The sequence below is a fragment of the Rhinoraja longicauda genome, unplaced genomic scaffold (assembly GCF_053455715.1).
Source record: "Rhinoraja longicauda isolate Sanriku21f unplaced genomic scaffold, sRhiLon1.1 Scf000537, whole genome shotgun sequence".
NCBI lineage: Eukaryota > Metazoa > Chordata > Chondrichthyes > Rajiformes > Arhynchobatidae > Rhinoraja > Rhinoraja longicauda.
The window spans coordinates 310-72,398 of NW_027601754.1; the positions used below are offsets into that span (position 1 = coordinate 310).

Sequence of the window (72,089 nt, forward strand, 5' to 3'; positions counted from 1 at the left end):
CCCCTCTATATTCCATTACTCAAAACACGCATTTTAATTGTAAACTGAAGTACAAAATGATTAAATTCACCAGAAAGAGAGGCTTGTATTATGGATCACCATTGCAAATTTTATTTTACTAAAGGTTGTGAAATGCACTCAAAATTAACATTTACTGATCTTTAGGACTTTCAGCCCAAATAACTAAAATCAAATTATCTCTATGAAACCTGACAGCATTTTGCTTGACAATACATTCAGAGAAAGGAATGCAGAATATTATTCATCTATTTACCTTCTTTCTTTGGCTTCCTGTTCACAGCCATATATTCAGCTTTATGACTGGTCTCGGGTACAAGTGTCTTGTTACCACCTGGAAAATAAATATTTTTCTGATTAAGTATTTTAAAGGGCATTTATTCTAAAAAGGCTTCATCAGCTAATTTTACAAAAAAGTGTCCTTTTCCTACTGAGATCTAAGATAATCAGGAATATCAGGTCATTGTAAGAAAACATTATTGTCTAAATGCAATGCAATTAGTAGATTTAGTTGTGATTACAAGTTGTTATTGGCAAATTTACAATCAATGAATAAGCTATTTGGTTGTAAATCCACCAGTCTGGCACTAGTTGTGATTTTTTAAAGGATATCTGCTGGAGATTCAGTGTTGGGATTACAATACCTAAGATAAACTGTAAGTAGGTAAGTGCAATGGAATACATATGAAGCAATTAGTTACACCATTAATGAAAAACAAAAGTGTGCTATGAACATGTGCAATGCTGTTATTTCTTAACATTTATAGAGGTTGAAGATAAACATTTTGAATTATGTAATTTATATAAAACCTTATAATGGATGCACATAATTTCCTGAGTTTATAATGAATACATCTTTTAAGTTTCTATACAAGTTAATGAATAAACCTCAAGAAGTTTTGCAATGGGTAATTTCGACTTGACTCAACAGTGCAAGGCTTTTTCCTGGCTATAGTTTATTAAGAGCTGCAGTAGAAACTTTATTATCTGACACTTTACCAAATGCCAGGCACCAGTCACTGGAACCTTTGCAGGAATGCCCAGGCTGATGTACGAGCAACATCAAAAGATAATCTGAACCACCTTGTGACAGCAATGAGGAAATGGCTAGCCCAACTCCTGGTTAACTGTATAGGAAGGAACTGCGGATGCTGGTTTACTCCGAAGATAGAAACAAAATGCTGGAGTAATTCAGCGGGACAGGCAACATCTCTGGATAGAAGGAATGGGTGACGTTTTGGGTTGAGACCCTTCTTCAGATCTCGACTTGAAACATTACCCATTCCTTCTATCCAGAGTTGCTCCCTGTCCCGCTGAGTAACCCCAGCATTTTGTGTCTATCCTGGATAACTGGACTGTTTGATTGATTGGCAACTGACAAGTCTGCCACTTTCAAATAACCAAACACTCAAATTAAGGATTGATCCATGTTTACTTATCATGAGCCTTTATGATCAGTGGGCAGTGACATGCAGGAGGGGCCAGTGGGTAGATAATAATAATAATAATAATACATTTTATTTATATAGCGCTTTTCATATACTCAAAGACGCTTTACAGAGATTTTGAGAACATAGGGGAAATGAATAAATAGATAAATAAGTAAATAAATAAATGAACAGAGAAAGGAGACAGAAGGTGAGGTGACCTTCAGTGGTTGAAGGCAGTACTGAACAGGTGAGACTTCAGCGATGTTTTGAATGTGGTGAGTGTGGGGGAGTCTCTAACGGTTTGGGGTAGTGAGTTCCATAGGGTGGGAGCAGCGATGGAGAAAGCCCTGTCCCCCCAGGATCTGAGTTTAGTCCGGATGTGGGGGGATAGGAGATTGGCAGCGGCAGAGCGGAGGGTGCAGGTGGGAGTGTGCCTGTGGAGGAGGTCGGTCAGGTAGGATGGGGCCAGGTTATGGAGGGCTTTGTAGGTTATGAGGAGGATTTTGTACTGGATTCTCTGGGGGATGGGGAGCCAGTGGAGTTTATAAAGGATGGGGGTGATATGGTCACGGATCGAGGTGTGTGTAAGTAGACGGGCAGCGGAGTTTTGAATGTATTGAAGTTTATTGATGATTTTTGAGGGTGCGCCATAGAGGAGACTGTTGCAGTAGTACAGACGGGAGGTGATGAAGGCGTGGATGAGGGTTTCTGTAGCTGTGGAGGAGAGGGATGGACGGAGACGGGCAATGTTTTTGAGGTGGAAGAAGGCTGTCTTTGTGATGTGTTTGATGTGTTTGTCGAAGGAGAGGGTTTGATCAAGGATGATTCCAAGATTCCGGATGTGAGGTGAGGTGGATACTGGGAGACCATCAATGTTGAGGATGAAGTTTTGGGTGGATTTGGTGAGCATTTTTGGACCAATGATGATGATTTCAGATTTGTTGCAATTGAGTTTGAGGAAGTTTGATTGAAGCCAAGATTTTATTTCAGTAATGCAGTTTGTCAGTGTAGAGTGTGTGGTGGAGGAGATTGACGTGGTGGAGATGAGGAGCTGGATATCATCGGCGAAGCAGTGGAAGTTGAGACCATGACGGCGGATTAATTGACCAAGTGGGAACAGGTAGAGGATGAAGAGGAGGGGGCCAAGGACTGAGCCTTGGGGGACACCTTGGGGGAGGGGAGCGGTGGGGGATTTACAGTTGTTAATGGAGATGAACTGGTGTCTGTCAGAGAGGTAAGATTTGAACCAGGATAGGGCTGTGCCAGTGATGTTAAGGGAGGTTTCAAGTCGGGTGAGGAGAATGGAGTGATTTATGGTGTCAAAGGCGGCGCTGAGGTCAAGTAGGATGAGGATGTTGAGGTTGCCAGCGTCGTAGGAGAGGAGAATGTCGTTTGTGATTTTGAGGAGCGCAGTTTCAGTACAGTGGTTTGAGCGGAATCCGGATTATTGGTTATTGGTAGAGAGGTGGTATTTGAGTTGGGAAGCTACAGCACGTTCCAAAACTTTGGACAGAAAGGGTAGGTTGGAGATTGGTCTGAAGTTGTTTGGGGTGTCAGGGTTTTGACCAGGTTTTTTCAGAATGGGGGTGACAGCAGCGATTTTGAGGGATGGCGGGACGATGCCAGTGGACAGGGAGGAGTTTATTGTTGCAATGATAAGTGGAGAGAGAGCAGGAAGGCAGGCCTTGACAAAGCTGGAGGGGATGGGGTCCAGAGAGCAGGTGGCAGTTTTTATTCCTGTGAAGAGGTCAGAGAGGTCGGTGGTGGAGATTGGGGAGAACTGAGGCAGGGGCTGACAGGATAAGGGGGGGCAGGTGGTTTGAGGGGGAGCAGGTGCGTTGGTGGTTAAGGTGCTGTAGATGTTGTCTATTTTGCTTTGGAAGAATGAAAGGAAAGTGGTGCATTTGTCAACTGTGAATGATTGGGAGATGGTGTCCAGGGGGCTGAGGAGTTTGTTTATTGTAGAGAAGAGTGTTTTTGGGTTTCCGGAGCCAGAGTGAATTATTTGAGAGTAGTAGGTGGACTGGGCATGGGAGAGGGCATCTTTATAGTGCTGTATGTGGTCTTTGTAGGCTTGGGAGTGAATTGTGAGACCTGTTTTGTTGCGGAGTCTTTCAAGTTGGCGGGCATGAGTTTTCATCACGCGGAGTTCAGGGGTAAACCAGGGAGCAGAGTGGGTGAAGGAAACTGTTTTGGTTTTTATAGGTGCAAGCTGGTCGAGGCAGGAGGAGAGAGTGCGGTTGTAGTAGTCAGTGAGGTCAGAGGGGCTGTGGAGGTCAACGAAGGGAGAGGCGGACATTATTTCAGAGAGGGAGGATGAGAGCGAGGTAGGTGAAACAGAGTTCAGCTTGCGGAAGTTTATTTTGCGTTTTTGCTTTGGAGCTGGGGTGGGAATGTTGACGGACATGGTGATGGCTAAGTGATCAGAGAGGGTGGGGTCGGAGCCAGAGAGGTGATGTAGATTTAGTCCAGTGGAGCAGACAAGGTCCAGAATGTGCCCACGGTTATGGGTGGGAAAATTTACGTGTTGAGTGAGGTTAAAGCAGTTGAGTATTTCAGTGAAGTCAGCGGTTATTGTGGAGTCAGTGGAGTCCATGTGGATGTTGAAATCACCGAGGAGGAGGATTGAGGGGGAGAGAGAACAGAACTGGGTCAGAAAGTCAGAGAAGTCAGAAAGGAATGATGGGTGTGGTTTGGGAGGGCGGTAGGCAACTGCCATGACTAATTTTGTGTGGCCAGAGAGTTTGAAAGCCAGGTGTTCAAATGACGGAGCAGATGAGATGGAGATGAGGTTGATCTTGAAGTCCTGTCGGTGAATTACGGCAATCCCACCACCTCGGCCTTCCGAGCATGGTTTATTGATGTAGGAGTATCCGTTGGGTGTAGTGAGGTTGAGTGAGAGGTAATCCAGAGGTTGTTGCCAGGTTTCTGTCAGACAGAGGAAGTCCAGTTTATTTTCCAGGATGAAGTCATTCAGAATGAGGCTTTTATTGTTGAGGGACCGGATGTTGAGCAGAGTGAGCTTCATGTTGCTTTGTATGGTGTGGATGGACACGGGTGATTTAGCCAGGGCTTGTAGACAGGGGGCACGCTCGTGTGCGTTGTTGTGATGATGTAATGGACGAGTGGAAGTCCGATCAGCTGACCAGAGTGCAGGGATGGAGTGACCGGTCTGGGAGTAGACAAACTTGTGACCGGAGCCTCTGTGGATGTATTTGGGTCGTCGTAGAAGTCCGTGGTTGATGATGGCAGAGATGCATGTCGGAGTGGAGTGGTTGTTGAGCTGGAGCAGCCTCGCAGCCAAGTACTTCAGTGCCATGCCAGGCAGGAGCGAAGGAGCATAGAGCCCAGAGAGATCAAAAGGTCACAGCAGGCACAACAGGCTGATCCAGAGCAAGGCCTATGAGGATCGAGGAAGCTGAGCAGCCTGAGGGTTAATACTGAGCTGAGGACGTGCAGGCAGAGGAGGTAGCCAGGCAAGCATGACCCTTGGCTTATGATATGGGCGGTACATTCCCTCTTGTTGTTGAATAGGTATCTGAAATTGTGCTTTTTGAATATTGTGTTTTTGGACCATCCTGCATTTTAAACATTGGAAATATTTTCTGACACATGTCTGTGATGAAGAATAATCATTAAAAATGGAAAGTCAGCAGGTCAGGCAGCATCTCAGTGGAGAAGGAATGGGTGACGTTTCGGGTCGAGACCCTTCTTCAGACCCGAAACGTCATCCATTCCTTCTCTCCTGAGATGCTGCCTGACCTGTTGAGTTACTCTAGCATTTCGTGAAATAAATACCTTCGATTTGTACCAGCATCTGCAGTTATTTTCTTACATTAAAAATGGAAAAAGCATTTAAAGATCAACAAGTGCCTTTTGCTGTTTACAGCTGAGTTGTAACAGGATAAATGCACAGCAGTTAATCAAAAGGGGAGATGGAATCGCAAGAGATAATGGAAAACAATGCTTGCAAAATCCATTTAATACTTCTTATTACAATATTACCTCGAGTTTGATGGATTTCAGTGGTATTTGAATAAAGGTGAAATTCATCTTCTGATTGTGGAGGTTTCTATCTTTGATTTCCCAAACCTGCCCAGACAGAATGTTCTTAGCTTTCTTTTTAATATCGTTCATTCAACAACACAAACTCTGATTACCAACTAGCTGAAATCCTTTCCAATATAATAACAATTATAACTATGGACAGTTTAAGGCCCCCCTCGGTCATGGCTGACCATGGGTGATGCATCCTGGTTGTTGGCTGCTTGCTCCAAACCTCGGCTAGAGCAGCGTTGATGTGTGGTCGGATGCAAGCCTGGGCAATGTCATATGAAGGACAGGCTGTTGCCCATGCAGCACGTCCCCCCCCTCCACATCGCTGATTGATCCAAAGAAACAGCAGAGCCGTTATAGTTTGGCACCAGCGCCGTCGCAGGTGCTGCCAGAACGAGTTTGTAGACAACGACGAACTGCCTTAGGGACTCCGTCTCTGGATTTTTCTTGAAGTTTACTACTGGAGCCTTTTCCATGACTGGATATGGCCACAAGGCAGTGGAGGTTGTAGATCAGAGTTTTCCTTGCCAGGCTGACGAGCCTCATCTGCCCAAGATCTGCCTGTGTACACTACTATTCATGTTTTTGCAGTGATAAGATTTTTAAAAATTTGATATGTTTGTCATTCAACTGTCTTCAAGTAAATAATATTTTCTTAAATTCAACCTCACATTATGACTATGAGCAAATAACCTAGTTTGGTTAAGGGATTATGCCATGGTCATGGCTAATTGGACATGAAAAAGATTCTCTGAATCATGGTCTCAGTCCAGAAAGCTCAAATTCCAATCCCACATAGCAAATTTGGGTTTAGCTTTGAAAATATCCAGGCACCCTGCATTTTACGCACGTTTGATTTATGCATTTTTAAATAATGCAGTTGTTTAATAAATACCAACTTAATTTGCATACTGTATTTTTGAAATAGCACACTCAAATTTATGTCTGTTTAAATGTTTGTTTTATGGTTAATTTATGCAATCACCTACACACAAAGCAACATAAGGAAATTTGCAGATGCTACCCTATAGGTTGAAAATATAAGCACGTCATTGAAAATAACACCTCCATTGCCGTGTTGTGAGATTGCTGCAGCATTGGAGGTGTCACCTCATCAGGCATCATCACTGTGATCAGTTGGTGAAGCAACACCCTTCTGCCTCCTGAATTGGTTACAAGAGTTTCTATGGAACCAATTACAGAAGAGCAGTGGAGATACTCCTTGTGCCCTGATAAATATTTATCCCTCAGATCACAAGGGCTAGTTGTGAGCAGATTTGTGACCATAATTCTTGCATCACATCATCAACTGGGTATCAACAAGCACCTCAGGCACATTCAGTTGGTATTTGTTTACTCAACGAGATGGCTGCACAGTTATCCCATGGTCAGACCACAGCAGAAAAGTGGAGATTGATAGGTGCTTGATTAGTTGGGACATCAAAGGTTATGGGAAAAAGGCAGGAGAATGGGGTTGAGAGGGAAAAATAGATCAGCCATGATCGAATGGCAAAGCGGACTCGATGGGCCAAATCGTCTAATTCTGCACTTATGTCTTATGGAAATCTTTCAACAGTTTCCTCATGACAAAAGAAGTAGCCAGTACAATACCCATTGCATGTAACAATGTACTATCTAATCGATGAAAATAAAATTACTATTGTTAGTTTTTCGAATCACATGCTGCGTTAGGTTTCTCTTCAAGTAATTTACCTGTAAGCTTATACTTCCTTAGACACAGCACCACTGCCAGGACAATGATGAGGAAAAGAGCCAGTGTCCCGGTAATTACAACAGGGTAGTGTTTAAAAGTATATTTCTCTGTCAAAACAATAAGCACAGGTTTCTCATTTGTAGGTTAAATTGGCATCATTCAAAAATTCTTCCAATGACTCTCCAACAACACTGACTAGTTTACAATTAATCTGCAGGGACCAGGGGTCCTGGATTTAATCCTTGATCCAGTTTAACAGACCTCACTCTGGAAGATCAGAGAGTCACAACTTCCCTCTGTGCTCATCCATTAGCATCAAGACATAAGTCACACAAAGTTCCAATTCTTCGTGTCATGTAAGTGCTTCTCCTCAGGCAGAAGATGTGTGTGGATGACTGGTTGGTGAAGGGTCCAATTTGGCTGTGATGCTTTCCCACTGGACAATGGGAAAATGCCTGTCATAGTCCGGGTTTACACTGAAATAATGGCTGAATTAGAACCGCTGACAACAGGGTGGCTAATAATAGCCTGGAATTTCAATCCTCTGTAGGCAGGAGCATGATAACTGCAAATGCTGAAAACAGTCATCAGATCAAGCAGCACCCATTGCAAAGAAAAATTGAGTTAAAGTTTCAGATCAAAGAACCTATTAGAAGTTTTAAGGAAGCGTAGGCACAAGCACTTGCAGATGCTGTTTTACAAAAAAGACACAAAGTGCTGAAGTAATTCAATGGGTCAGGCAGCATCTCTGGAGAACATGGAAAGGCAACGTTTTGAGTCAGGACACTTCTAAGGAAATGTCATTGACCTGAAACTTTAACTCTTTTTCCCTTTCCACAGATGCTGCCTGACATGCTATGTGGTTTCACCATCTCCTGCTCTTATTTCAGATTTCTAAAATGTGCGGGTTAGGCAGCATCTCGGGAGAAAAAGGATGGGTGATGTTTTGGGTCAGGACCCTTCTTCAGAAGAAAATCTGAAGAAGTGGGAATGAACGAGAGAACCCAGAGGATACTGTCATGATCACAGGGAGAATGTGCAAATTCCACACAGACAGCATCTGAGGTCAGCATCTAATTCAAGTCTCTGGTGCTGTGAGGTAGCAACTCTACCAGCTGCGCCACTCTGCTGCCCAAATGCAAATGGATAATTAATCATTTTCTTTTGATATTAAAATGGGAAAACATGTGAATTCATGTGCAACATACATCACAACATGCAGTCCAGTATCTAAGCAATGCTGTCATTATTTCATCATTGTCAGAGATGGCATTGATTTACAACAATGACCAAGGCAAGATTTAATGTTTTGACATATTTTTGGTGGCTGTATGGCTGAAATAAAAGAATTGCCGTTGAACATGAAATTATACAGGACATTAGAATTTAAATAATCTGAGGTGGTCACAAAGCTGAGACACTTACTCTTCACCTGCATATGATACGGAATTAAAATCTTGGGTGTATTTTGATGAAACACAACACATTTCCACTTCCTTCTGGCTCCATCGGCTTTTGGAATAATCAACTGTAAAGATTTCCCTTCATGTATTTGTTCCGTATATGTTTCCTCTTCCGCAGTTTTGTCATCATCATTGATCCAAACCAGCGTCATTGATTTGGTGACGTGAGACACAGAGCAGGTCAGGGTAACTGTGTCTCCCTCAGTCACTGCATCAGAAGGTTCAGCTGTGACTGTTGAAGCAAGAAAATAATTGTGATTTTAAACAACGGCCATAGTTTCTAGCCAAGTGTACTGTTACATTTTTCTCAAAATACCTGATGTGCGCATGGCCAAGTCAAAAACACTGCTGACATTATGTAAAATTATGTTGCACAATTGAGTTTGCGCAATCTTTTACATTTTTCAAAAGCATTGCTCAATCAACTGCTGCTGCCCACAACACTCATTGCTCACGGTGCTGGCCACAACACTCTTTCCCCCTCCAGGGCCAAATTAATCTTAACTGGGAAATTCCACTCACTCATGTGTAGCATAATGACATGATATGATTTGCCTGGATAGCACACAAGCAAACGTTTTTCACTGTATCTTGGTACACGTGACAATAATACACCAATATCAATACTGCTCTCAGATGAATGAAGAGTTGGGGAGATACCATGGACATTTCAGTCTCCCACTATAATAACATATAACATATATAACATATAACAACTACAGCATGGAAACAGGCCTGTCCGGCCCTACCAGTCCACGCCGACCATTCTCCCTGACCTAGTCTCATCTACCTGCACTCAGACCATAACCCTCTAATCCCCTCCTATCCATATACCTATCCAATTTACTCTTAAATAATAAAATCGAGCCAGCCTCCACCACTTCCACCGGAAGCCCATTCCATACAGCCACAACCCTCTGAGTAAAGAAGTTCCCCCTCATGTTACCCCTAAACCTTTGTCCCTCAATTCTGATGCTATGTCCCCTTGTTGGAATCTTCCCCACTCTCAAAGGGAAAAGCCTACCCACGTCAACTCTGTCCGTCCCTCTCAAAATTTTAAAAACCTCTATCAAGTCCCCCCTCAACCTTCTACGCTCCAAAGAATAAAGACCCAACCTGTTCAACCTCTCTCTGTAGCCTAAGTGCTGAAACCCAGGCAACATTCTAGTAAATCTCCTCTGTAACCTCTCCATTTTGTCGACATCCTTCCTATAATTTGGCGACCAGAACTGCACACCATACTCCAGACTCGGCCTCACCAATGCCCTGTACAACTTCAACATTACATCCCAACTTCTATACTCGATGCTCTGATTTATAAAGGCAAGCATACCAAACGCCTTCTTCACCACCCTATCCACATGAGATTCCACCTTCAGGGAACAATGCACAGTTATTCCCAGATCCCTCTGTTCCACTGCATTCCTCAATTCCCTACCATTTACCCTGTACGTCCTATTTTGATTTGTCCTACCAAAATGCAGCACCTCACACTTATCAGCATTAAACTCCATCTGCCATCTTTCAGCCCACCCTTCCAAAAGGCCCAAGTCTCTCTGTAGACTTTGAAAATCTACCTCACTATCAACTACTCCACCTATCTTAGTATCATCTGCATATTTACTAATCCAATTTGCCACACCATCATCCAGATCATTAATGTAAATGACAAACAACAGTGGACCCAACACAGATCCTTGGGGCACTCCACTAGACACTGGCCTCCAACCTGACATACAATTGTCAACCGTTACCCTCTGGTATCTCCCATTCAGCCATTGTTGAATCCATCTTGCAACCTCACTATTAATACCCAACGATTTAACCTTCTTAATCAACCTTCCATGTGGAACCTTGTCAAATGCCTTACTGAAGTCCATATAGACAACATCCACAGCCTTGCCCTTATCAATTTCCCTGGTAACCTCTTCAAAAAATTCAAGAAGATTAGTCAAACATGACCTTCCAGGCACAAATCCATGTTGACTGTTTCTAATCAGGCCTTGATTATCCAAATAATTATATATATTGTCCCTAAGTATCTTTTCCATTAATTTTCCCACCACAGACGTCAAACTAATAGGTCTATAATTGCTAGGTTTACTTTTAGAACCTTTTTTAAACAAAGGCACAACATGCGCAATGCGCCAATCTTCCGGCACCATCCCTGTTTCTAATGACGTTTGAAATATTTCCGTCATAGCCCCTGCTATTTCTGCACTAACTTCCCTCAATGTCCTAGGGAATATCCTATCAGGACCTGGAGACTTATCCACTTTTATATTCTTCAAAAGTGTCCGTACCTCCTCTTCTTTAATCCTCCTAATTTCCATCACTACTCTACTTGTTTCGCTTACCTCACATAATTCAATATCCTTCTCCTCGGTAAATACCGAAGAAAAGAAATTGTTTAATATCTCCCCCATTTCTTCCGGCTCAGCACATAGCTGTCCACTCTGACTCTCTAAATCAAACCTTTGATGAGAAAAGTGGAGAGAGGGCTGGCTGGGTGTCCCAACACATGACCTCTGCGTGATGTCACCGAGGACCAGTGAAGATGGGGCAGAGGAGGGGAAGGTTTATTTGCAAACAGCCAACCGCTTTGTCCATCATATACGGTAACAGGAGACAGAAGGTGAAGGTAGAGGATTATTTTGCACCTGGATGCCTGTGACTAATGAGGTCCAACAAGGACTAGTCTTGGGACCTTGCTGTATATAATCTACATGAACAACCTGGAAATAGATATGGGGGGCAAGATCAATAAGTTCAAAAATGAAGCTGGTACTTATGGATTCAATAAAACTTTGGGCGTGTTATAAGAGGATTTGAATGAAATTAATTACCAATGTCACCTCGAAACTAATGCTTAAAGATTGCTTTGGTTAAAGCCATGTTGACATGTGTTAATAAACCAATGTTGGTGAAAATGAAATTGTGAATATAAATCAGGGATTGACAGCATGGATCACGAGCTGCACAATTTGTGTTCCTGGTTCCTCTCGTGAATCAGCACAAGATCTCGGATATGGGTTTCCTTGATTTTCATTGGTGTTGGTGGTTATTGAGGGCACAACTCGGTCCTGCTGGGGCAAGTTTCCAACCTGCCTTTGGCTTAGCGTGTACATCTTGAAGGGATCATGTGCCAGATCCGTGATGGGAACCAGGTGTAGGTGGGTTTCCATTGTTTACTTACTAAGGAAACCCCTTTACAACCCATCACAGGGCTAACCTCCACCCTTGTCCCCACCCCAATCCCTGGTAGCAGACCTGCATCCCCAGAAGACCTCGCATCCGCAGTCCGACCCCCACAATTCGTACCCAGCAGGTCAGGCAGCATCTGAGGAGGGAATGGACAGATGTTGTTCCAGGTGGGAGCCTTTTTCGGACTCCTTGTAATGCCCTCAGTCCATTCCCTCCACAGATGCTGCCTGACCCACTAAGTGCCTCCAGCACTTTATGCTTTGCTCATGATCCCAGCATCTGCAGTTCCTTTTGTCCTCACACTTCGTACTTGTGCTTCAGATTCAGGGCATTAATGGACAATGGAATTTTAAATGTTTACTTTTGTGACAAACACATTACTAACTGTGTGAATCAAATTTCTCCACCTTATTATTAATATTATCATTCAATATGCAGCCATGTTGTAGCATATTGGGGCAAATTTTGTACTCAATTAAATGGGAATGCTTTTGCGTTGATCACCCGTTCATGCGAGTTATCCCATTACACACCAGGGACAATTTACAGAGGCTAATTAACCTACAATCCTGCACGTCTTTGGGATGTGGGACTAAACTGAAACACTGGGAGGAAACCCGCATGGTCACGGGGAGAATGTGTAAACTCCACACAGACAGCACCTGAGCTCAGGATTGAACCCAGGTGTCTCCTTCTGGACTCCAGGTTTCTTTCTTTCTCTCTTTCTTTTTCTTTTTCTTTTTCTTTTTCCTTCTTTTTAACTGGGGTGTGGGGGGGGAAGGGGGGGGTTGTGGGAGGGGAGATAATACAGAACAATACGTGTATAATCGAATTTATAATGTAGTTATTATTGCTTACTATGAAATGTAACATGTATGAGTTCTGTTAAAACTTAAATAAAAAAAATTAAATTAAAAAAAAAAAGGATTGTACCCAGGTTCCCTGAGGCTGCAGCTCTATTGCTGCACCACTGTGCCACCCTAAATAATTTGGGGAAATTTGCACAGAAGTCATATTCTGCATCACAATTACTTTATCATTGAAAGTGGTGGCACCATTCTGTGACCTACCTGTAACTGTGATTAGTTCAATGGTCACATATTCATATGAACTCAAAGAACACGTGTAAACTCCGGCATCTTCAAACCACACGGGGACAATCCTCACACTGAAATTCTTGCTGTTCAAATTTCCCGTTATGATTTCCAGTCGATCCTTAAAGTAGCTCCTCTTGATATGGATCGGCTCAGAACTGCGAGTGGAAGCTATTTCCTTCTCTTGATTCTGGAAATGTTGTGATCTCCAAGTCCATTTGGTTTCACTGAACTTAGCAGAAGCTTCACAAATCAGGTCGAGTTCACTGTGGTCTGTGACTGAACGATAAACTGTGTACGTCTTACCATATAAATCTGCAAGAGAGGGTCAGGGAACAAAGAATTAGATTTCTGCAGATGCTGAGAGACAGATGTTCTGGAACTATTTAATACCTGCTGCAAGGCAGCTCTGGACTCACCCTGATCCACCTCAATATTGGTGTTTGCAGTGAGAACAATGGAGCCATTTTCCTGCACTTCCCATGTGTACAGATTGGGATTTCCTGCTCCAATGTGTTGGACTATCAGATAAACGGTGTTATTCAGACGGATCTGATCAGTGTTGTTCCTCCTGCTCTGCTGAGATGAGCCTCTTGGTTTCCAGTGAAGACTGACGGTATCTGGGAGTCTGGAGAAGGTACAGCTGAGGGTGATGTCACTGCCCATTACTGGCCTCGGTGAGTCTGCCTCAACTGTGGAAACAGACACATGACGTGTGATTCAATTCCCCACCAGCTTTCTGAACTGCTGCGGGCAAAATGACCTCTTTCTTGCAAACAGACATTCAGCCAAATGCTGAGCAGCTGTGCTCAGTGATGGCATCAACACTTCCTGGTAGTGACCACCTGTCCCCCTCGGCTCCCTCATTTCATCTACCTGCTCCTCCATTGAATTGGGTTAACTTTTCCCTGCATTGTCTGTCGGCCAGTCGTGGACCTTCAGAGTTTAGGCTTGTCCCAGTCTGTGGACTCGAGGGCTGGAAACCCCACCTTCTCAAGTTAACCCCCTTCATGTAATCTTATTCACTAGCTCTCCTTCATGCATTCCACCACCACTATCTACCACACCCTCTGGAGTGAGCTCCACCACCGCCCAGTTTATGAGCTTCAGTGTGCAACCAGTGACTCTCATTCCATCCCAACCTGTGCCCCTTGCCCCAACTCCCTGGATGTCAATCTGCCAACCAGGACTCCACTCCACCTGATTACCCACCACTCTCGCCCATCATTCCCTGTGCCAACAAATCCTGGCCCATCAAGTTACAAGGATATTGCAAGGACTTGAGGGCCTGAGTTTTATGCAGAGGTTGGGCATGCTAGGACTTGGAAATCTGGAGGCCGAGAGGTTATCTTATAAAGGTGTATAAAATCACGAGTGGATTAGATAGGGTGGATGCACAAAGTATTTTTCCTCGGGTAGGGTAATCAAGAGCTTGGCATTGCAAACCAGTGTTTCACATCCCTGTCATCAACTTGTCTCATGTCATGGGACTTTAAACCTCACATGAGCACCCGGACCAGACACATCGCTCAACCATCCTGATTTGTTTGTGAATTGTTTATGTGCTGTTATGTTTGTGTGCCATTGTATCTTCTTTCTTAGTACCTGAACTGATGTACAGCACTTTGGTCAACGTGGATTGTTTTTAAATGTGCTATACAAATAAAATTGACTTGACTTGACTTTCTTTTTGCACTCGAGTGAAGGAAAGACATTAGTCCATTGCATTGCATGTATATGCTTAACAAAAAAGTTATTGTCCCACTGCAGGCCATCTATTTAACTCAAACTAAGCAGCTACCTGACAATATTTACATGAAATAACTTCTAGCAGGCTGACCTTGTTAATGAGAGGTTGGGTGGAAGTCAATGGGTCCACAGAGAACCATTAGCTGGTGGTAATGCAACGTCAGCATCTCTGCATCTACAACCTAATGGTGTGAAATATGCTGTGTTAGTAGCAGGTGCAACTGCCCACTCTCTCTGTCTCTGGGTCCAGGAATTTTCAGTGAATTGTTACTGAATTTAAAGGCCCAACACTTTTCATACCAGACCTCTCAGTTTCACCTATTCTGCTTGGACCAACCCATCTGTACTGTGGGCCACCATTATTATAAGGCAGGCATAGCTACGATTTTATTTTATTTTTCCATATTTCATATTATGTTAATATTTTAGTTAATTCCTTGTCTTTTAAAGTGTTTTTAAATAAAATTATTATTTGTATCTTGTGAAATCTATACACTAAAACTCTCGTTTGTTATCTTGTTTGTGATCGAACTTCAGCCAAAACGGTACACGATAGCGCGACAATTTTAGGCCCACTTTACTCACCATTGTCACTTTAGTGATAACGCAAGTAGTTTTATTGAAATCGGTGTTATATTTTAAAAGGTATTCACATTTTAAAGTTTAAATCTATCTCCTACGGAGGGAGGGAGGAGGGAGGGAGGGAGTGGGGGGGAGGGTGGATAAGGGGGTTTGAGGGGGAAGGGGAAGTGGGGAGGGGATGGGGAGGGGAGGGGGTGGGAGAGGGTGCTGCACCAATGGAGGAGAGGTTTGGGCCCAACGGGTCCACTTGGTCTAGTTATTTTTAAAATTCTACAATTTGATTGAAATGAATGAAAATTGTAGCATGGAAACAGGTCATTCGTCCCACCGAGTCCACGCTGACCATCGACCACCTGAACGCACTAGTTCTGTTATCCCTCTTTCTCGTTCCCTCACTGCACATTAGGGGCTATTTACAAAGGCTAATTCATCTGCTAACCCGCACATCTTTGGTATGTGGGAGGAAACTGGAGCACCCAGTGGAAACCCAAGAGAATGCAGGGAGAATGTGCAAACTCCATGCAGACAGCACCAAAGGTCAGGATTGAACCCGGGTCTCTGGCTCTGTGAGTGCCTTAAACTGACTTCAAATCCTTTAGAAATCCTTGGATCGTCCGAGGCAGTTGAATGCAGTGCAAACTATGTATAAAAGGGAATCAGGGGGGTGTTGGAAATGGGCTCAGGATGCATCATTCAGAGAGCTAGTTACTACACACAAGCTGTAACCCCGATTGTGGAACCAGGTGCTCAAAGCTGGTCAAGAACTGCAGCGCCACAAATGAGTCACGTGTCCTTGGGCTAAGGAGGTAGGTGAGGGCAGGCTGTCGGTTGGACCGAGCAGAATACAACCCATTTATTCTGGGCTAATTCTTCGAAATTAATAAGGACAAGCGGAAAACTACATATTTGAAATATTTGTGTTATTTCTTCATTCATTTCTGGACTTACCTTTGATTCCAAATAGTTCCCACTGTCTCAGGATTTTCCCACCGGGCTGTGTCTGAGTCCAGGTGAACAGTCCCGCAAGTTCAAAGGTGGGCTTCCTGATCCTCAGATTAAGGGTACCCCAGTCCACACGCATCCTCTGGGAAATGCCTGGTATTTGATTGTACTCATCACTCCACCGTACGGCCCACTGCTGACCTTCTCTGTGAAAAGTGGCCAATCGCTTTGTGGTTTGTTGCCCTGTGTGTGGCCTCCATTCCCAGTCAATGGCGCTGTTTCCAGGACTGTCTGGTCCTTTCAACACAAATTGGCCTTCCTGGTGGAAAAAGTAAATGAAATTCCCGCTCCCTGCAAGTAAAGGCGAATAGAAGTTGTGAAATCGGACCTCAATTCTCAATCTGAACTGTGTAATTAGTCAAACGGTGGAGAATTTGTCTGCAGTAAATTTGCAGGTATGTCAGAAGTGACAGCACATTCACACCAGAGTTCACCACTGAACTGCTGGAAAAGGGACAGTCCATTTCTCACAGAAACTGTTTATAAAGGGATGGAATTTCTCAAATCCAAACTTTCGCAAGATACCATTCTATTCATTTAGCTCATTATATTAAAAAATATATACTTTCACAAGTGTGATATCTCAAAGAGAATGTCAGGCTTTTGAGTTTGTTTTCTGCATCAAAAAGTAAAGGATGCAGAAAAAATTCACCCAGATCTTACTGGAACATATAGGCTTGACATTGTAAGAGGCTGGATAGGCTGGGACATTTTTCTTTAGAGTGCAGGAGACTGAGGGGTGACTTTATTGAACTGTACAAAATCATGAGGGGCATGGATAAAGTGAATGCTCACAGTCAGTTACCTGGGGCATAAAATGTTAAAACTATAGGGCACAGGCTTAAGCTGAGAGGGGAGAGATTTAATAGGGACCTCAGGGCCAACCTTTTCATTCAGGTGGTAGTCGGTATATGGAATGAGCTGCTAGAGGGAGCTGAAAGAAGCAGATATAATTACAACTTACAAAAGACACTTGGACCGATATATGGGGAATTGGTCCCTGGGTACGCCACACCTTCTAAATTTCCTCCAAGTCACACCCATTCTGATTTGGAAGTGCAGAGTGTACCTTTTTTTCCAGGTTTAAATCCCACAGGAAACCAAGGACTGGAGGAGCTCCATCGTCATATGTACTGGATTGGTTGAAGAAGAGTTCACCAACATCTTCATAAGAAAAGTTGATATTGGGCAATAAATGCTGACTTTGTAAGTGAGCCAGGCACTCTTGAAGTATATAAAATATAATTCTCAGGTTTGATCCATGGATGGGGGTTTCCAACATAGGATCCACAGGAGGAAGTAACAGGAATATTCTGATGGGATTCCAAGGGTAATGGAAACTTGCCCTTACTGAATTCACAACCACTACTGAAGCATTTGAGATATGGAATGAAAAATTCACACTTATGGAATTTATGTGAGGAAAAAATAATCTTATAAGCACAAAATGTGAAAGAAACAGTTCCAAATGTTCCAACTGTGGAGAACTGGGACAGTGCTCGATTGTAATTGTCCTTGTGAAAATGTTGATGCATTGCTTTCTTGAACCAACCCAATACAGAAGGAACTCCTCCAATGCTGACTGGTTGACTTCTGGGACTATTTCCCAGTTGCGTGATGTGATTTTCCATATGGCAATAGTTTGCATTGTAATAGGTTGCATCCCGAGAAAACCATTTGTGTTGTTCTTTTAAATATGCAAACACTTTAGACTTTGGAGATAGAGCGTGGAAGCAGGCCCTTCAGCCCACCACATCGACCAGCAATCACCCTGTACACTACCATTATCCTACACACTAAGGACATTTACAATTTCCAGAAGACAATTAACTCACAAACCTTTGGAGTGTGAGAGGGAATCAGAGCACCCAGAGAAAACCCATGCAGTCACAGGGAGAAAATACAAACTCCGTACAGACAGCACCCGTAGTCAGGATCAAATGAGGGTCTCTGGAACTGAAAGGCAGCAACTCTACTGCTGCGTCACCGTGCCACCCTATCATGACATGGATGGTTTTCTCAGAATGCAACCCATGTATGATCACAGAAATATACTGTATAAAAAGCAAACACCTGACCAAGTCACTTACCACTGGGCTCCAGATAAAATGGGATTAATAGTTGAGGCCTGTCGAGATAAAACACACCACACTTCCAGTCCCATTTGTCTTCATCAGCTTTCAGAATTGTCAGCTTCACTGATTTCTCATCCCCAGCCAGGGTCTTTTCTCCAACATATCTGTCATTGCCATTAATCCACACCAGTTTCATTGACTCAGTGATATCAGACACAGAGCAGGTCAAGGTAACGGTGTCTCCTTCAGTCTCTTCAGCTGTAACTTTGGAAAGAAGAAAATAAGTTGAGATTTTGAATATGAATTTTATCATTTGATACATCACCAACATTCTGGGCCAATAATCTGAAAAACAGGTACAGGTCCACTACCGATTTTCCAGCACAATTGGTTCCAGAGGCTTTCTGGATTATCCATTTTGCCAGACCAACATAGGTCACAATCTCCAACAGTAGTCAAACAGTACCGGAAGGGCCTGCCTAGGCCACCGGGGGGGTGAGATTCCGGCCCGCACAGTCGACCTTGGAGGTTGACTATGGGAACAGATCTGCCAAAGTTTCTGAGCCCTGGCCGCAGGAGGGGAAATTAGACCCACTGATCGGCCACGGAAGTCCCGATGTCGAGATTGGCCGCCTCACCCAGCCTAGGTGTCACATTTTTGAGAGGATTTCCAGGAGGGATTTCAACTGTGCTCTAGTGATTTGTCCCGATTAAAGGAGGTGCCGGAAAATCGGTTGTGGACCTGTATAACATGGAAGTAAAGAAAAATTGAACAATTCAATGGAAGGTAATACCAGTCATTAAAAGAGATCTTTTTGGGGCGAGAAATGTATGTGTCCTGAAATCTTTGTCTGCTGTCTAGGGTGAGCGATCTATACCAAAAATCCAAAAAGCTGCAAATGTTGGAAATTTGAAATGAAAACTGAAAATAACCGAATGCAGGTCAAACAACATCTTTGAAACAGGAGCAGAAAAAAAATTCAGCTCTGTGATCCTTTGTATACATTAATTCTGTTTCTCTCTCTGCTGATACGGCCTGAACCGTTGAGTATTTCCAGCAACTTTTTTAAAATTCGAAGTTACATTAATAATCTTTCAATCTTAAAATCAATTCCAAGTGAAAGCTCCTAAAAAATTGCTGTTAATATGATCACATGCACTGTTCACTGTTGTTAAAACATGCGTCTGTGTGGAGTTTACATGTTTTCCCTGTATCCGTGTGAGTTTCCTTCGGGTGTTCTGGTTTCCTCCCACATCTCAAACATGTATGGATTTGTTGGATAAATGGCCTCTATTTGTTGACCCGGATGTGTTGGGAATGGATGCAAATGTGGGTTAACATGGAACTAGTGTGATTTAATGGTTAGGGTGGACTTGTGGACCGAAGGGCCTGTTTTCATGTTTTATCTCTAAACACAACTCAGCTCAACTCAATTCAACTCAACTAAAGTCTCAGAAAATATAGAATGCTCTATAGCCCTGTCATTTAAATAGTCAAACATATTTCCCCTGCATTCACAGGCTGAGTGAAGCTCAACAAAACACAAATAACTGTATGACCAATGAAATCTCTAATTTTAAGTAAAGCTTCCCTTTCCCCCTCTGGTTCCTGTGCCTCAGCACATCCAGGTGCACACCCATGTGTCCCACTATCCCATCCTACTTTCCCTTTCACCCAATCCCCTTCCACATATATCCCTGCCTCTGGCTCAATTTCACTCCTCTCCTTATCTGACATCTTTTTGTCTCCTTTTCATCTCTGGCCTTTGTTCACCCTTCTTCCAATCAACACCCCCCCCCCCCCCCCACCCACCCATCCCCTCAGCTGTCACTTGCCAGGCTTTTTCCTGCCCCAACATCTTTCTCCACCTTATCACTTCAATTAGTCGTAAGAAGGGTCTCGACCCAAAACATCGGTAGGGTCACCTCTCCATGTGCTTGAGATCCCTCAAGTAGACTGTCTTAAATCAGGATCCCATCACCACTCCAACAGATGATTTCAGTAGTTTCCCCTCAAAATTAAGAGGCCAGGAGACATCTTGAAAAGGGGACGTGCCCCCAGTTGATCAGATCACGAATAAGCGACTGGAGGAGCAAAATGGAAAGGCCATGTGGAGTTGATGTTTGAAGTAACGGCCGATTTATTAAAACCAATGGGCAGCAGGGGGCCAGTTAAAATTGATCTCCCAAGTGTGACTTTGGTACGGTCTTTATATTCTTAGATGACAAGATTACTCAGAAACTTGACTGTAAAATTAGTTCTTAATTGCATAAACTTGACGAACAACAAAACGAAGTCTTGCACTGAGACTTGATTACAGAAACCTGACTAACAATAAAATCAGGCCTTGTACAGAAACAATAAAACGAGGAATTGTACAGAATGGTGCTCAGAAAGACAAATCAGGTGACAAACAGAATGAAATGATTATCCACAAGTTTAACGTTGTTAACAGTCGATCCAATTTTCTGTTGCAATGATGGGTGTACGCTATAACATAATCAATAAAGTTCCTGAGACTTGGGTGTCTGCTGTATTCCATCTCTCCGCTGCATTCCATGTCTCTACTTTCAGGCTTCGTCTGCGGTTCCCCGTCACTACGTGAGCACAATCCATAATCCTTATTTACTAATTATCAGCCCTCACTATTCATTGCCCTACAACAGTGACAAAACAGGGCAGAAAAGTGATGACCTATACCCAAATCTGCCCGCCCTCATAGCTCTGGCCTCAGGAAACACACCTGAAAGATCACACGACAAACCGCTGGATTGTTTGTTTATACTTTGGAAGCCATTGTTACTTCCAGGGAGAATACAAGTATTGTATTTATCAAAAATGGAAGGTTCTCCTCTCTGTGTTCTACCTTTTCAGCCTCCTGGCTGCAGGTGATCAGAAGTATACGCATATTCTTTGGTTCCACCCACTTCCCGTCACAGGAACATGCACACATTTTCTAACAGCATTTTCCCCTTTTGCTGAAACAGGCAACCTCTTTGTTTTGCAACCCTTTCTGCTCTGCTTCCTGAACTCAGAACTGTTTGGAAACATCCTAATAAAATGAGAAGTCTGCCCAGCAATATCCATTATTACTAAAACAGAGCACAGTTAAATGAGGAAGCCGTAGCATTGAACGGCGCTGACGCTTGTAACATTTTTGATGAATGTTGCTTCCACTGTTTTAAGGTCAGAAAATGATTGCACATGAATTCTCCTACCTTTCGTTGTGATTAATTTAAAAGTCACAATCCAATTGGAATCCATGGAACACTTATAAACTCCTGCATCTTCAAACAATACAGGGACAATCTTTGCAGTGAAATCATATCCAGAAAACGAGGCCATTGTAGTCGCCATTCGATTCTTAAAGTAAGTGCGGTTAAGATGGACTGGCTGATATATTGATGCATTTGCTATTTCTTTCTCCTGAATTTGATGCAGCGGTGAGCTCCAGGACCATTTAGCATAATTGAAGTAACTACGATAATAACAGTTCAGGTGGAGTTCACTGTGACCTGTGCCCACACGATATAGGGTGATATTGTTGTAGAGTAACTCTGCAATACACATGAAAAATATTATGTTAGAACAATGGATGCACAAATCCACAGACGTTTAGATGCACCGAGTCTCTTGTCCAGAGTAGGCAAATGGAGGACAAGATGACCTAGGTTTAAGGTGAAGGGGAAAGATTTAATAGAAATCTAAGTGGTACCTTTTTCATACAAAGGGTGGTGGGGGTATGGAACAAGCTGCCAGAGGAGGTAGTTAAAGCAGGGACTAGCCCAACAATTATGAAACAGTTAAACAGGTACATGTATAGGACAGGTTTGGAGGGATACGGGCCAAATTCACGGGCAGCTGGGACTAGTGTGACTGAGACATTGGCCAGTGTGGGCAAGTTGGGCCGAAGGGCCTGTTTCCACACTATATCACTCTTTGACTCTATGACTCTCTAACAACCCTTTATGATATATCTGGTAAATGACCATATGTGATGATGGAACTCCATCAATGCTGACTTTTTGATTTCTGGACAATTTTCCACTTTATCAAGTAAAGAGAAAATTTAAAAATATATATTATTGATCAGAACTTTATAAAAATTCTTTATGTTCTGAAGAACTTCATCAATTGATTTTCAGTTCAGGCTATGAACCATTTAAAAATTATACAGAAGTGAAATCAACAAATAAAAGTTCCTCGAAAAAGTGAAAATAAAATCTTTTCTGTTTTTAATTAGATCTGATTTTTTTTTGGTGTGATATAGTGGGTCAGGTAATCTGGGACTCAGCAAGCACAAGGAAGTCCAATTGGTGGCCATTGCCAAATTTCTGGTGATTCAAATAAGGTTTGCTACAAGCAGTTGGAATCTGCATATATCAGGAATAATTCCTCAATTAAGGTCCCAAGCAATATTTTACTTGTTTTAGCAACATTTTGCTGCCAGAAGTCATCGAAGCCATGTAAAATGTGCATAAGAAACTGCAGATGCCGGAAACTTGAGTGAAAAGCTAATTGCTGGATGAACTCAGCGGGTCAAGCAGCATGTTATTGTTTCATATCGCCATGGGTACTGAAATACGGTGAAAAAAATTGTGTTGTATCTTGGTCAAACATACCGTACATGAGTACACCAGGTAGCGTTATAGAGAAACAGAATGAAGAACATAGTGTTAAAACTACAGAAAAAATACAGTCCACACTGACCATCGATCATCCATTCACACTAGTTCCACGTTATCCCATTTTCTCATCCATCTCTACACATTTGGAGCAATTTTACAGAGACCAATTAGTCTACAAACCCACATGATCTTGGGATGTGGGAGGAAACCAGAACACCCGGAGGAAACCCACATGATCACAGGAAGAATGTACAAACTCTGCACAGACTGCACCCACAGACAGGATTGAACCTGGGTATCTGGTGCTCAGCGGCAACAACTCTACTGCTGCACCACTGTGCTGCCCTGAAGCTGGGTCTGATATGAAGTGATCTTTTTTGTGGGTGTCCATCAATCCAGGTCACTGAGTTGGTGACAACCTCTGGGCTTAATCATTGAGTATATCTCAACTGCTGCAAATCTTTACACTTTGCCTTCTCTCCTTTCTCTCTTTCTATTTTCCCTTTCTCAATTCCATTGAATAACTGAGACTTAGAGCACTGAAGGAGGCCATTCAGCCCATCGTCTTCCTAACGGCAACGAGAAGCTCCTTCTATTGCCCAGGTCCTGACCATTATGAGTTTGATCCATCTGGTCATCCAGGTACTTTTCAATGAGATGGAAAGCTCTTACCTTCACCAACCTTCGGAAAGTGAGCTTCACATATACATTAATCCTGGTGAATAAAACCATTTGCCTACTCTCCTCTAATTCTTCCACTAATCTCCTCAGATCTGTCCCCAACTTATTGCAATAGCTATTGAGGGTAAGAGGTTCTCCTCCCTGTTCCTCTGTCAGGACCTTACATCATTTTGTACACCATGATTAACTCGCACCTGAAGGTGACATCTATCATCAACGTACCCTACCACAGTAGGACCGTTTTCCATGATGGATCTTTAAAACTTAAAACTGAGACACATAAGAGACTCCAGATGCTGGAATCTTGAGCAATGAGACAAATTGCTGGAGGAACTCAACAGGTTAGGCAGCACGCCGTGGAGAGAAATGGATAAATGACGTTTTGGATTGGGACCCGTCTTCAGACTATTTAACATTTAATGTGAGTTATGAGCTCTTACCGGGATTCACAAAAAAATCTGCTTTCCTTGTGTGAACAATGATTCCATTTTCCTGCACTTCACACACATACAACTTCCCATCCTCCACTGTAACATGTCGGATCATCAGATAGACCGTGTTATTCAGGCGGATCTGCTCAGTGTTGCTCCTGCTCTGCTGGGATGAAGCCTTTGGTCTCCAGTGAAGACTGACTGTATCTGAGAGTCTGGAGATGGTGCAGCTGAGTGTGACATCACTGCCCACCACAGGCCGCTGTGAACCTATCTCAACTGGGGAACAAAAGATCAGTGAGATACAGAGTGAACAGTGGTGTGTGCAGTCCAGTCCAATGACTGGGTTCAAAGTGACCACAGGACATATCCATTATCTGCACTTGTGTCTTTCTGCATGAGAGTCAGGCTAGCTTTGACATAAGAACACCCGAGGCATGGAATGATATAATTGACCTGAAAAGTCTCCATCTTGCCCCACCATAGTCAGGTAAGCAGACCTCTTATGGCCTTGCTCTTGAACTTATTGGAGAATCGGGGTTCAAAATTAAGTTACATGGTTTGGATGGCATTTATAGACTCATAGAGAATGAAACCGGCCTTTTGGCCCACTATTCCCATGCCAGCCATCAAGTACCCATGTGGAGGAATCCCATTTATCAACTTTACAGTGGATGTCTGCAGCCTACAGTGCCTGAACTATTTAAGCACTTGTCTGCATCTTCTGAAATGTTAGGTGAGGATCTGCCTCCACCTCCTTCTCAGGCTGTGTGTTCCAGATTTCAATCACCTTCTGGGTGAAAAACCTCTTCCTCACATCCTTTCTGAATTTATTTCCCATTTTAAACCCATGCCCCTTGGTTTTGGACACTTCTGCCACAGTAGAGGGGGGGGGGGGAGATTAAGGCTGGTGGGTGATATGTAAAACAGATGTGGAAGGGGTGAGGGGCAGATGGAACCAAATTGGAGGGGATCACTGGAGCTGTGGGTTGCATGAAATTGGGAAATTCAATGTTCATACAATTAGCTTTCGATGCCCAAGCTGAACCAGAGATGTTGAGATATTGTTCTTCCAACTGGTACTTGGCCTCTCTATTGAGGCGGAGAAGGTTGAAGGGAAAAAAATTGTGGTGGGAGTGAAAGGAGAGTTAAAATGACAAACTGACAGTAATATTAACCATTATGGTGTTAGGTATTACCCAGCCTTTTCCTTTTACTGTTAAGTGGCATTATGAGTTATCAGAGTTTTATGGTTGTGATATATTTGATTCAATTTTACTAAAAGAGTGAATATGGAGAGAATGTTTCCACTAGTGGGAGAGTCTAGGACCAGAGACCATATGAAATGGCACATTAGTGCATTTCCCCCAAAGTACTGAATTTTTATCATCATATTATCTCTCACAACAGTAACAGAGTTCTATCCACTTTACACAGAGGGCAGCTGTGCATTGACTTTAATTGTCAGCATTTGATAGATCCCGATGTTCTGGCAAACTGTTTTTTTACCAGATCAAAAAAAAAATCTTTGCAATGGTTGATACAGTTGATAGATTGAGATTTTCATTCAACATCAGGTGATGTATTTATCATATCAACCAGGCAATCTCTCTACGTCTGAATATGGACACGAAAAGCTGGGGTAACTCAATGGGTCAGGCAGCATCTCTGTAGAAAAGGAATAGATGAGGTTTCAGGTTTCTTCTACAGACTGAGAAACTAGAGATTTCCCTCTCCCCTGACTCTCAGTCTGAAGAAGGGTCTCGACCTGTAACGTCACCTTTTCCTTTTCTCCTGAGATGCTGCCTGCCTGCTGAGTTACTCCAGCTTTTTATGTCCATATTCGGACATTTAAAAAATGCTATAAACCAGCATCTGCAGTTCCTTCCTGCACAATCTCTCCACATTACTTAATTGCATTGTATCACATTACTGAGACTCTCTCCAATACCATCCTACTTACCTTTGAGTCCAAATATTTCATATTGTTTCACGATTTGCTTCGTTGGTTGTTTTTGAATCAATGTGAGCAATCCCGCAAAGTTAAATGCAGGTTGTCTTATCTTTATATATTGGATACCATGAGCAAGTTGTAAGTCCTTGAACAAGGCGAAGGTTTCCAAGTGCTGATTCATATATAAATTCCACCTGCCCCAAGTTCCTTTGACGAGAGTCGCCAGTTTCTGGGTATGTTGCCCTGAGTGTGACTTCCATTTCAACACATGCTCACTATTTTCTGGTCTCTCTGGTCCTTTCAGAACAACTTCAGCAGCAAGATTTGAAAAGTAAATATGGTCTGGACCGCCTGTCAAAAACATCACATCCAACATTAAAATATTTAATATTTCAAATGAAGCCTCTCAATCCCACACTCACAAAGAATGACTGGTTAGCCCGCAACAAATGCTTTTCACTGTACTTCGGTACAGGTGACAATAAATTAAACTAAACTAATAATATTGGAATTCTTTTGTCAATCATCTTTTTATCATCAGCTGATCAACTTGCCTTCATTGCTGCCACGACTTGTGAAATACAGAATCATCAGGGTGGCATAGTGGCATAGCAGGTAGAGCTACTAGCTCACTGGGCAAGAGACCTGGGTTTAATCCTAACCTCAGGTGCTGGCTGTGCAATGGATATTTCCTCCGCATGCCCTCTGATTTCCTTCAATGTCCCAAAGACATGAGGGTTTGTAGGTTATTTGGCCACTGTAAATCATCTCTGGTGTACAGGGAGTGGATGTGTAAGCGGAATATCATAGAACTAGCATGAACGATGGTTGGCAGGAACTTTGCAGTACCTGCCCTTGAAGCACCCCATTCACTCTGTTGCATGTATATTGCATATCTGTTAGGAAATGCTTCAGGTTGCTAATGGAGGAATGGAGGAATGTATTAGAGGCTAATTAACCTACCAACCCACACATTGTTGGGATATAGGAGGAAACCCACCCAATCACAGGAAGAACATGCACACACAGGGGATATGGGGAGAAGGCAGGAACGGGGTACTGATTGTGCATGATCAGCCATGATCACGGTGAATGGTGGTGCTGGCTCGAAGGGCCGAATGGCCTACTCCTGCACCTATTGTTTATTGCCTATTGTCTATTGTCTGTTGTCAAACTCTACATTGAGAGCATCTGAGGTCAGGATTGAATTGACTGGAGCTGGCAGGCTGTAGCTTGACTTGTTATGACACCATGGGGAAATACGAAGTTGTTCAATCTGGGAAGAAGGATGAAAGGACAGATTGTTACATAAAGAGAGAAGGACTGCGGAAATCTGCAGAAAGGAATTTGAAAGCCTTCATTTATGAAACATAGATTCAACACATAAGTGGAATGCTAATGAAAAGCTTGCCTTTAATTCCAGGGAGTTGGTTTATAAAAATAGACATGTCTTACTGTAACTGTTCAAGTGACATCTCATCTCCAATGTCATTACTGAAGTATGGAACAGTATTGAATTATTGAAGGGTGGCGGAGTGACATAGCTGGTAGAGTTGCTGCTCCACAGTGCCAGAGGCCCGAGTTTGATCTTGACCTCGGGTACTGACCGTGTGGAGTTTGCATGATCTCCATGTGACCATTCGAGCAACTTAGGAAGGTCACCTCTGGGTGGTCCAGTTTCCTCCTACATCCCAAAGACATGTAGGTTTAAAGGTTAATTGGCCTCTGTAAATTGCCCTTAAAATGTAGGGGGTGGATGCAAAAATGGGATAATAAAGAAACTTGTGTGAACTGGTAATCGATGGTTGAAGTGGACTTGGTGGACCGAAGGGCCTGTTTCCACGCTGTATCTTTTAATCAATCAACAAAATCTGCAGTGTGAACATATACTTGCTGTTCAAAAGAGGAGGGTGATGGAAACAAAGATCTTACTAACTCGTTGAATACTGGAAGTGTGATTTCATTAAACACTCTACTGTGGTCAAGCAATGCCAATATTTTGAACAGATTGACTCCAAAGACGTACAGGTTAGTAGGTTAATTGGCTTGGCAAATGTAAAAATTGTCCCTAGTGGGTGTAGGATGGTGTTAATTTGTGGTGATCGCTGGTCGGCGCGGACCCATTGGGCCGAAGGGCCTGTTTCCGCACTGTATCTCCAGACTAAATTAAATTAAAGATATGGAACTTACTTCCTGCGATAATAGATGGAAGTAGAAACACTAAAAAATTGAAAGTCACCCCTGTGTAGACTCTGCTGCAGAAAAATTGTAGCTTCATTTTACAAATTTGTTCCCTGTAAAAAAAACAAAAATAACTTTAGAGACTGGTAATTTCTTGTGACTGCTTCACGCACTGATCCCGTACGTCGACTGTTTTGTTTCATTTAAAGATACAGCACAGAAACAGGCACTTTAGCCTACCCGATCTGTGCCAACTAACGATCTCCGTATGCTATTTCTAAACTACACACTATGGACAATTTACAATTTTTTACCAAAGTTAATTAACCTACAAACCAGCACCTCTTTGGAACGTGGGAGGAAACTGGAGCACCCAGAGAAAACCCCACACGAGAATGTACAAACTCCGTATAGAAAACACCCGTGCTCAGGAACAAACCTGGGTCTCTGGCGCTGTACGGCAGCAACTCTACTGTTGCACCACGATGATTGAAATAGGTTAGCTGGACCAAATGGCCTACTTCTGCTTCCATGTCTAATGAACTTATGGATTTATGAATCAGGCTCATTACGGATGTCAAATGTTAAGGTTATATGGGGAAAAACAGAAAATTCACAGACATTAATTACCTACAGTAAGAAAATAAAAGGAAGTGATATTACTCACAGCAAATGGCACTCAAATACATAGTACCCTTGCTGGCCTTCTGAATCTGCAGAAAGTTTAAAATATCCAGTCAAAAGCAGTGCAGAAGTTAGAGGCACAATGGACTGCAGATGCTGGAATCTTGACCAAAACACAAAGTGTTTAGGAACTCAGCAGGTCAGGCAACATCTGTGGAAGGAATAGATAGACAACCTTTTGGATCAGGAACCTTCATCAGACTGACGTTTGCGGAAAGTTCCCAACCCGAAACATTGAATTTCTAAACCCTCCATGGATGTTGCCTGATCCACTGTGTTCCTACAGCATTTGTATTTTGAAAGATCTTATCTATCTCCAACTAAAGTATGTCTACTGACCTGGCCTCCACCATCCCAACGACTGAGAATTCCAGAGATACTCTATCTGGTTAGGGAACTTTGTATGCACCAAATTGTAAATGACCAACCCATCACTTGTAACTATGTCTTCTTGTTTGTGACTCTCTCACAACATGAAGACATCTCAAATCTATTGTAGCATTTTCCCTCAGGATCATATATGTTATATGATCTTATCGAAAAACGTAAAAGATTATTAAGGGGTTGGACACGTTAGAGGCAGGAAACATGTTCCCAATGTTGGGGGAGTCCAGAACAAGGGGCCACAGTTTTAGAATAAGGGGTAGGCCATTTAGAACTGAGATGAGGAAAAACTTTTTCAGTCAGAGAGTTGTGAATCTGTGGAATTCTCTGCCTCAGAAGGCAGTGGAGGCCAATTCTCTGAATTCTCTATTCTCTAGATAGATTCTCTATTCGCTAGATAGACCTCTTAAGGATAGTGGAGTCAGGGGGTATGGGGAGAAGGCAGGAACGGGGTACTGATTGAGAATGATCAGCCATGATCACATTGAATGGCGGTGCTGGCTCGAAGGGCCGAATGGCCTCCTCCTGCACCTATTGTCTATTGTTTTCATAAGAACACTCCTCATTCTTCTAAACTCCAAAATGTTTATGGACATACATTAGTCTGCAGGTGTTGGAATCTTAAGCAAAAAACAAAGTGCTGGAGGAACACAACAGATCAGGCAGCATCTGTGGAAAGAAATGGCCAGATGACGTTTTGGGTCAGGTCATGACGATGCACTCCAACGCAAAATATTGTCTGTCCATTTCTCTCCACAACTACTACCTTGCCTCCTGAGTTCCTCAAGCTTTTTATATTTGCCCAAACTATTTATCTTCCCTTTCAGGTGTATTTGCTATGTTCCTTCTGACTGCTGGTTTGAAAGGGCAGTGACTTTGCATAACCTCTTAGACACCATGTTTCTGGGAAACGAAAGCCATCTCAGATCACGATTACAACATAGGCTCAAGAGGTGATCAATGCAGTTGACAACTCATTTTGAGAGACATGGACTGTATCCAGCAGAGATTCCAGGCAGCCTTGTCTGTCTGATCTACTTCCCTCTACAGATGATGCCTGACCCGCTGAGTTCCTCCAGCAGTTTATTTTTTGGCCAGACATCATAACTATTTCCACATGACCTGTCTGTACAGAATACTTCACAGCAAGTGTCAAGACAAGATTGCAGGCACACGGATTCTACCCCAGACAAACCTGCGTAGCGTCACACATTGTTGAAAGAATCAGCGATCCGGAGGGCATGACATGCCCTAGAATGTCTACTCAAGTATAATCAAGTCAAGTTGAATATATTGTCAAGAGTCAAGAATGTTTTGTTGCCATACGGCCCAAAACGGAACAACAAAATCCTCACTTGCAGCAGCACAAAAGGCATATCAACATAGTCCTCAGTAGACACCATTGTAAACAACAAAAGAAGTTCAATAATTTTTTTTAAAAACATTATGCAATAATGCAAAAGGAAAACAAACCTGAAGTCCCGAGTGCAATCAAGGCATTTTGTACTTCGGAGTTTAGTTGGAGTTCTCAGTGGTCAACAGCCTGATGGTTGTTGGGAAGAAATTATTCCTTAACTTGGATATGACAGTGTTCAGTACCTTCTTCCCAGGAGTGAAATGAGAATGTGACCAGAGTGTAACTACAGTAATGTGCAGGTATAATGAAAAGAGAGTCTTGAAAACAGACTCTTGAGAGTATGAAGGCGGCTCTGAAACGCCATCTTTTCATTCCCTCCACACCAGTTCTTTGTGTTTTGCTCAAGATTCCTGTTTGTTCAATTTGCGTGTTGCCTCACTCTGACAGTGGCGAAGGCCCAGGACAGAACGGTCAGTATGGGAATGGGAAAGAGGGGTTAAAATATTTGGCAACCGGGAGATCACGTAAGCCAAGGCGGACTGAGCACAAGTGTTCAGCAAAACGGTCGCCCAGTCTGCGCTTGGTCTCGCCGATCTGTAGCAGTACACACTAAGAACAGTGCTTTCAGTCAGTTTATTGTCACATGCTGTGTGCTAACCAGTCAGCAGAAAGACAATACTTGATTACAATCGATCCATTTACAGTGTATAGATACATAATAAGGGAATAACTGATACAGTATATGAGGTTGGAGGAGGTGCATGTGAAACTCAGCTACTTTATGGCAATGATCATAAGGGCAGCAGGGTGGTGCAGTGGTAGAGTTGCTGCCTTACAGTGCTTGCAACAACGGAGACCCGGGTTCGATCCCAACTGTGGGTGCTCTCTGTACAGAGTTTGTGCATTCTCTCTGTGACCGCGTGGGATTTTCTCTGAGATCTTTGGTTTTCTGCCACACTCCAGGTTGGAGTGTTGGCTTGGTGTGTGTGTAAATTATCCCGAGTGTGTGCAGGACAGTGTTAATGTGCAGGGATCGCTGGACGGCACGATCTCGATGGGCTGAAGGGCCTGTTGCTGTGCTGTATCTCTAAACTAAAACAAAAAACTAAAACTGAAGGACAGAAAGAGAAATAGATTCCGTTAGAGCCTCACTGATGCACACTACTGGGAATAACAAGGATTGGATCATCGTGTTTAGTGTACCCACATAAAGAGTGGAGCTCGTTCAGATGAGGAATCTAGGATGGAGGAAGCAAAGAAGAAAAGAGAAACTCAAAAACCAAGAACCACTGATGCAGCAGAGTCCTTGCACCTCTGTCACCCGTGTGAAAAGAACTTTTGAGCCCCAACCGATCTAATCAGTTCTGTCTGTACACATCGCAAGATCATGGACTGGATGTCATGGTTTTAACTTGAGAATGCATAACAAACAACACATTTCCACAGATTTTTAATTCACCCTAGAGCTTCAATTTCTCGCCGGGAGAACTAAACCATAAGTAGGGGCAGTCATTAAGTCCACAGTGAGGGCTGCCACTTATAATGAAGAAGGGTCTCAGCCGGAAACGTCACCTATCCACATTCTCCAGAGATGCTGCCTGAGTGGCTGAGATACTCCAGCACTTTGTGTCTTATTTTCTAAAAACCAGCATCTGTAGTTCCTTGTATTATCTGCCTCTTAAATTGTTCTGTACTGCAGCACCTGCTTTAGAGAATTTAGATTATCACACTTACTTTCATAGAAACATAGAAACATAGAAAATAGGTGCAGGAGTAGGCCATTCGGCCCTTCGAGCCTGCACCGCCATTCAATATGATCATGGCTGATTATCCAACTCAGTATCCCGTACCTGCCTTCTCTCCATACCCCCTGATCCCTTTAGCCACAAGGGCCACATCTAACTCCCTCTTAAATATAGCCAATGAACTGGCCTCAACTACCTGATTAGTTAAAGAATCGATGAGGCAGTGGAACAGTGGGAACAGGACATCTCAAACCGTTTCACAACATCACTTGTGAAATATGAAAGTCAAATCTAATTTAGATGAAATGTTTGCTATCAAACAGATCACAGCACGAATGTTAAAAATGTGCCATTTAGCAAGGAATGATCAGTGGATGTGAGAATCTTGCTTCATTAAAGTTTTAAGGAAAATGAGACACAAACAAAGAATGTTTCCGTTTTTAGAGATAGATCATGGAAACAAACCCTTCGGCTCACCGAGTCCGCGCTGACCAAAGATCACCAGTACATTTGTTCTATCCAATACACGAGGGACAATTTATAGAAGCCATTTAACCTGCAAACATGCACGGCTTTGGAGTGTGGGAGGAAAGGCAGAGATAGATAGATTCTTGATTGGTACCAGTGACAGGGATTATGGGGAGAAGGCAGGGGAATGGGGTTTGGAGAGCTAGAGATAGATCAGCCATGATTGAATGGCGGAGTAGACTTGATGGGCCAAATGGCCTAATTCTGTTCCTATCACTTATGAATTTATGAACTTATGAAACCAGAGCACTTGAAGAAAACCCACATGGTCATAGGGAGAATGTACAAATTCCACATGGACAACACCCATAGTCAGGATTGAACCCGGGTCTCTGGCGTTGTCAGGCAACTACTCTGCCGTTACGCCCCTCTGTTGCCCTAGTTATGCTCTTATTTGGGTCTGAGGAGATGCAGGATTGATTTAAAATTGGTTGAAAGGGGGGAGGATTGAAAATAGAATGATTATTTAACTGAAGTAAGGTCACCTACCTGGTGGGAAGAGACTGGCGAAGGAGTCCAAAGATTGAACAGCAAAGGTTCGAGCACAGCAACACACAAGAAGCTGAGCTCCTGAATCTCACTCTGCACAGTGATTGATGACATCTCTTGTGAAACTAAAAGAGCACAGAGCTTCCTCTTTCTTTCCAGCTCAGAGATCAAACATCATTGGCGCTTTGAGAAAAGATTGGCTGAAAAAGGATATGGAAGGAAGTTGAAAACGGAAACATCAAAATTATTTCAAAAGGTATATATTTTGGAAATATATTACACTAAATAAAGGAACCAAATGGTGGTCTTATTGGTAAATGGGGTATCTGCTGTGCTAAATGCAACATGAAAGGATGTCATGGGATGCTGCTCTGTACCAGAATTTTGACATTCTGGGACTCCCTACTAATTCCAATCAGGTACCAATTCCCAGGAAGGATTTGCTGGCAAACGTTCTGTGATGTGCCTGCTCGATTTAAGGAGTAGGAATCAGGAGTACCAGTGAGATTGTGGCTCCGGTATTGATTACAGGACTGAATGCCTATATAGAGAGGTTGAGCAGGCTGGGACTTTTTTTCCTTGGAGTGCAAGAGGATGAAGGGTGATTTTATGGAAGTCTATAAGATCATGAGTGGAATAAGTGACAAAGGAGAAAATATGGTGTCAGATAAGGAGAGAAAAGGAATACAATGTAAAGCCAGAGGGGAGGAGAAAGAGGGGGGGAAACGGAATGAAGGGGCTCTGGGTTGAGACCCTTCATCAGATATTTTTCTTCTTCCTCTTCTTCGTAAGCCCTTTGCTCCTCTAGGGAGCATAGGCCATTGACAAATGTCCTCCACCTCACTCGGTTGTTGGCGATTCTTTTGAGATCTCCCCAGTTGGCCCCACTCCCAGACATTTCTGCTTGGACACCTCTTCTCCAGCTGTTCCTGGGGCGACCTCTTTTCCTTTTTCCTTGGGGGTTCCATTTCAGAGCTTGCCGGGTGATGTTTGTGGCAGGTTTTCTGAGGGTGTGTCAAATCCAACTCCATTTCCTCCTTCGAATTTGTTAGTCAATGGGATCCTGGCTTGTTCTTTTCCTCATGTCTGTATTGCTTACTTTTTCTCTCCTCCAGATGTTTAGTATTCTCCTGAGGCAGGTGTTAATGAATGTTTGCAGCCTGTTTGTTGTGTGTTTTGTTGTTTTCCATGTCTCTGATCCATCCAGCATTACCTGCTTCACGTTTTGAATTAAAGATGCGTATTCTGGTGTTGATTGAGATGTATTTTGAGCTCCAGATCTTCCTGAGCATGTTAAACACCACCCTAACCTTATTGATTCTGCTTTTTATGTCTGCATCTGCCCCTCCAGTGGTGTCTACAACACTGCCTAGGTATGTGAATGTTTCTACCTCCTCCAGGGCAGTGCTGTGCATGAGGATAGGGTTGCTGGTTTTGGAGTGGGTCTTCATCACCTGTGTCTTTGTTGTATTGGGTGTAAGACCATGTTTTGTGGCAGCTTGTAAGAGTCTGTCCGTCATCTCCTGCATTTGTATCTGTATAATTCAGAAGCCTGATAACAGAGGGAAGAAGCTATTCCTGAGCCTGGTGAAGCACACTTTCAAGCTTCTGTACCTTTTGCTGTACAGGAACAGGTAGAAGAAGGGATGACCAGGATGTGACAAGTCCTTGATTATGTTGGCTACTTTTCAGAGTCAGTGTGAAGTGCAGATGGAGTCAATGGTGGGAAGTCTCGTCTGTGTGATGGATTTGGCTATATCTTCAGCTCTCTACAATTACTTGTGTTCTTGGGCAGAGTTGTTTCCAAACCAAGCTATGATACAACCTGATGGTATGCTTTCTCTGGTGCATCTGTAAGGTTTATAAGAGTCACTGGAGACATGCTGAATTGCCTCAGTCTCCTCAGGAGGAGAGGCATTGGTGTGCCTTCTTGGCCATCGCATCAATGTGGTTGGTCCACAACAGGTCATTGATAATATTAACACCAATGAACTTGTAGCTATCAACCCATTTCCACTTCCACACCATTGATGTTGATTGGGGAATGTAGCGCACTATGCTTCCTTTAGTCAACAACTAGCCTCTTCATCATGCTGACATCAAGGGGAGGTTATTGCCATGACACCATGTAACAAAGTGCTCTATCTCCTTGCTGTACTTCGTCTCATCATTGTTTGAGATTCACCCCACCACAATGGTGTCATCTGCAATCTTGTGGATGAAATTAGAGTTGAATTTGGGCGTACAGTCATAAGTGCATAGGGAACATAGTAGGGGACTGAGAACGCATCCTTGCAAGGCACCAGTGCTGAGAATTATTGTGTAGTGGGCTCTGTGATCTTGCATTACCTTGCTGTTTATTGCTTAGCTTGCTTCCCTGAAATAGTCTCCTGTTGTGACTGAAGAGTAAAACACTGCTTTGCACAGCTTCAACCAAGTAGCTACAGGGTGCCCTGGGAAACATCACATTTCAGTAATCCTGGATCCCCCCCAGCTGAGAAGTTAATTGGAGCGTAACGGGATAGCGGGATTTGTTGATGCTGATTTTTGCATGATTATAGAAGTTGAGACATTATGTTACAGTTGTACATGACGTTGGTGGCAACATTCGGGAGTACTGTGTTCAGTTTTGGTCTCCCTACTATAGGAAGGATGTCATTAAGCTGGAAAGAGTGCAGGGGCCATTTACGAGTAAGTTGCCAGGACTTGAGGTGCTGAGCTATAGGGAGAGGTTGGGGAGGCCTAAGACTTTATTTCTTTGAGCGCAGAAGGCGATGTTATAGGGGTGTATAAAATCATGAGGGGAATAGATAGAGTGAATGGACACTTTTTTACCCAGGGTAGGGGAATGGAGAAAAAGAATACATATGTTTAAGGTGAAAGGAGCAAGATTGAATACAAACCTGAGGAGTGACCTTTTCACTCAGAGGGTGGTGGTTACATGGAACGATCTGCCAGAAGAGATAGTTGAGGTAGATTCTATAACAGCATTTAAAAGACACTTGGACAGACACTTGGACAGTTACTTGAATCGAAAAAGTTTAGAGGGATAGGGACACATGTGGGCAAATAGGATTAGCTTAGATGGGTCATCTTGCTTGTCATGGACAAGTTAGACTGAAGGGCCTGTTTCCTCTATGAATCTATGATCTATTGTGGAGGTAGGCAAGTTGTAGTGAGTCCAGTTTCTTGCTAAAGTAGGAGTTGATGTGCACCATAATCAACCTGTTCATCACCACCAACATTAGTGCGACTGGTTGGTAGTCATTGCATCAAGTCATCTTACTCTTCTTTGGCACCAGTATTATTGATGCCCTTTCAAACCAAGTGGGAACCTCGGATCTTGAAGATGTCCTCAAAAAACTCCAGGAATTATGTCCGTGTATGTTTTGAGAATGTGGCTTGGAACACCATCAGGTCCAGACACTTTCCAAGGGTTCACCCACATAAAGGATCTTCTGATGTTGAATTCAGTGATTGAGATTACATTGCCATCAGGAGCTATAGGGAGCTGAGAAGGCACATCAGTATTCTCTCTTTTGAAGCATGCGTAGAACACATTAGGCTTGTCTGGGAGTAATATCTCGCTGTCACTTGAGCTACCACTTGGTTTCGCCTTGTAGGAATGATTGCGTGCAGGCCTGGACACAGCTACCAAATGTTGACCCCACCCTTCAATTTAGAGCATAAGTGTCTCTTTGCCTTTTTGATGACCTTATCAAGGTCGTACCAGGACGTCCTGTATGAACCTGCGTCGCCAGACTTGAATGCCTGAGATTTCAGGATCTCCTGGTTTATCCAAGGCTTCTAGTTGGGGAACACTTGGATGGGTTTTGGTGCGAACATTTCCCTCCATATATTTTCTTGTAAGTCAGGAACAATCAAGGGTGTATTCGGTTCTATTGCTGAGTCCTTGACCATCTGGTCTACCGACTCCATGCAATCGTGGTCATTCCTTTTGCCTTCTCTGTGCGGTCCTCACCACTGGAGTTGTGCTCTTCAGTCGCTGCCTACACGCAGGAAGAAGGAGCACAGTTAGGTGGTCCAACTTCCCAAAGTGAGGGCAAGGGATGGAGCAATAGGCATCTTTGAAGGTGGAATAGCAGTGTTGGGGGGTGTTTTATCCTCTGGTGCTGTAGGCACACACACTGATAGCAGTTAGGAAGTGACTTTTTCAAATTGTCCTTGTTGAAGTCCCTGGCTATGATAGGAAAGGTATCGAGGTACAACATCTAGGGTTTGTTGACCATGGTGTGCAGCTCCTCCAGTGCTAAACGGACATCTGCCTGGAGGGGAAAGTAGACCACAGTCATGATGAAGGAGGTGAATTCCCTCAGGAGGTAGAATGTACGGCACTTCACTGCTATATGTGTAGCTTGTATAAAACAGTGGTTTACTCCTTTAATTTCAACAGGCGCTATTTTAAGGAGATGAACACGGCAATAAATAACCGTATAATGAAGCTTCATGGAGAGCATATCGATGCATCCCTGAAAAAAATAGGACATGCGGACACTGTTTATTAAATATATTTGTTCTAATATCTGGACACAAAGAACTGCAGAAGGTCATTTACAAAAAAAGAGACTAGGTCTTGGAGTAACTCAGCAGGTCAGAAATCATCTCCAGGGCAAATGGATAGACAATGTTTCGGGTCGAGACACTTCTTCAGGCTGATTTGCTAGTGCTACATAGATGAGTTTAAACTAAACAGTGGGGGTGGGGTCAACAACGTGGAAGCATATGCGTGCAGTTAATGGGAAAGAGAACGTAGGTATGGTCACGTTTAAACTATCAGGGCAGGGGGATGGGAACCAATGCAAGGAGACAGAGGGCCATAAAAGGACAGAAGCAAAAGGCAGAAGAGAGATTTTTTTTTTTTAATTGAAAGCTTTGTGCCTTAATGTGAGGAACCGACTAGAGGGCAGGCCATCCTAGACAGGGTATTGTGTAATGAGGATTAATTACCAATCTTGTTGGGCAAAGCCCCTTAGGCAACAGTGACCATAACATGGTGGAATTCTGCATCAGGATGGAGAGTGACACAATTAATTCAGAGACTAGGGTCCTGAAAGGAGACTTTGAAGGTATGAGATGGGAATTGGCTGGGATAGACTGGAAAATTACACTTAAAGGGTTGACGGTGGAGATGCAATGGCAAAGATTTAAAGACCGCATGGATGAACTCCAAAAAATTGTTCATCCCTCTTGTGTTTCCCACATTGTTGACCCATCGGGTCAAGCAGCATCTGTGGGGGGAAAGGGATTGTCATGGTTTGAGCTGAGATCCTGAACCAGAATGCCTGAATAACTCCAGCAGTTTGTGTTTTAGTCCAGATTCTAGCATTTGCGGTTGCTTGTGGCTCCATAAAATGAAGGAAGGAAATCACCTCATCTTTTAACTCAGCACATTATAGTCGTTAGAACTGTGTCAAATGTAATCATTTTATGGTCGTGAGCTGTTTCACCCCTTGACTCTTACATTTCTAGTACGCAGTTGTTTGCATTCTTCTGCATTAGGATGGAGAGTGACACGGTTACAGTAATTCAGAGACTATGGTACTGAAAACGAAAGGAGACTTTGAAGGTATGAGGAATTGGCTAGGATAGACTGGCAAATTATACTTAAAGGGTTGACAGTGGAGATGCAATGGCCAAAGATTAAAGACCACATGGATGAGCTCCAAAAATTGTTCATCCCTGTCTGACGAAAATATAAAACTGGGAAGGCAGCTCAACTGTGGCTAACCAGACGATTCACAAAAAGCTGGAGTAACTCAGCGGGACAGACAGCATGTCTGGAGAGAAGGAATGGATGACGTTTTGGTTCTCGACCCAAAATGTCACCCATTCCCTCTTTCCAGAGATGCTGCCTTTCCCGCTGAGTTATTCCAGCTTTTTGTGTCTTTCTTTGGTTTAAACCAGCATCTGCCGTTTCTTCTTACACATTTTGTCTGCGCCACTGCGAAATCTCCTCAAGGTATGTCTACTTTGAAGAAGTTCTCCTCCTCTCTCCGAGGAGAGTTCTGCAATACCTTCTCCCGCTGCTCCCCCTCTGTGATTCCTCCAGCTCTCCCACTGTTCCCATTCATTGTTCTTTATCTCTCCACATCACCGTCTATATCTCTCGTTTCCCTTGTCCTTAACCAGTCTGAAGAAGGGTCTCGACCCGAAACGGCACCCATTCCTTATCTCCAGAGATGCAGCCTGTCCCATTGAGTTACTCCAGCTTTCTGTGTCTATATTAGGATTGTAAACCTTGACAAGGAGCCCCTACACCCTGGCACTTTGTCTCTGTGTCAATGACTTTACCTTCAAGACGCCATCCAAGAGTATGTAAAGTCAGTGACTTTATATCTAACAATCTAAAATTACAGGGGAAGCTCACAATAGACAATAGACAATAGACAATAGACAATAGACAATAGGTGCAGGAGTAGGCCATTCAGCCCTTCGAGCCAGCACCGCCATTCAATGCGATCATGGCTGATCACTCTCAATCAGTACCCCGTTCCTGCCTTCTCCCCATACCCCCTCACTCCGCTATCCTTAAGAGCTCTATCCAGCTCTCTCTTGAAAGCATCCAACGAACTGGCCTCCACTGCCTTCTGAGGCAGAGAATTCCACACCTTCACCACCCTCTGACTGAAAAAGTTCTTCCTCATCTCCGTTCTAAATGGCCTACCCCTTATTCTCAAACTGTGGCCCCTTGTTCTGGACTCCCCCAACATTGGGAACATGTTATCTGCCTCTAATGTGTCCAATCCCCTAATTATCTTATATGTTTCAATAAGATCCCCCCTCATCCTTCTAAATTCCAGTGTATACAAGCCCAATCGCTCCAGCCTTTCAACATACGACAGTCCCGCCATTCCGGGAATTAACCTAGTGAACCTACGCTGCACGCCCTCCATAGCAAGAATATCCTTCCTCAAATTTGGAGACCAAAACTGCACACAGTACTCCAGGTGCGGTCTCACCAGGGCCCGGTACAACTGTAGAAGGACCTCTTTGCTCCTATACTCAACTCCTCTTGTTACGAAGGCCAACATTCCATTGGCTTTCTTCACTGCCTGCTGAACCTGCATGCTTCCTTTCATTGACTGATGCACTAGGACACCCAGATCTCGTTGAACTCCCCCTCCTCCTAACTTGACACCATTCAGATAATAATCTGCCTTTCTATTCTTACTTCCAAAGTGAATAACCTCACACTTACCTACATTAAACTGCATCTGCCATGTATCCGCCCACTCACACAACCTGTCCAAGTCACCCTGCAGCCTTATTGCATCTTCCTCACAATTCACACTACCCCCCAACTTAGTATCATCTGCAAATTTGCTAATGGTACTTTTAATCCCTTCGTCTAAGTCATTAATGTATATTGTAAATAGCTGGGGTCCCAGCACCGAACCTTGCGGTACCCCACTGGTCACTGCCTGCCATTCCGAAAGGGACCCATTTATCCCCACTCTTTGCTTTCTGTCTGTCAACCAATTTTCTATCCATGTCAGTACCCTACCCCCAATACCATGTGCCCTAATTTTGCCCACTAATCTCCTATGTGGGACCTTGTCGAAGGCTTTCTGAAAGTCGAGGTACACCACATCCACTGACTCTCCCTTGTCAATTTTCCTAGTTACATCCTCAAAAAATTCCAGTAGATTTGTCAAGCATGATTTCCCCTTCGTAAATCCATGCTGACTCGGAATGATCCCGTTACTGCTATCCAAATGCTCAGCAATTTCGTCTTTTATAATTGACTCCAGCATCTTCCCCACCACTGATGTCAGACTAACTGGTCTATAATTACCCGTTTTCTCTCTCCCTCCTTTCTTAAAAAGTGGGATAACATTTGCTATCCTCCAATCCACAGGAACTGATCCTGAATCTATAGAACATTGAAAAATGATCTCCAATGCTTCCACTATTTCTAGAGCCACCTCCTTAAGTACTCTGGGATGCAGACCATCAGGCCCTGGGGATTTATCAGCCTTCAGTCCCATCAGTCTACCCAAAACCATTTCCTGCCTAATGTGGATTTCCTTCAGTTCCTCCATCACCCTAGGTTCTCCGGCCCCTAGAACATTTGGGAGATTGTGTGTATCTTCCTCAGTGAAGACAGATCCAAAGTAACGGTTTAACTCGTCTGCCATTTCTTTGTTCCCCATAATAAATTCCCCTGCTTCTGTCTTCAAGGGACCCACATTTGCCTTGACTATTTTTTTCCTCTTCACGTACCTAAAAAAACTTTTGCTATCCTCCTTTATATTATTGGCTAGTTTACCCTCGTACCTCATCTTTTCTCCCCGTATTGCCTTTTTAGTTAACTTTTGTTGCTCTTTAAAAGAGTCCCAATCCTCTGTCTTCCCACTCTTCTTTGCTATGTTATACTTCCTCTCCTTAATTTTTATGCTGTCCCTGACTTCCCTCGTCAGCCACAGGTGTCTCTTACTCCCCTTAGAGTCTTTCCACCTCTTTGGAATAAATTGATCCTGCAACCTCTGCATTATTCCCAGGAATACCTGCCATTGCTGTTCTACCGTCTTCCCTGCTAGGGCCTCCTTCCAATCAATTTTGGCCAGCTCCTGCCTCATGCCTCTGTAATCCCCTTTGCTATACTGTAATACCGACACTTCCGATTTTCCCTTCTGCCTTTCCATTTGCAGAGTAAAACTTATCATGTTGTGATCACTGCCTCCTAATGGCTCTTTTACCTCTAGTCCCCTTATCAGATCAGGATCATTACACAACACTAAATCCAGAATTGCCTTCTCCCTGGTAGGCTCCAGTACAAGCTGTTCTAAGAATCCATCTCGAAGGCACTCTACAAACTCTCTTTCCTGGGGTCCATTTCCAACCTGATTTTCCCAGTCTACCTGCATGTTGAAATCTCCCATAACCACCGTAGCATTACATTTTTGACACGCCAATTTTATCTCCTGATTCAACTTGCACCCTATGTCGAGGCTACTGTTTGGGGGCCTATAGATAACTCCCATTAGGGTCTTTTTACCCTTACAATTTCTCATTTCTATCCATACTGATTCAACATCTCCTGATTCTATGTCACCCCTTGCAAGGGAATGAATATCATTCCTTACCATCAGAGCAACCCCACCCCCTCTGCCCACCTGTCTGTCTTTTCTATACGTTGTGTACCCCTGAATATTCAGTTCCCAGCCCTGGTCCTCTTGTAACCATGTCTCAGTGATCCCTACAACATCATACTTGCCCATGACTAACTGAGCCTCAAGCTCATCCACTTTATTTTTTATACTACGCGCATTTAAGTACAACACTTTAACTTCTGTATTTACCTCCTCTCTCACATCGTTCACAATTGGCCCTGCCCTTAATTTCTTTTCCGCTCTAGAACTTCTGTTCCCATTCTTCCGAGAGTCTTTTGCAATATCTCCTGTATTCCCTTTGACCTCATCTTCATATTCACAATTTGTTAACCCCTCCCCCCCACTACTTAGTTTAAAGCCACAGGTGTCACACTAGCAAACCTGCCTGCCAGAATGTTTGTCCCCCTGCTGTTAAGATGCAACCCGTCCCTTTTGTACAAGTCACCCCTAGCCCAGAAGAGATCCCAGTGGTCCAGAAATCTAAATCCCTGCTCTCTGCACCAGCCCCTCAGCCATAAATTCATACCCTCTATCTCTCTGTTCCTGGCCTCACCAGCACGAGGTACCGGTAGCAGTCCAGAGATAACCACCTTCGACGTCCTACTTCTCAGCGCTTTTCCCAACTCTCTAAACTCCCGCTGTAGCACCTCCTTCCTCTTCCGCCCGACGTCATTCGTGCCCACGTGCACAACGACTTCAGGTTGATCGCCTTCCCTCACTAGGATTTTCTGAAGCCGGTCCGTGATGTGTTGAACCCTGGCACCAGGGAGGCAACAGACCATCCTCAAGTCCCTCCTGCTGCCACAGAATCTTCTGTCCGTCCCTCGGACAATGGAGTCACCGACCACTACGGCTCTTCCAGACTTCGGTCTCCCCTGTCGAGTATCCTTGCCAACAGGTCCGCCACTCGGACTGGAAACATCTTCTGCCCCGACAGTTCCCAAGAGGGTATACCTATTTGCAATAGGCACAGCCACTGGGGTCTCCTGTAGTCCACGTCCACTCCCCCCGGAAACAGTCTCCCACCTTCGCTCGACCTGGACCCTTGGCGTGACAGCCTCACAATAGGTCCTGTCGAGGAAACTCTCGCATTCTCGGATGGCCCTGAGGTCATCCAACTGCCTCTGCAACTCCACCACATGTCCCTTCAGGAGCTGCACCTGGACAATAGAATTCTCACCAGATTAGAACAGCAATTTCAGGAGACACAGAGAACTACTGATAATTGAATCTTGACAAAACAGGAACTCAGTTACTCCAGCACTTTGTGTTTTGCGCAGCAATTTCAGGAGTCTTCTTACAAATTCGTAGCCATAGGTTTAGTTCTCAGTTTAGTATTGTCACCTATACCAAAGTACAATGAAAAGCTTTGTTCTGCATTCTATCCAAGAGGATCAGATGATACTACATAAGTACAATCAAGTCAGACTCAAGTACAATAGGTAGGGCAAAGGGGAAGATGCAGGGTGCAGAGCCTGTAGTTCCCAGCATTGTAGCTAGTTCCAATGTCCACAATGGGGTAGTGAATCAGACAGTATGTATGGACCATTCAGAAGCTTGATAACAGGGAAAGAAGCTGTTCCCGAGTCTGGTGGTGCGAAGTTAAAAGCTTCTGTACCTTCTGCCAGATTGGAGCAATGAGAAGCAGGAATGACGGGCGGAGCAAGTCTTTGATTGTTGGCTGCTTGATTATGTTGGTTACTTAATAGATTCAGATTACAGGGGAGGTTTCTGGTTGGCACCTTCCTTGTGCTCTCCACACTCTGCCGTGTCCTGTAGACACTGGAGTGATATTCCACGCCCGGCTGATCTGCCCTCACTCGGTTTCCACTCTCACCGAGTTCTCTCCCACCCACGGTGACTTGGGCTGCGTGGAGGCTGCTGAGGACCCGTGATGTCGGCTCACCTGCTGAAACGGGTTGACTATCTCGGGTTTGGGGCATCTGTTGACGTCTCCACCCTCACCCAGTGGTTGAGAATGATCAGCCATTTTGCTCAGCTGTTGCTTCTCCCGGGGGCAGCCCCTTCAGCCCATCATTGTTTCCAGCGCTAGTATTGTCCACACTGAGCAGTGCGGTCCCGCACCACATCCTGAGGGGGAGCAATGGTGAACCACAGCCTTTCCCATTGACACGGGTCACTGCAGAGCCAACAAGGCTCAGGACTTCCTCACGGGGAGGCTGCTTTATCTGCAGTGAGTCTGAGCTCGGTTTGTGCAGGAAACCAGCGTTCACTCTTGTGGTTGGTTACCCGGTTTATTTCTCAGATGGCTTGGTTTGTGGTGAAGATAGACACACAATTCTGGAGTAATTCAGCGGGCCCGGCAGCATCTCTGGATAGAAGGAGTGGGTGATGTTTCGGGTTGAGATCCTTCTTCAGACTGAGAGTCGGGGGAGAGGGAGGCACCGAGATAAGGAGCCGTAAGGTGTGAAAACGAGACATCAAAAGAGATGTAGCTAAAGAAAAATGTAGAATAGATCATTTCTGGTTCCAGGAACAACAATGTCTGTGATTTGTTGTCCCGCAATCAGCAACTGACCCACGACAGAGGGAGATCCCGATGCAAATCCGGAGATTCCCGTAGCTACACGACAGGTGATCCCGTCTATTGTGACACCGAGCAAGTTGTTCACAACTGTGTAGTGGTAAACCGAGAGGGCAGGGACACAAGCAGTGATAAAGTAAAGCAATGTGATTGTGTTGGGTGAAGAGTAAATGCTTTGTGTGGGAAGAGGCCGGTCTCAGTATCTGTGTATTCAGGAGTTTCATACTCACTAACCTTTAGCTTCACTATACGGGAGAACAAAATTGAGCCCCTACGACAGGTCAGTCCCCGAGTCATATTTGAGCAACAAGACTGAACCTATCGCTGGAACGCAGATTTCTTCCTGTGCAGAGTAGTTGAAGTACGCCGTCACATTCGTCGCCGAGAGAGGTATAGGAGGCAATTGTGGCGCAGGAACATGGAATAGCTATTGCAGCGGGAGTTTTGGAACCCCCGGCAATGGGGAGCAGTAGGTTCAAGTCTTCCACTAGGTACCTGTGGGCTGGGTCCTACGAAGAACTATAGGAAGGAAGACTGGTGGGTAGAGTGGACATTTTACATGTGAGTGTGCATGACAATAGATGCAGGAGGAGGTTAGTCGGCCCTTCGAGCCAGCACCGCCATTCAATGTGATCATGGCTGATCATTCTCAATCAGTACCCAGTTCCTGCCTTCCCCCCATACCCCCTGACTCCGCTATCCTTAAGAGCTCTATCTAGCTCTCTCTTGAATGCATTCAGAGAATTGGCCTCCACTGCCTTCTGAATGAATGCGATTGTAACTAAAATGGCCCAGCCTCCCCAAGGTGATGCTAACGGATAAAAACAGAAATTGTGGAGTTTAGAATCTCGAGACAAATTCTAATATCGTAGTTAGTTATAGGTAGTGTTTAAGACACTATATTCAGTCACAGCGGCTGTGTGGTATTGGAGCGGAGCATCGAAGGGTTGCAGACTTTAACAAAAAACAGAACATACAGTATCGTAACTAACAAAACAAAACAAAAAATATGGAATTCAGTAACAACTTTCACACAGAACACGGTGAACACACTATTGACTAAACAGGCTTCCTTATCTGTGTGGGATGATTGGGATGTATCAATTGCTTCCATGTCGTAAAGGGATTTTCACAGTTCTGTTTGGGTTTTTTTGGTTGTGGCCTTGAGTTTGTGGGCTGTTCTTTGTTTCTGTGTTCAACAGACTTATTTTCAGACATTTGAGCATTTTTTTGAATGAACTAACCCCATCAATTCTCAGCAAGCTTCTACAATTTGCAGATCGATCTGTCCCCGAGCTGAACATGAAGTACGGACACCCCTTCAAATGCGTACACGTCAATTCGCAGTCTAACAAGCTTTACAACCTCTATAATCCAAGCTCTGCAATAAATCAGAATTTGGAATTTGAGGTTTGGAAATGGTTGGAGTTTAGGTTGATGTGAGGGTGTTTCACTTTAAACATGTTGAACATTTACTACATCAATAATTTCCAGCATCACTCTCCCTGTGACCACGTGGGTTTTCTCTGTGTGCTCCGATTGCCTCCCACATCACGGACGTGCAGGTTTGTAGGTTAATTGGCTTTGTCCCTAGTGTGCAGAACAGAACTAGTGTAAGGTACTAAGGTAAACGAAAAGGTATGGCATTTGTGTAATTTTGCTTTGCATGATAGGAAGAGAAAATACATGAGTGAGCGCAAAGGCTGTTATATGTTTGTTAAATTTAAATCGGGAGAATGTTGAATGAATCTTATGCTGCAGACGGAATAGCATTGAAAAATTCTGCTCCTCTGTTTTACGAGGCAGTGTCTCTTTAAGGAACTTGTGTGAGTTGTGTGGAACTGGAGCCACACATCCATCTTTTCTTTTCCTTTATTCTTTGGATTATGTGTTGGAAGTTTTCACTGTGAAAATTATTGTTTTTCAGGTTATTTGTGAAGGTTCTAAAGAAAGAGCATGGAGTTTTGTCTCGTCTTGTCCAATCTGTGTTTTTTTAAACTGTTTATTTTCTTTTAAATTGATTTGAGAGAGTCCAGGATTCCGCACTGGCCATGTGGAATCCAGGTGTTATAAATATGAGTGTCTCTATTCCAGATATGAGATGCCTTCATTTCAGAAGGAAATTGGTATGTGGGGAAAATGTGATTCAAGTATATTTAAATTGGGAATTTGAAATTGGTATCTTCAGTGAGTGGAACGTTAGGGGAGCAATCTTTAAAGTTATTTTACTCACAATAATGTTTTAATTTCCAGAAGTTTTAAAGGTTTTACACAAGATTTGACATGCTAAGTTTAGTTTTGCTGTTTCTTAGAAAAAAAATGTTTCGATGTAATCATACTTTCTTTGCAGATGTTCTTAATTGCGTTGGAGAACACGTGTCAATCAAGTAAGGACAGAAAATGATCCCGGGACCATTTGTGCCAAAATTACTGTGTGGGGGGGGGGGGGGGGGGGGTGCTGCAGGTCAAACAACTAAATGATACAGGGAGCAGTGAGGACAGTAGACAAACTGCTAAGGGAAATGGAACCGCAGATATCACTTCAAAAAAGTTGTTGATAGACCATCTCGGATGGTCGATGGAATCAGGAAGCAAAATGTGGAATTTTGTGGAACATTACTCAGGCACACTGCTGGCAAAGATAGCTGCCCTAGATGCGAATGTCTTCCGATTAGATACTCGACCTCTTGAATGTGACTCTGTTTGTGAACACCGCATTCTAGCTGAAAATTTGGGGATTCACTTGCTTCAAATGACTTTACAGGAACATCTGACGGCTCGGGTAGCATTGAGGATGTTCAATATGTAGATGACCTTTTAGCCTCTCTAGTATTATGGAAATATTCGTCTATACTCGACTGGGGGAAGATTTATTATTTTGTTCAGACACACGGCAAGGATGTTGATCATGTTTGAACACCTCTGTAAAATATTGGGGATAGAACTATGAACAGGCAAGTGCTTTAATCAGTGCTATTGTACACGGGTTGCAACCTCCTATCGAACAAATGTCTGTGTAATTTGCATAAGATGGGAAACAAAAACAAACGCAGAGGATGTTTTGCTTGTTTTATAATATTGTCAGCGCCAGGCTGAACAACAGCAGCAAAGAACCAGCGAGAAACCAGTAAGTATCCTGGTAGAAACATCTTACTTTCAAGGTCCTAGGACCCAAAGGGAAAGGATGTTTGGAAAGGGAAGTGGAAGAGCTAGGTCACAAGGCAGGGGCAAGCAAAATAAATGTTTTTAAAAAAATTGTGGTCAATGTAGACACCGGGTTGGAAGCTGCCTGCAACAATATATTTCAAACACTCGCCAAGAACACTATCTAATGTTTACAATAATGATCGCCCCTACACCATGAATAGCCCCTTGGGACTCTGTCAAGAGTTAATGATCTGTAATCATTTAGAAACCATTCAGATGCCCGAGCAGATACGTTCATCAGCTGCCAGTCCAAACAACAGGACATTCCTCAGTGTCTGCAGAATTCTATTCACCAATTCTATTCCCCCATGATGAAGTAAGAAATATGCAAGCTGCTGCCGATGTTTCTGAGCGACAGTTGGGGACCGATGCCAAATATCTTCAATCTCTAAATGGATTTTATACAAATAGCTGAATGTTCAGGGTTATAATTATGCACGTTTTTGCTTATTAACTTTCTCGATGGATAGAAGCCTATCCAACTCTGGAAATGGTGCTGTAACCGTTGTTAAACGTTTATTACAATACTCATCCTTAGGTTTGGAATCCGTGAGAAGATATCAAGTGACAATAGCCCATACGTTACGGGCAAGGTGGTACTGGAACTGTCAAAAGCTTTGTAGCACAAGCATCATTTCACTTTTCCGTACCACCCACAATCAAATCGAGCGGCAAAATAGAGTCCTGAAAAATAAATGGGGCAATTTGTGCGAGGAGGCTGGACTAAAGTGGCCCGAGGCGCTTCAGCTGGCCCCCATGACAATGGGTGCGCACTGAACAGAGTAACCGGCCTATCTCCACACAAGGTCGTATTTGGGAACAACCCATGCGCCTAAGCGTCGCTCCTCCCCTCTCCGTCAGATGGACATCCATAACATGAGTGAAGAAAAGCATGTTGCATTATTGTGTGGCACTAACATGAATTCTTCAACGTTTCCATCAGCAGGTAATTGAAGCCCAGAAGGTCGTGACGACTGCGGATTGCCGTATCTACCAGCCAGGAGACTGGGTATTCGTGAGATCCTACCGACGGGAAAATTGCCTTGAGCCCCGATGGGAAGGTCCACACAAAATGCTGCTGACTACGCAGACCTCAGTGAAGGGTCAAAGGAAGTACCGCATGTTAAACCCGCTGCACCACTGAACCAGGAAACCTGTGGCAAGGAAAACTCCGGAGATAAGGACTAATTGAGTTATCTGATTATTTGGGACGTTTAAGTAATCACTATGCATGCTTGGCTTGGGATATTAGAAACATAGAAAATAGGTGCAGGAGTAGGCCATTCGGCTCTTCGAGCCTGCACCACCATTCAATATGATCATAGCTGATCATCCAACTCAATAACCTCTACCTGCTTTCTCTCCATACCCCCTGATCCCTTTAGCCATAAGGGCCACATCTAACTCCCTCTTAAATATAGCCAATGAACTGGCCTCAACTACCTTCTGTGGCAGAGAATTCCACAGACTCACCACTCTCTGTGTGAAGAAATGTTTTCTCATCTCGGTCCTAAAAGACTTCCCCGTTATCATTAAGCTGTGACCCCTGGTTCTGGACTTCCCCAACATCGGGAACAATCTTCCCGCATCTAGCCTCTCCAACCCCTTAAGAATTTTATATGTTTCAATAAGATCCCCCCTCAGTCTTTTAAATTCCAGCGAGTATAAATCTAGTCTATCCAGTCTTTCTTCATATGAAAGTCCTGCCATCCCAGGGATCAATCTGGTGAACCTTCTCTGTACTCCCTCTAAGGCTAGAATGTCTTTCCTCAGATTAGGAGACCAAAACTGTACACAATACTCCAAGTGCGGTCTCACCAAGGCCCTGTACAACTGCAGCAGAACCTCCCTGCTCCTATACTCAAATCCTCTTGCTATGAATGCTAACATACCATCCGCTTTCTTCACTGCCTGCTGCACCTGCATGCTTGCTTTCAATGACTGGTGCACCATGACACCCAGGTCACGTTGCATCTCCCCTTTTCCTAATTGGCCACCATTCAGGTAATACTCTGCTTTCCTGTTCTTGCCGCCAAAGTGGATAACCTCACATTTATCCACATTATATTGCATCTGCCATGCATTTGCCCACTCTCCTAATCTATCCAAGTCACTCTGCAGCCTCCTAGCATCCTCCTCACAGCTAACACTGCCACCCAGCTTCGTGTCATCCGCAAACTTAGAGATGTTGCATTCAATTCCTCGTCCAAATCCCTCGTCCAAATCCATCATATTCTGTATGTTGTCTTTTGTTCGATACAATATCTTTTTGCGCCTTAGCAAAGAATATGCTCTGCGTTCTAATCCGTCGAGTTGCTGGATATGTTCTAGAGCACCCACACATTCAAAGAGGGGTGTGCCTACGCTGCCATTAGCTCTTAATCAGAGTGAACTTGAATCCGTTCTCTACTTTGAGAACGTCACGAGAGGGCGAACAGGAATCTGCACTACCAGTAAGGATGTACCCTGTCCTTTCAACTGCTTTGAGGGATTGTATCAGCCTTGCTATAATGGATTGCGTGCCCCTCCGGTGCTGGGATTGCTCAGGGTGAGGTTTGCACATACCCTAATACCCGGGGTGCGGGGCCGGCCTTGGGCAACTCCGACGCCACTGCTGACCCCCAGCTCTGTTAACGACGCGTGCTGGGTCTGTGGCCACAAGGCTTACCCCTGGCTGCTGGGGACGCTCCTTTCCAAATGGAGCATGTGGCTTGATCCAAGTCCTTGAAAGGGTTGCTGTTCCTTTGCCGATGTGATACCATACGTGCACCACCTGCAATGGCGCTCTCTACACCCAACTGGGAGAGGCTGCCATCGAAGAGCAGCCACAGAGGCTGAACCATTGTGGATGGAGCGGCCCTATTCTGGAAGCCTGCGAGACTAGCTTGCAAGAGCACCAATATGGCCTCGGGCAACGGATAAGTTGGCCACTGAGACAGCCCAGGAGTTAGAGGATACAAGCTGGGCCATTAAAAGCACTAAGGCTGAGATGGTAGTGATGTGGCACTTCAGAACCGGTTAGCATCAGACTTCTAGTTGGCCAAGGAAGGTGGTACATGTGCCGTTATTGGTCGGGAATGTTGCACGCACATTCCCGATTCATTGACAACATCACTGACTTGGCTGCACACATGCAGAAGGAGGACAACAAGGTCAAGAAGATTGGGAGGGAACTACACCAAAGCCCTTCTTCACCCTGGGGGGCCTTTAGCTGGCTTCGTTCCCTGCTGGGAATCAGGGCAGCTCTATCATACAGTGGGCGTAGGGGCTTTGTTCCTGTAATGTCCTCCGTAAGACACTGTTGTGGCTAGCATAATGAATATATGCCCCGACATCTTGTAAGAAGATTTTATTACTAATCCTTCACCAGAAAACTTCTACAAGGTCACCTGACCTCAGTCACGAGGCACAAGCTCATTGGCCAGCTTCTGCTCTTGGCCTCAAGGGGGCACTGGCATTTATATTACATATACATCACATCTCCCCCTTTACTTTACTTACATCACATCTCCCCCTTCAACGTTGGGGTCAAAACTAATAACTTGAAGCTTTATTCAATTTAATGTGGATGAAACACCACAAATAACACAATGCTCTTCAAACTACAAAACTATCAATTTTGCATAACAAGCTGTGCCGGGGGTTTTGACAATCGCCCACTTCTCGCCCAAGTCGTATTTCCAACCCGTTCTGTGTGGTATTTATGTTGTATGCGTGTGTGGCTTGGCACGCTTTGAGCCGGTTCCTCCACCACAGGACCTTGTGATGCGGCCTGTGATAGTCCTCTTGAATTTGGGAGACTAGCTCCTTCTAGGAGAGGGGCTCCTCTGTCTGGCTGACTCTCCGTCTCGTCTGGGAGACGAGCTCCTTCTGGGAGAGGGGTCCTCCTTGTGGGAGAGTGCTCGCGCTGGTCTGCTGCGTGTTGCCAGGGCATTGCTCAACTGCTTCGTGCGCAGGTCATACGTCCTTCCTGTTTCTGCGGAACTCAGTACCGCTCGGTATAGAGATGACGTAGCACCGAGGGGAAAGGTTTTCTCTTGCAATGCAGCCACGTTGCCACTCGGTTGGTTTGGCACGAAACCACACCTGTTGTTGTTGTTCCAGGCACAGCAGCGGCTTGGCACTTGCCTTCTCATTGAAGTATGCTGCCTGTTTATCTTGCCGGACGACCAGTTGTGGTCCCATGGGAGGGACATGATGCGGCAGTAAGAGAGATAGAGGCGACGGCAATTTGGTTCTTAACAGTCTACTGTTCAGTAACTGTGAGGGGGCAATCTGCTTCATGTGTTCGGCTGATGCCTCGGCGATCAAACACATGTCACTGCATTTTTCCAGTGTTAAATCATCGCATTGTAGTAGTTTCTCCCGGAGCGGCTGACTGGTGATGCCACAGACGATTCTGTCTCTTGGCCTCAAGGGGGCACTGGCATTTAGATTACATATACATCACAGTTCCTAATGCTTGTCGCATTTTTTAAAAACTTATGCTTAAAATCAATCTGTGGAGCCGTAGCTCAGAGAACAGATATTTCCATCATGATCCAAAACCGACCATCCCTGACATAATCACCACTGAGTTCCTGAAAGTCTGTGCTGTCGAACCCTAGCAAAACCTTATGTTATCCTTCATAGGACATAGGGGGGAAGTGTGGACGTTGCAGTATGACAAAGGTTAATATAGCTGTCCAGCACAATGTTAAGGTACAGCACAACGTGGAAGCTGAAATATGACAAAGATTAAGATAGCTTTAGGCATTCATTGATGCACATCAATGTTCCTGAAAGGTATTCATTGACGCACGCCAAGGTTCTTGATATTGAAAATTAAATAAAGGATTAAATAACATGTAGGTTGACTTGTATTAGTGTTATTGCATTTGTATATTAATGTTTTGAGAACGTATCGATGATAAGAAATTAGAAAGTGCACACAATTTCAAGGGTCGAAATCTGTATAAAATGTTGATCGTTCTGAGTGGAATTTCATAGTACATGTACTTGGATTGTACTGCTCTCCTTGTGCACAAGTTGTTGTAATATATAAGACAAGGGTGATGTTGTGATATTGCTGGGACTACTTTGTGTATCCAAGGACTACTTTGTATGCCTGTGTATATAAGTGATTGGTGTGATTAGGCGGTCACTCTGGATCCAGGCGGCCTTGGAATAAACAGCCTGGAGTACAAGCTGCACAATGATAACATCTTAAACATGTGCACTCGTGGTCCGTCCAGAGTCACAACAAAGGCACAACAGGTACCGGACCACGAAGTACAACATGGTGGCAGTGGTTTGGGTGTTTAGCCTAGAAAAGGAAAACAACAAAAACCCCAAGAAAAAAAGTTAACAAGTGCGTAAGAAAGAAAAAAAAAAGGTTAACAAAAAGGAATGTAGGGCGGCACGGTAGCGCAGCGGTAGAGTTGCTGCTTTACAGCGAATGCAGCGCCGGAGACTCAGGTTCGATCCTGACTACCGGTGCTGCACTGTAAGGAGTTTGTTCGTTCTCCCCGTGACCTGCGTGGGTTTTCTCCGAGATCTTCGGTTTCCTCCCACACTCCAAAGACGTACAGGTATGTAGGTTAATTGGCTGGGTAAAATGTAAAAATTGTCCCTAGTGGGTGTAGGATAGTGTTAATGTACGGGGATCACTGGGCGGCACGGACTTGGTGGGCCGAAAAGGCCTGTTTCCGGCTGTATATATATGATATGATATGAAACCCAGCAAAAAGGTTAACAGGGAGATAAGATAGAGCCCTGAAGAACAAAAAAAGTTTCCCGCTCGGTAAGGGGCCAATATATGTAGGTATACTTACCTGCTCAGTAATCAGCGGCGAGCTGCCGACGTGACGCTGCAAGCTGCTGAGGGCGGTGTGTGAAGGCCCACATCGCACCCCAGCACCTGTGGGCGGGGCCGGAGAGCACCTGTGGGCGGGGCCGGGGAGCACCTGTGGGCGGGGCCGGGGAGCACCTGTGGGCGGGGCCAGAGCGCACCGCGATTACAGCAGTGGGAGCCCAGCAGTGGGAGCCCAGCAGTGCCAGCCCAGCAGTGCCAGCCCAGCAGTGCCAGCCCAGCAGTGCCAGCCCAGCAGTGCCAGCCCAGCAGTGCCAGCCCAGCAGTGCCAGCCCAGCAGTGCCAGCCCAGCAGTGGCAGCCCAGCAGTGGCAGCCCAGCAGTGGCAGCCCAGCAGTGGCAGCCCAGCAGTGGGAGGCCAGCAGTGGGAGCCCAGCAGTGCCAGCCCAGCAGTGCCAGCCCAGCAGTGGGAGCCCAGCAGTGGGAGCCCAGCAGTGCCAGCCCAGCAGTGCCAGCCCAGCAGTGCCAGCCCAGCAGTGGGAGCCCAGCAGTGGGAGGCCAGCAGTGGGAGCCAAGTCATGGTGGTGGAGCATCAAGAGCCTACACTACGTTTTGATCTACACAGCACGTCTTCTTGAGGGGAAGATATGGAACAAAATGAATATTTCATAGTATGTTGATATTTTAGTTAATTCATAGAAACATAGAAAATAGGTGCAGGAGGAGGCCATTCGGCCCTTCGAGCCAGCACCGCCATTCATTGTGATCATGGCTGATCATCCACAATCAATAACCCGTGCCTGCCTTCTCCCCATATCCCTTGATTCCACTAGCCCCGAGAGCTCTATCTATCTCTCTCTTAAATCCATCCAATGATTTGGCCTCCACTGCCCTCTGTGGCAGAGAATTTCACAAATTCACAACTCTGGGTGAAAACGTTCCTTCTCACCTCAGTTTTAAATGGCCTCGCCTTGACGCATTAACTTGACAAACTGCCGGAGGAACTCAACAGGTCAGGCAGTAACTGTGGAGGGCAATGGTCAGAGGATGTTTTTGGTCGGGACCCTTTTCAGTCTGAAGAAATGTGTTAACCAGTAATGTTATCTGTCCATTTCCGTCCACAGAAGCCGCCCGGCCCACTGAGTTCCTCCAGCACTTTGTTTTTTTCACTCAGGGTTCCAGCATCTTTGGTCTCTTGTGCCTCTCCCAGCATGACAGCACCAGCAAGGATCTATTGGTTAATGTTACATCTGAAAGGCTGCTGCTGAACACTTGCCTTTCACTGACCTGCTGAGAGTCTGGAACTTGGTTGCCGTTGACTCCCCTCTCCGCCGGCAGAGGGCGACGCCACAGTGGTGAGAGCAGCCGGCCCTTGTCCCACCCCACCGGGTGTCGGGGAGGCTCGGGCGTGTGGGGTACTTGTGGCTGAGCAAAGCCCCGCTCAGCAGAAAGCACTCGCTGGACCCAGGCGTCGTAATCCTCCTCGCGAGCCGGTCCCACACAACATGAGCTGTCTTTCCTCGACACCCTTCATCTCCCTCCGAGACCCAGGGAACTGTCTTCTGTATGGGCTCCTCCTCCACACCCTGCACTCCCTCGCCCTGTTCCACCTGACCCAGACACAAAGCGGTGGTCGGGCATGAGAAGGCCCCCCAATGGGGGTCGCTCCATGCAGGGATTCTGCCCCTCTACATTGAGGACTTGGGGTGGAGGATACGGCACCGCACTGTCTGAGGAGCCCCTTGCAACCTGTTTCTCTCGCAGTTCGCATTCACGCTGCCACTGTTGCGGGCTGGAAGAGTCTGTGTTCCATGTGCACATGGAGTGTGTGAGTCTGTGTTCCACGTGTACATGGAGTGTGTGAGTCTGTGTAGCATGTGTACATGGAGTGTGAGTCCGTGTTCCACGTGTACATGGACTGTGTGAGTGTGTTCCACATGTACATGGTGTGTGTCTGTGTTCCACGTGTACATGGAGTGTGTGAGTCCGTGTTCCACGTGTACATGGAGTTTGTGAGTCCGTGTTCCACGTGTACATGGAGTGTGTGAGTCCGTGTACCACGTGTACATGGAGTGTGTGAGTCCGTGTTCCACATGTACATGGAGTGTGTGAGTCCGTGTTCCTCGTGTACATGGAGTGTGTGAGTCCGTGTTCCATGTGTACATGGAGTGTGTGAGTCCGTGTTCCACGTGTACGTGGAGTGTGTGAGGTTGCAGCCCCCTGTTCCAATACATAAAGGCACTGCTCCTTGCCTTCTGGCTGCACTTCACACCCACCATCCTCATCTTTGGACAAACTGTGCGTAGGGGAGAGGGTAGGGCCGAGGATGTCCTGGCTGGGTTGCTCCTGGGCCTGGCCAGGCTGGCCATCTGTGAGTCACGGCACCAGGTGGAAGAGGGTTCTGGCTGAGTCACTGTTCCCAATGTATCCCAAAACCACGCCAAATGCTTGTTCTCTTTAAGCCGTCATGGACCAGAGATTCCCAGGAGTCAATGAGGAGATTATATTACCTCAAGCAGGATTAAGCACACCTGTGAAGGTTTTCCTTTTGATTAAAGGGGCATTGGAGAGTCTGGAGGAAGAGTTACAGATCACGAAAATCCGGCTTCTCAATGTTTTGAATAACCTTGGCATTCACAAGTATTTATTGCAATGAAATAATTCAAAATAAAATTCTTAAGATTTTTAAAGAAAAGAAAACAACATGCATAAAATCAGAGAATCTTTGAAGTAATTAAAATGCTGAGCAAAAGCAAATTGTTAAACTTGTAGATAGATACAAAAAGCTGGAGTAACTCAGCGGGTCAGACAGCATCTCTTGAAGAAAAAGAATAGGTGATGTTTTGGGTCGAGACTCTTCTTCAGACACTTTACCTTGTTCATACCTTTGTTCCTCACACCAAGATTTCCGGATCAAGGGAATGGAGCTGTGTAGCTGCTCCAGGTATAGTTTGCCACTGGATCCAATAGCAGACTCCCCAGTCTCAGTGTTGTCAGCCTTCTGTTTCCCCACCTCTGGACACTTGGTGCAGTGCAGTGACAGGGCAGAGCCAGGGAATCACTGGGGGAGCTCAACGTCTGCATTCGACGGTCCCCAGCTTGTCAGTGTGTTTGAAGGCAAATGATTCAACAGAAGTGACAGTAAATCTAGGCCAACAATATTCAGCAAAAAATGTACATATGACCATGAATATTTCTCGCAGCTGGAGATCTACAGCTTGGGCGATTGCAACAGAGTTACACAAACAAGGAGGAACTATTTCCATTGGCAGCTTTCTCATTTTGTTAACTGGAACTGTCTGTAAAAAAGAGGAAATAACTGTTCATATTGCCGGGTGTATCACCACCCTGGAAATTTCCACCTGCTAACACTTCCCCTTCAACGCATGAAATCCAATGGCTCATGGTGGCAGCTCAGTGCCATCTTCTCAGGAGCAACTGGGGGTGGGTAGTATAAATTGTTCTTGACAGTGACATCCATGTGCCACAGACAAACAGAACAAAATCCACTGAGAAAAATAGTTTATATTTCAGAGGCATATTAAATATGGATTGAGTCAAGCATTTCTCAGAGGGAAAATGATGCCACTCTTGATTACAGAACGATATTTGGCGAACAGTTCACTTGAAGAGGTCACCAAGATAGGAAGGTAGAACGATATTTGGCGAACAGTTCACTTGAAGAGGTCACCAAGATAGGAAGGTAGAGCCTGTGACTACCACCACCCTTCCCCCCACCTTTCAAACTGAGCAGCACCACTGCATTTAAAAAATGCTGTGAACAATATCATTACCCATTTGCAATGATTTGGAAGAAAATGAAATTCGTGCAATTAATAAAAATAACCTGCACGTATCCAAATTCTCTTAAGTCATCTGAGCAGCCAGAGGACAGTTGATCATTTGGGCAATTTGTGGAGGATGTGGTTTATCTCAAGGGCCGTTTGGAGATAAAACAGGAGCGGTGGAACAATTGTTGAAGAGTCCAGCCTTGCCACATGTGCACGCCTTCATATTATATCTCTGCATCCTGGGGAAGTGGGTGCAAATTCCACCAATTACTTCAGATCCCACAGAACTGGAGTGGAAGTGCACCATCTTTGAGTCCCAAGGGAGTGCCGAAGAAGAAGAGATTGTTTTTTTAATCCAGGTTTCTTGTGAAATTCTGCCTCGAAACCAAAGATTTTGTAGAAAGAATAGTTGTCCGAAGTTCTTTGAAACCTGAAAAGGTGTATTAAGTTGGCCTTGTGGGGCAGAGCATCAAACATTTTATTAAGGGTTGCTGCTTCAAACACTTGGGTTTTGTGCTACAGAATAGGCCACACATAGGCTTTTGCTTGGTGCTCTCCTCCACTGAAGTATAGTCACTGCTTTAAAATGAAAGTATAGCAGCCAAGCAACTTCCAACACTGTTTTGTTTCAGTCCATAAAATGTCAGCCAGTAATGCAACACAAGTATTTGATAGCAACTGACTCATCCTTATTGAGGACACGGGTTTGTGTTGGCTTCACAGTGTAAGATAAACCACATCCTCCACAAATTGCCCAAATGATCAACTGTCCTCTGGCTGCTCAGATGACTTAAGAGAATTTGGATACGTGCAGGTTATTTTTATTAATTGCACGAATTTCATTTTCTTCCAAATCATTGCAAATGGGTAATGATATTGTTCACAGCATTTTTTAAATGCAGTGGTGCTGCTCAGTTTGAAAGGTGGGGGGAAGGGTGGTGGTAGTCACAGGCTGGTTTGAAAGAGCAGGAACATTGCAATAAGATACTGACATTGCATTACTGAGCTACCATGGGGAAACTGGTGAAGACTGCAAGATGTGAGTTCAGATGGAATATCAAGAATGCTTAATTGTCACATACACCAGATGCAGAACAATTAACTTCTTACTTGCTGCTCTTCGGCGCATTAATGCAACAAAACAACAAATCACTATACAGCTTGTAACAAGGCAATGGGTTTAAAACAAGATATCGGGGCAGTTCAGCTTCTGCTTTTGCTGGTACCACAATTGGTGGAGGAACTGAATCTAAAGCACAGGCCGTTATTCCAGTATTAACAGTGACAGATGATTCAGACCACAATGATTCATCTGTTCTAAGATTAGCCATGGAGTGTCTGTGGCCTCCGACACAAAGCTCTACTGCAGCAGAAATCCTAGATATGGCACCCATCAGCAGATTTACTTGATATTCTGCAATGCCCCAGCCCCACTGCTGGAGGGAGGGTTATTGAACATCAAGGCCCGATGAGAGAAGCTGAGAAAGACCAAATTAGGAACTGAAGTAACCAGATGCAGACAGAATTTGCACAGCAATCCCTGAAACATTGGGGATCCCACAGCAATCCCTGAAACATTGGGGAGAGCCCTTGCTGCAATTTTGTGCAATAAATTGCCTTTGGAAGAGAAAATGAAAAGAATGGCAATTGTCAGATATCTGAAATAAAAATGACAATGGTAGAAACCATCAGCAAATCAGGAGGAAAGGAAAATAGAGTTCATGTTTCTGGCCAGGAGATCCTTCACTGGAATCACAATGTTGTCCCACCTCCACAGTGTTTGCGGCATGTTCCATCTTCACATTTTCAGAGTTGACACTGGACATCTGGGGTTCAATGTATTAGGAAAGAGTTGTTAATGTTGCATGAATGACCACCTGTGATTTTGTTTCAATTCCTCCAATGATTCTCAACAATTTCTACAGATGAATCACAACTTGGTTTAGGAACAGCTCTATTCAAGACCGCACGAAATTGTGGTGAGTTGTGGACATCGCCTAGGCCATCACACAGACCAGACACAGACCAAACACAGGCCTTGTGGTTGACACATGTGGCCTAGGCCATCACACAGACCACACTCCCCACCACTTACTCCATCTACACTTCATGTTGCTGTGGGAAAGCCGCCAACATAATCAAATATCTTACCCACTGTTGTCATTCCTTCTTCTCCCTGCACCCGTCATGCAAAAGAATCAGAAGCTTGAAAGTGCACACTACCCAGATTCAGGAACAGCTCTTGTGTTATCAGGCTCCTGGGCGGTCCTTCCATAGGTGAGATTACAGTGGAGATTCTACAACTTACATCATTTTGGTCATTGGTCCTTGTCTCTGAAAGTTTTGCAATATAATGCTGAGAACTACATTCTGCATTCTGTATTTTGTCCTTTGCACCATCTATTGTACTTACATTTGGCTTGATTGTATTTATGTCTAGTTTTATCTGATCAGATAGTATGCCCCAAAACAAAGTTTCAATGTACCTTGGTATACATGAGAACAATAAACCTAAACCTATGGAACACAAACCATTTGATGGCCATATCCCTGGGCTTGGTCTATCCTTGTGCTGGTTGTCCAGTGGATTCCTGCTATAAATGTTGGAGATTTGCTGCAACTTCCCACTTCACCACAGGGTAGATAGAATTGTAAATAGTGTGGATATAAATTGTAGATAATGTGCACAGTAAAAAATTTCAATTCCGAAAATTGCAACTTTGCACTTGTCTAAGTCTAAGTCTTTACTTTCCTCCCTCTTCACAGTATTCATGTTTTTGTGTTTGTTATTTGGGCATAGATGATAGATGACTCATCTTCCTTTGAAGTAACAAGGTTCTGAAAGAGAAAGAAATACCAATTGTATTTGAGATAGTTGCTGTTGTTGCTGTTTAGATCAGTAAACAGCTTTACAGATTTGATGTGGTAATTCATACTTGTACGATCTGGGATTTCATCAACAAGAATCAATATACTTACAGTGCCTGATGCTTGATTGTAGGGCAGTGTACTGTCACTGCTGCCTGTAATAAATGCAAACTTCACAATTAAAATATGACACTGGTGGATTATGTTGACAAAGGAAACGACAAATAGGACATGAAAGTCTAAAGCTTACTGCATTTCACTCTTCCTGACAATAGATCAACAAGACATTGAATTCCAGAAAACCCATCTGCCATCTGTATGTTCATACCTCTACATTTACAGTGAGCTACAGGAATGGTCAGCATGAACAAAACTTCTTTGTAATTCAAGGAAGACTGTGCTTTTCACTTCTGGCTCAGTCAGGAGTTGTGGAGAAGAGTGTTTTTCAGATGACACAAATGGTGTCTTGGTTTCACTTCCGATCAGCAACGACAATGTACAACAGTGCTGTAACAGCAGCCTGGATGTCACTGGTCGGATCTCTGGAGCGGCTATTGTGCCCATTCAGATTAGGCAAGGGCACCAGAACCCACTTAGAGTAGGTTAGGGGACCAGGGCACATTCACAGTAGGTTAGGGGACCAGGACACACTCACAGTAGGTTAGGGGACCAGGACACATTCACAGTAGGTTAGGGGACCAGGACACATTCACAGTAGGTTAGGGCACCAGGACACACTCACAGTAGGTTAGGGGACCAGGACACACTCACAGTAGGTTAGGGGACCAGGACACACTCACAGTAGGTTAGGGGACCAGGACACACTCACAGTAGGTTAGGGGACCAGGACACACTCAGTAGGTTAGGGGACCAAAACACATTCACAGTAGGTCAGGGGACCAGAACACACTCACGGTCGTTTAGGGGGCCAGAACACACTCGGAGAAGGCTGAGGGGCTGAACCCACCCTGAGAAGGTTGGGCTACTAACTGAGCCTCAGCTGACTGTCCCGCTTCACGTCAATGTGCAGAGTGAGGGGCTTTATCCCAGGAATGCCTGATGCTGTTGTAAGTTGGCCAAAGACAGCAGGATCTCAGACTACTCAGTGCCTATAATCCTCACTGTGATAAAAGATTAAAAAATATTTAAATAAAGCCATTTTACCACCAGTTGCTTTTGGCTGGAAGGAGATGGATCCATAATGAATATTACCCTCTGTATCTGTGGAAATAAGTTGGAAACAAAAGATTTATTTGTATTTAAAAAGGGATGATTTAAGTCAATGCAGGGTCATGATATGAAACGCTGATCATCCCTTTCCCTCCATAGATGCTGCTCGACCCATAGAGTACCTCCAGCAGTTTGAAAAAAAACCTCCATGAAAAGTCACTTATCGTAACCTCCTTGTTTTTACTTCTTCATGGGGTGGTGGAAATTACGAAGAGGTTTTGGGTTAATTTGGCTCGTGGTGTTTCGAAGAATGACAATGATTCTCATGGAAACATAGCAAATTCCAACAGGTAGACCAGTCTGTATGGAGGAAGGATGTTCCCTGTTGGGGGAGACCATGACCAGGGGTATAGATTTAAGACAAGAAATAATAAGGATTAAGATGAGGAGAACAAAAAAACTGTTGAATTCTCTACCACAGATTTGGATGGAGCTAAATCATTCAGTATATTTTAGGAATTCGTTAAATTAAGTCAAGTTGAGTTTATTGACAGATTCACAACAATGGCGAGGTGCAGGTACAATGCAAATTTTGCCTGCAGCAGCAACACAGGATTTTGACTCAGGCAACACAAAACATAAATGAAACATAAATTACATTTAAAGACCACAGGTTAGTGGGAAAAAAAGACTGCAAAACTCAAATTAGAGACCAGTCATATGTGGACTAGGATCAAGGGATATGGGGAGATATGATCAGTTAAGGTTCAGTTTTGGTTATTGTCATATATGCCGAGATTCAGTGAAAAGCTTTTGTTGCGTCAGCAGAAAGACAACACATGAACACAATCGATCCATTTATGGTGGAACAAGGTCATGAATTTATATTTTTCTCATTAAAACATGAGCAATGTCCGATTTATTAAAAGATCCCTTCAGATTTTTCAAGAAAGATTACTCTGTTGTTCATCAGATTCACTTGAATGATCAGAAATATGGTCTAAATTCTGGCGAAAACAAAGCCGTCTGAGATAGAAACAAAAAACTCCAGACGCTGGTTAATACACAAAAGGACACAAAGTGCTGGAGTACTTCTGCAGGTCAGGCAGCATCTCTGGAGGACATGTATAGGTGATGTTTTGGATTGTGACCCTTCTTCAGACAGAAAAGAAGGGTCTTGATCCGAAACATCACCGATCCACCATCTATTAATAATGCTCAAGCCATTCTGAAATTTTGTGGTAATTTTTCAGTTATTTTAGAATAAAATCTGAACTACTGGCAAAGTGAATTGGAGGTATTTAATGCTAGACGATATTTTGTGAAAGGGATGGTGACTTTTGAAAGGGCAAGTGTTGTCCATTCATTGTAGAGTCTCTAACCAAGCTGTTAATCTGGATCAGCTTTAAATTAGGAGTGTGAATTTGCTGTACATGGTGATGTCTCAACATTCATCGGTTGACCATGATAGTACAGTGAACATTAGTCAATTGACCAATGCAGAGTAAGACCTGCAGTTGGATGAGGATGATTGGGGCTGAGGGGTGAATTGACATAAGAGAGACTGTTGAATTGATCAATTCGTTTATGTGCTTGAGATTCCCTTCCTCGCATTCTTGTTGCAAAACTGAAATGACAAATGGGTTGCTTCACCAAATACAACACCTCTACAAATAGAGATTCATTGACTGAGTCATCTACTTACCTTCTTGCTTTGTCTTCCTATTCACAGACATGTATTCAGCAACAGGGCTTATCTCAGGTTCTGGGGTCTCATTAACTTCTAGAAAATAAGTATTATTTTCTGATTAAGTATTATTTTCTAATTAAGACATTACTCCGGTTTGATTTTAAAGAAGCAACAATCCAGTGTTTAAACAAGTACCCCATTAATAAAGAGATCTGCCAGAATGGCCAGGAACATGGTTTCAGACGTATGTCAGAGACATTTAATGGTGGGGTAAGACCATGTGTATACAATCGGACAGTTCATCGAAACACAGTGTTCCCTAAATTATGACTATATTAGGATGGTACACAAGGCAAAGCTTTTATTTTAGTGCATGTGACAATAATAAACCAATGAATATCAACTTCATTGTGAAAGTGCCGGGTCATTTCCCAGTCTAGAATTCCAATAGCTCAGAACAGGTTTCAACAGGTTTTACCTGGGTAAATGTGACACGTCCTAACCACAGTAGGCTTAGTCCTGGCTATTGTTTATTGAGGATCTTCAGTAAGAAGTTTGTTATACTGTCGACACTGTCGGTAATCTGGCATTTCAGAGGGAGGGCCCGAGGAGCAGCACTGACAGGAAGGCTGGCTCAGTACAGGGGTAGGACCAAGGAAGCAGGCGGGTAGTTAGAGCATCAGCATTGAGCATGGCCAGGCCAATATGTGGGACAATTTACACAGATATTGTGGACCAAAGGGCCTGTTCCTGTGCTGGACAGTTCTACATTCCACGTCTCTGTCTTCTTGAAAGTCTCTGGTGAGGATAGGGCTCAGAGTAAAGGATCTGTGTCAGGATCTTAACATCAGGCAATGTGCCCATCCCCCAAAGCTTCCAAGCCCTGATCATAAACGTTATTGTCAGAAGGTTGTGTTGTACAAGGAGGACCTGTACTTTCCATTCTTCAGGGTAAGGCTCATTCTTTCTTACCATAGAATTTGTATTTGAAATTAAATCTTTTTTGGGCTCTGGGGCGAGGATGGGGAAGTGACAGTTTAATTGCTCTTAAACAGAGCTGGTTATGACTCAATGAACAGGATGGCCTCATTCCTTACTGTAAACATTCTGTGATTCTGGGATTTGCCGATGTCTCAGCAAACGAGTCCACAGTGACCTCAGGTCCCAAGTAATCACGTAAAAACTTGCTTCCGTGCACCACAGCTGTACAACGGAGGTCGCATTGACCTCAGCTCCTCTGGAGAGGTGCTGACGGTTAAAGAGGAGCATTGCTCCAGTAGATGAACAGGCAAGCCTGTTGAAGGTGAGGTGTAATGTTGCACTGAGAAAGAAAGCGACGAGGATTAGAGCGATGACGCAACATTGCTTGATCTCAATCTGCACTCTGATCAAGTCTGTAGTGGCCCCATTGCTTGGATTTATGACTTGCCTGCTATTGTGCTGCAGATAGAAAATTGAGACAAATCTTGTAAGGCTGCTAAATTTGAGATGGGTTCTCCACAATCTACCCACATTTGGTAGAATCAATGGTGAGAAAGGCCGCACACAGTGGCTGATGCTGCTCCCTGCATTTTCCTGCACTGTTCTCAGGAGCCACCTCTCAGTGAAGTCTCACATCGATGACCCAATTAAAGCTCAGCCAGCTTCACTTGACACATAGTGTCATCTGGATGTCGGACACCAACCTCTGAGGCAGGCACTTTACCCTGTCTTGGTGGGCAAGCGTTTGACGGCACCATTGTGATCTTAGTCGTGTGTGATCAGCCCATCCCATGCTGTCAGTTTAGGAATGTTCCTCATTTATAAGACCAACAATTCTAAAGGAGGACTTTGCAGGAGATTTGTTTGTAACAAAATAAAAGCACAATTCTTCTGTGTTTTAAGTGTACTTTTAAATTACTAATGGCAGACAGAATTGGCATGAGAAAATGGACACAGAAATTATGAATTTTCTCTAATGCTTCTTGTTTTTACATCACCTGCCATCTGCTGAATTTTGTCAGGGTTGGCATAAAGGCGAGATTCTCCTTCTGTGTTTCTTTTTGATCGTGGAGCTTTCTGTCTTTGATTTCCCAAACCTGTTTAGAGAGAGGACACCATTTAAATTATTTTCAGCTTTTAAAAAGTCAAAGAGTCATAGAGTCATACAGCACAGAACCGGGTCCTTTGGCTCAACTAGTCCATGCTGTCCAAGATGCCCCATCCAAGCTATTCCCATTTGCCTGCAATTGACCCATAACTTAACCTTTCTTATCCAAAGGTTCAAAGGTATTTTATTGTCACGTGCACCAATTAAGGTACAATGAAACTTGATTTACCATACAGTCATACTGGAAAAAGCAACAAGACACACAACAACAAAAAAGTTAACATAAACATCCACCACAGCGGATTCCCCACATTCCTCACTGTGATGGAAGTCTAATCTTCATCACTCTTTATTCTCCCACGGTCGGGGCAGCCGAACCATCCGCAGTCTGGCCGATCGAAGCTCCCGCAGCCGGTGATCAAAGCCCCCACGTTGAGGCGGTCGAAGCTCCCGCGATCGGGGCGATCGAAGCTCCAGTGGCCAGGAGCTCCCGAAGTCGATCCCTAACCAAGGGACCAATATTAAAGTCCGCAGGCTCCCGCGGTTGGAGCCTCAAGGTCGATCCCCGACAGGGACCACCAGCTCCATGATGTTAATAGACAATAGACAATAGACAATAGGTGCAGGAGTAGGCCATTCAGCCCTTCGAGCCAGCACCGCCATTCAATGCGATCATGGCTGATCACTCTCAATCAGTACCCCGTTCCTGCCTTCTCCCCATACCCCCTCACTCCGCTATCCTTAAGAGCTCTATCCAGCTCTCTCTTGAAAGCATCCAACGAACTGGCCTCCACTGCCTTCTGAGGCAGAGAATTCCACACCTTCACCACTCTCTGACTGAAAAAGTTCTTCCTCATCTCTGTTCTAAATGGCCTACCCCTTATTCTTAAACTGTGGCCCCTTGTTCTGGACTCCCCCAACATTGGGAACATGTTTCCTGCCTCTAATGTGTCCAATCCCCTAATTATCTTATATGTTCCAATAAGATCCCTCCTCATCCTTCTATATTCCAGTGTATACAAGCCTAATTGCTCCAGCCTTTCAACATATGACAGTCCCGCCATTCCGGGAATTAACATAGTCCTGCTGGCTCCCACGGTTGGAGCTCCCAAAGTCGATCCCCAGCAAGAGGCCGCCGGCTCCTCGAGGTTTGGCCACAAAGCAGATGGAGATATGATGCGGAAAAAAAACGCATCTCCGTCGAGAGAAGAGATTTTTAAAAGTTTCCCCAACCCACCCCCCTCCACCCCCCACATAAAACAAAGCTAAAGAACACTAAAACATACATTTAACACATACTAAAAACAACAAAAGGAAAATAACGAGACAGACTGTTGGCGAGGCAGCCATTGCGGCACCACCCAGTGGTTCATGTACCTTCTAAATGTCTTTTAAATGCAGTTATAATATCTGCCTCAACAACCTCATCTGTCAGCTTGTTCCATATAACCACCATCATCTGAGTGAAAAAGTTGCAACTCAGGTTCCGATTAAAACTTCCCCCTCTCAACTTAAACCCATGTCCTTTAATTTTTGATTATTTTATGCTGGGTCAAAGACTCTACACATTCACCCTATCTATTCCCCTCATGATTTTACATACAATTTAATTTAACAAATTTAACAAAACACAATAGAGATTCTATAAACTCAATTTTTCACAAATACGATAAACACAATATGACAATGTGTAATTAATGTTCCCCAACATTACTTGGTGATATGCTACTCTCCAACTTATTTTCAAATGTGTTGTGCTAACTCCAGTTGATGGGACATTATTTAGTTTGCTTATTGTGACACACTTTTGGATTGTCATAGATATTAATCCAAGACTCATTGAGATTTATAGTCCAGAAGCACGTTTAAATCCTACTTGATAATCCGAGAATTTGGGTTGTTCAGGAAATATATTGTGAATAAAATGGTGGTGCAATGATGGGAATGACAGAAGTCAGATTACATGGATAGATCATGTGTTACATGGACAGAAGTCTGATTACATGGATAGATCATGTGTTACATGGACAGGAGTCAGATTACATGGATAGATCATGTGTTACATGGACAGAAGACAGATTACATGGATAGATCATGTGTTACATGGACAGAAGTCAGATTACATGGATAGATCATGTGTTACATGGACAGGAGTCAGATTACATGGATAGATCATGTGTTACATGGACAGAAGTCAGATTACATGGATAGATCATGTGTTACATGGACAGGATGCTCAAGAAGTTGATGGTTAAGAATAGAAGGCGCAGGATGGGCATGGATTTGAGTTACAATATAGATTCCATGATAGAGCCATTGCTGGACAGAACATGGGTGAGAAGGCACAGGAGACCATGAATGAGGTATGGCCAACAGGTGGAGGTACCTACCAGAGTTGAAAACATCTGGAGAGGGGACAAATGCATCTTTGTTCTGCAGAGTTTTCACGGTCCCATTGCAGAAGCATCTATGTCGCGGAACTGGAAACTGGAAGTGTCCTGAGCTAATTCTGCTACCACCACCATCCATTGTACAAGTGATGGCTCCCACTGATTGTCGCCGGAAGCTTGCGTCCTTTTCAGGACAGACGAAGACAGTGATGTAACATTTGAAACATTGATGGACACGAAAGAAGAAGAAGGAGTTTCCACAAGTCAAGGTGACAAGTAAAGGAGCAATTGAATTTATAATTGCACATACAGTTAATACATTCAATGTGTAATTTTATATTTCTAATGATCAGTTATTGGAATGGTTTATTTTTTTTTAATGGAAAAACTTGTAATTTATATAAATATGAGGGAAGCTTTAATAACTGAGTATTCCATGTGTCAGTGACCTTGATGAACTGTTGTACTAGGCACTGATGTTTACTTAAAAGTTACTGCTTTCAATAAAGGATAGTCTGTTTATAGCCCGATACCCGTCTGATCAGTGTGTTCAGCAACACAGAATAAACCCTCAGGAACAACCCCAAATTTGAATATTTGAGCACAGTTGAGCCTAACACTCTGTTGCCATGTGGGATTGCTGCAGCATTGGAGGCCTCACCAGATTAAAGATTAGTTGTTAAACTGAGACTCTTCTGTCCTCTCAGGACACAAGAGATTTTGGAGCGTGAACCACCAAAGTGCAGTGGAGATATCTTGGTCTCCTGGTTTCCTGGCCAATATTTATCCCTCAGTAAATAGGAACATATTGAGGGCAAATTGGAGACCATATTTTCTACATTACTACACTAGCTATTACACCAGCTACTACATTAGCTATTACTACACTAACATTATTTATGCAACGTGGATTGTCCAGTCTACCTGTGTTGCCATGAGGAGAAAAGCACCTGAAGTCATACAGCAGTCTCCTCATGGCAACACAGGTAGACTGGACAATCCACATTGCATAAATTATGTTTTAATTGACCACAAAAAGTCTGAAATCAATTTCTCAACATAGGCACAAACAGATACTTTTCTTATCCAAAATGAATAGTTATTTTCCCTTTGTAACAAAGATAACATTGCCATTGATAATTTGGGGAATCTGTGCTGCATTAAGGATGTCTTCATGTACTTTACCTGTCGCCTTGCGTTTTCTTTGACACAACACCGCTGCCAGTATAAAGACGAGGAGAAGAGCCAGACACCCGATAATTATAACAATGGTGAATTTAAAGGTGTAAATCTCTGTCAAAATAATAAACACAGATTTCACATTTGTAGAATAAATGGACCTCATTCAAAAGCTCCTCCAATGACAAGGCATTAACCGCACTGACTAATTTAGATCAGAGGTCTTGAATTTAACTTGTGATCCAGATTAACTGAGACACAAGGAACTGCAGATGATAGTTTACCCAATAAAAGACACAAAGTCTTTGTGGAGAAACTCAGCGGGTTAGGCAGGTGACATTTCGGGTCACAGCCCTTTAGTCTGAAGTAGGGTCCCGATCCAAAACCTCACCTATTCATGTTCTCCAGAGATTTCACCTGAACCGTTGAGTTACTCCAGTACATTGGGTCTTTTTATTCCAGATTAATTAACCTTCCTCAGAAAGATCAGAGAGCCACAACTTTCCTCATTATCCATCAGTTTGAGACTGTAAACAATCACACGTTTCTATTTCTCGGTTACAATCAGCCTACTTCCTCAGGCAGGAGATGGGAGCGGATGGTTGGCTGATAAAGTAGCTGATTCAGCTGTGATACTTCCCACTGTATGGTGGACAAATGTCAATCATAGTCTGAGCCTGGAACAATGGTTGAATGAGCACTGCTGACAACAGAGTGGGTGGTGACTTCGAACTTCAATCCTCACTTACCAGGAGCACAAAAACTGTAAACGTTAGAAATGCGTGGCAGTTTGAGCGGTATCCATGGAAAGAGAAAGAAGACAGTTCATGTTTCATGTTGAAAAAACGTTGTCAGATTCAAAGAAAGGATCTTTGACTTGTTCCTCCTTCCACAGTTCTTATCTGCCCTGTTGATTATTATTATTTTAAATTGGATATTCAACTCGAAACTTTTATTTTTGTCTGTATGGAGTTTGTATGTTCACCCCGTGACCTGCCTACTGTGCATGTAACCATTGCCTACTGATGTCAATGAGGTTGAACACACTATTTTTACAATCCCAATGGACACATCTTCATGTGTTTTTGGTGCATAAGTAGGGGTGGTTGGTCGTGCATTAATTCCACACAGGAAAAGCATAGAACCTGCGTTTTCGGCAGCAGTGGTTGGAGTCTGAAGTGTACTACCTGCATCAGTTGGGGAGCTAGGTTCTATCATGGCTTTCCAGAGAGAATTGGACAAATATATAGTGATGAAAAAGCTGCAATGTCATGGCAAAAGGAGAGGGGGTAGATTTTTAGATTTAGATTTAGAGATACAGCGCAGAAACAGGCCCTTCGGCCCACCGGGTCCGTGCCGCCCAGCGATCCCCGCACACTAACACTATCCTACACCCACGAGGGACAATTTTTACATTTGCCCAGCCAATTAACCTACATACCTGTACGTCTTTGGAGTGTGGGAGGAAACCGAAGATCTCGGAGAAAACCCACGCAGGTCACGGGGAGAACGTACAAACAGATAGAATTAGCGAGTTGCTCTAGATGAGAGCCAGCATGGATATGATAGGTCAAATGGCCACCTTCTGTGCTACAACCATTCCACAATTCTATGATTGCATGATGTCATTATCTGTGATGAATTAAAGTGTCCCTGTTGGGACATTGATACTTTCCACTTTGTGCTTCACAGGCACATTGTTTCTTTGTGCCTGGGTGTTAACAGGATCTTCCACTGTAGGGATCAATACTTTGCTTTCTGTCAGCATTGTACAAAATGTCTTTCACCGAGGCTTGGGGCCACATGATGGGCAGGGATTAATGGATGGGTGGGATTGGGAAGAAAGGGCGTGTTTAGTTTAGTTTAGAGATACAGTGCGGAAACAGGTCCTTCGGCTCTCCGAGTCCGCACCGACCAGCAATTCCCGCACACTAACTCTATCCTACACACACTGGGGACAACATACAATTAAACCAAGCCTATTTACCTTCAAACCTGTACGTCTTTGGAATTTGGGAAAAAACTGGAAATCCTGGAGCAAACCCACGCAGGTCACGGGGTGAATGTACAAACTCCATACAGACAGCACCTGTCGTCAGGATTGAACCCGGGTCTCTGGCGATGTAAGGCAGCAACCCTACCACTGCACCACCATGGTCAGACAAAGTGAAGATATCAGTATTCCCTCCCCCACGTCATGAATTTTGTGATCTTTAAGGGCCAGTTTGGGTGTTATGGCAAAGATCTACCACCAAGCTGCCCACCTGACTGTGCTGACCTCTGACAAAAAGGTTCATTGTGACACACTGGTTTTCATACTTCTGGACCAGTTTTCATACCTCTGGAGACACTTATCAACCAGAACAGACATTGATGATGAAATTCACAATCACCTTCAATGTGCCAACACAGGTCTTGGTCAGTGGTCTGCCAGCAGTAGTGATCCATGTGTTCCCATGTGCTTCAGAGACCTGGATTACTTACAATAGAAGTGACTTTATAGGCATGGACATGAGGTTTGAAGGAAATGTCTATGATTGAGCTCTACTTGCAGTAAGACATGGAATGTTAAAGTTATCCAAAAAGGATTAACAACAAGCGACAAGAACTCTGTGTTGAGATCACGAAGATGAGAAGCTAAGACACTTACTGTTCACCGGCAGATAATATGGAATGAAAACCTTGGCTGTGCTTTGATGAAACAAACCACATGTCCAGTTCCTTCTTACTCCATCAGCTTTTGCAATAATCATCTGCAAAGAATTGTCCTCCTGCTTTTTTTGCAT

The 72,089-nt window shown here is 44.1% G+C and overlaps 2 protein-coding genes across 2 annotated transcripts in view; both read right to left on the reverse strand.

Moving 5' to 3' along the window:
- Nucleotides 1-274: 274 nt before the first annotated feature.
- On the reverse strand, nt 275-33,555 carry LOC144591060 (uncharacterized; the record flags this gene model as incomplete). The annotated part of the gene is made up of 12 exons (XM_078395393.1): nt 33,451-33,555; nt 28,273-28,376; nt 26,092-26,433; nt 24,138-24,407; nt 21,607-21,945; nt 18,403-18,651; nt 16,259-16,603; nt 13,399-13,671; nt 12,956-13,294; nt 8,644-8,913; nt 7,218-7,325; nt 275-352 (listed from the first exon to the last, which is right to left on the reverse strand). Coding segments are annotated over exons 2-12 (2,701 nt in total), but the record flags the coding sequence as incomplete, so codon positions are not given.
- Nucleotides 33,556-58,828: 25,273 nt separating this feature from the next.
- LOC144591061 (uncharacterized) overlaps nt 58,829-72,089 on the reverse strand; it is an 18,076-nt gene continuing 4,815 nt past the window's right edge. The window contains exons 5-11 of the mRNA XM_078395394.1: nt 71,954-72,089; nt 69,310-69,417; nt 65,625-65,723; nt 63,661-63,738; nt 61,950-62,006; nt 60,897-60,940; nt 58,829-60,755 (exon numbers count right to left, since the gene is read on the reverse strand). The exon at nt 71,954-72,089 is cut by the window's right edge and continues 134 nt beyond it. Coding sequence (XP_078251520.1) covers nt 60,687-60,755; nt 60,897-60,940; nt 61,950-62,006; nt 63,661-63,738; nt 65,625-65,723; nt 69,310-69,417; nt 71,954-72,089 — 591 coding nt within the window. The 3' untranslated portion in view covers nt 58,829-60,686. The remainder of the gene's footprint in view (nt 60,756-60,896; nt 60,941-61,949; nt 62,007-63,660; nt 63,739-65,624; nt 65,724-69,309; nt 69,418-71,953) is intronic.